General features: G+C 44.6%; 2 protein-coding genes across 2 annotated transcripts; one reads left to right on the top strand and one right to left on the bottom strand.

Moving 5' to 3' along the window:
- Positions 1-3,583: 3,583 nt before the first annotated feature.
- On the bottom strand, positions 3,584-43,451 carry LSG1 (large 60S subunit nuclear export GTPase 1). Its single transcript, XM_030329658.1, has 14 exons — positions 43,315-43,451; positions 41,403-41,529; positions 35,095-35,215; positions 34,834-34,920; positions 34,201-34,287; positions 23,618-23,678; positions 22,388-22,564; positions 17,333-17,749; positions 14,755-14,856; positions 14,474-14,617; positions 12,607-12,730; positions 10,250-10,329; positions 8,540-8,713; positions 3,584-5,697 (listed from the first exon to the last, which is right to left on the bottom strand). Exons 1-14 carry the CDS (start codon positions 43,411-43,413, stop codon positions 5,518-5,520), a joined length of 1,980 nt encoding a protein of 659 aa, XP_030185518.1. The 5' UTR covers positions 43,414-43,451; the 3' UTR covers positions 3,584-5,517.
- Positions 43,452-56,635: 13,184 nt separating this feature from the next.
- Positions 56,636-60,127, top strand: FAM43A (family with sequence similarity 43 member A). The gene has a single exon (XM_030330051.1). The coding sequence runs from the start codon at positions 57,864-57,866 to the stop codon at positions 59,154-59,156; it is 1,293 nt and encodes a 430-aa protein (XP_030185911.1). The 5' UTR covers positions 56,636-57,863; the 3' UTR covers positions 59,157-60,127.
- Positions 60,128-72,089: the final 11,962 nt, after the last annotated feature.

Here is a 72,089-nt window from a genome sequence, read left to right on the forward strand (position 1 = left end):
TTATTTGCATTGTAGTAGTAAATTCTATTTGACCACACTATTATGGTATCCATGGCAGCGCTATTTTTAAAAATCAAAACCCTTTGGAGAGTAATGTTGTCAGTGTAGGTTCATTGTTTTGTTTTTACATTTTTTTTGAAGTTTATTCATTTTGGGGAGCGGGGGGAAGGGCAGAGAGAGAGAGGGAGACACAGAATCCGAAGCAGGCTCCAGGCTCTGAGCTGTCAGCACTGAGCCCAGCGCGGGGCTTGAACTCACAAACTGTGAGATCGTGACCTGAGCCGAAGTCGGACGCTTGACCCACTGAGCCACCCAGACGCCCCGGTGTTGTAGGTTCATGTTAACAAATGCACCGCTGTGTGGGGGATGCTGAGGGTGAAGGAGGCTGTGCATACGTGGGGACTGGGGAATATGGGAACTCTCTTTGCTTTCTGCTCAATTTTGCTGCGAACTTAAAACTGTTCTACAAAATACAGTTTGTTAAAAATTTAAGAAACCACAAACCTGCAAAACGTCTACATGTCCATCAATAATAGAACAGATAAATGGTGACATATTCACACCACAGAACACCCTACAGCGGTGACAGTGATTTATTTATCAAATGCAAGACTGTGGACGGACCTCACCACGTTGGATTAAAGAAGCCAGATACATGAGTACACGCTGTAGATTTTTTTAAACAATTTTTTTTAAGATTTTTATTTTTAGTAATCGCGGCACTCAACGTGGGGCTTGAACTCAAACCCCGAGATCAAGAGTCGTACCCCCCCACCGACCAAGCCAGCCAGGTACCCCGGTAGATTCTGCTTACGTATCATACAAAACGTGGTGAAAAGGTGAGAACAGCGGTAGCCCTTGGGGTGGTCAGTCTTTGCTGAAAGGAGGTACGAAGTGCTAACCGTGTTCTCAGTCAAGGTGCCGGTTGCATCAGTATGTTGGTGAAAGTCAGCTATCTATACTCTCACAGTTGTGTTCTTTCTGTATACGTATCACACTTCAACAGAACACTTATGTATTCAGTGTTCTGTGCACTGGGCACTCTTCACTTACATAATGCCCTTCACTTTTGGCTTGCTCAGAATTGTTGTTTTCCCTTCATATTGGAGCCTTTGATAGCAAGTTCTTTCCTGTGTGGCCCTCTCTTCACCCTCAGTTGGTCTATGGTGTGTTGAACAAAACAGACAACAAACTATTAGGCGTGGACATTCTGAATGATTTTCCTCACTGCTCCACAAGGACTTTAGAGGGGTGGCATTAGGTCGATTTCTGGCTTGTGGCCACATTTCCCAGTTTGCCTGCCAAGAAAACCTATATTGCTATTGATGTCTTGACAGAAACCTCCACTTCCTCCTAACTTCCTGAAAGGGGAACGGAGGACAGATGTATAGCAGGTTCTACTTTAAAAGGGCAGTATATTTCTTGTAATAAAATGCTGGGGAAAAATTTTCAAAACAATAAAGTGATCATGCTAATGGCTGGAACTTGTAAGTCTACCGTACTCCTCGCTACAAGGGTGAGGATACTTAAAAACAGACACCTTCCGATGTGTCCTAGTTTGGGTTCTTCAGACTCTAAGCAGAGGACTTAGATTTAGTTAATCTGGGAGGCAACCCCCTGAAGCAGAAGTGAGGGAGTGGACAGTGAGGGAAGGGAGGAGGGCGGCGGGCGAATTAGTGAGATGATTTCCATGGAGGATCTAGTGTGGAAAATGTACAGTGTATGCACCAAGTGACAGGGAAGCTGGGGCACTTAGCACCCAGCCCCCATTCTTGACCAGTTGGGGGTTGCTCCGGGGGTTGTTAAATCCCCAGCCCGTCTAGATCGCCCTGTGTGCGTGGCGAGCAGGCTCCTGTGGTGCAGGAGAAAGGAACGCAGGAAATACAGGGTTTGCAGAGGAAGGGCTCGCACAGGAACCGTCCCCTGGGGCTGCAGGTGAACTCAAAGTGGCTAAGGGATGGAGGGGTGTGGAGCATCTACACAGAGAGACGTCTCTTACCAGGAATACTTGCTAGAAGATGGAGTCGGATGCTCTTCACAACTGTTGCACATTCATGAAGGTTAAATACCAAAGGCATACATCCAGAAATAAGCCCTCACATTTATGTTCAATTCTCGACAAAGGTGCTGAAACAATTCAGTGGGTAAACACTAGTCTTTTCAACAAACTGCTCTGGGGCTACTGGATGCCACATGCAAAAGAATGAAGTTGGTCCATCTTCTACCTCACACCAGATATGAAAACTTAAAATAGACCAGAGACCTAAACGTAAGAGCTAAAACTCTGAAACCCTTGGAAGGAAACATGGGGGTAAATCTTAATAACCTTGGATCTGCCAATAGTTTCTTAAATTTAACACCAAAAGCACAAGCAACCAAAGAAAAAAATGGATCCATTTGGACTTCACCAAAATCAAAACTGTGCTTCAAAGGCACTATCAGAAAATGAAAAGACAACCCACTGAATGGCAGAAAACATTTGCAAATTACACATCTGCTAAGGGACCTGTACCTAGAATGTACAAACAACTTTTATAACTCAGTAACAAGATAAATAACTCCATTAAAGAATGGACAGAGGGGACGCCTGGGTGGCTCAGTCGGTTAAGCGTCCAACTTTGGCTCAGGTCATGATCTCATGGTCCATGAGTTCGAGCCTGCGTTGGGCTCTGCACGGACAGCTCAGAGCCTGGACCCTGCTTTGGATTCTGTGTCTCCCTCTCTCTCTGCCTCTCCCCTGCTTGTGCTCTGTCTCTCTCGCTCTCAAAAATAAATAAACATTAAAAAAAAATTAAAAAATAAAAGAAATCCTCATTTAAAAAAGAATGGACAAAGGATCTGAATAGACATTTTCCATCTACAAGTGGGCAATAAGCACATGAGAAGATGCTCAACGTCATCTGGCATCAAGGGAATGCACATCAAAATCATGACATATCACTTTATACCCACTAGGATGGCCAAAACATAAAAAGACAGTAAGACAGTAATGTGTGTTGACAGAACTACGGAGAAAACTAGAACCTTTATACACCGTTGATGGAAAATGTAAAATGGTACACCCATTCTGCAAATCAGTATGGTAGCTACTCAAAGGTTAAATATATTGCACTTCCACTCCTAGATATATACTTAAGAATTAAAAACCACTCGGGGCGCCTGGGTGGCTCAGTCAGTTGAGCGTCCGACTTCGGCTCAGGTCATGATCTCACAGTCTGTGAGTTCGAACCCCATATCGAGCTCTGTGCTGATGGCTCAGAGCCTGGAGCCTGCTTCCGATTCTGTGTCTCCCTCTCTCTGCCCCTTCCCTGCTCATGCTCTGTCTCTCTCTGTCTCAAAAATAAATAAAAACATGAAAAAAAATTAAAAAAAAAAATTAAAAACCACACAAAAACCTGTACACAAACGTTCACAGCAGCACTGTATTCATGATAGACAGCAAGTGGAAACCAAATGCCTTTTAACCGATGAATGAATGAACAAAATGTGGTATGCCCACTCAGTGGAATGTATTATTTGGCAACAAAAAGCAATGAAATACTGAGAGATGTTAAAGCATGGATGAACCTTGAAGACATCAGGCTAAGTGAAAGCCAGTCACGAAAGGTCACATGGCTTATGATTCCTTTATTATGAACATATAGAATAGGCAAAACCATATATAAAGTAGATGAGGGTTTGCTTACGGCTGGGGGGGGGGATTGGGAGGATTGGGGGCCACTGGCTAAAGGGTCCTGGGTTTTTTGTGGCAGTAATGTAGAACTGGTTGTGGTGATGGTTATATAACTCTGAATATGCTAAGAACCGCTGAATTGTATCCTTTAAAACTGGTGAACTTGCATGGTATGTGAATATCTCAATAAAACTGTTACAAAAGTAATCAGGAACGTGAAGCGTATGTAATTACTTTTTCTAAGAAGTCTCATGTTTTAGCTATTACACTATCATTAAAGCAAAACTTATTCAAAATCAGTACATGCTCTGTCCATTCAGCATGGAAGTTTCTCCCAGACAACCGTGCCTGTTCTTCAGTGAATGGAACAAAGTAGGCTTTAACATGCTGATGCATGTTCCTCTTCTTCCATGGGCTTTTCAGACTGTCCCTTTCCTCAGATCAAAGGGAAGAACTAGAAGTATATTGTTGCAGATGGATGAACACAACTGCGGAACCTCTCTAGCTCTGCCTCAGGCTTGATCTGGAATAACCTTTCACCCGATATTCAAATGAAGAACTAGAACACTAATTCCTTACCTGTTTATAAACTATTCGTTGGCTTACCCACCGCTTTTGAGCAAACCTCCAGAATCCCCTCATGGGCTCTAAGGCCATGTGATGGCTCTTGCTAACTTCCTGCATCAGGGCCCTACTCCTGCTGTCCCCGGTTTCCAGTGCCTTTCCTGCCACACAGAAGGTGCTATCTGTTAAATAAACAAGTATATATTTTTTTATTCCCCAGGTGGAACACATTTTCAAATATATCTTAAATATACTCTGGCCACATCGGGCAAGGCTTAACTGCAAAGCTGTGGACGAACCGCGGGTCTGTCATCTTCTGATACATTTCACAAGACTGTTCATGGGCATGTGCATTTTTCTGGAGAAGGCATCCATAATGTCCGTTAGATTTCCAAAAACGTCTATCACACAACACAAGGAAAGGATCTGAGTTAAGGGAATAATGAGGCTCATAGAAAAAGGGAGACAAAAGTAAAGTGAGAGGCTAAAACAGGAATGGTACTATAAAAGGTAAACTGTCCTTGTCTCACTCTTGATGGTCCCTAAGTACTAAGGAGATCAGGCATCTATACCTAAAACAAAAACTAGCTGATTATCTGCCCATTTCCTCATGCCTGTGGTGAGCTTTAGAAAAACACACACTACCTTCTATAGTAGTGGCTCATGTTGACAGGGATCTTCAATAGAAGACTGGGCTCTCTGAGGCTTTTAAAGCTACAGAAGGTTGGGCTCTCTGAGGCTTTTAAAAACTACATCTGCTAGCCCCCTCATTCCAAGACCTGATGTGCCTTCTGCAATACCAGGGGACTGCTGGGTATGCATGTGAGGTTGAGAATCAGTAACCTATATAATGTTCTCAAAAGAATCCATCTAAAATCCCAGTCATGCTTTGGCAAATTACAACTGTTTAAAGAATGCAAAATGTCCAAATGGCAGTGTATCTACATAAACCAATAAAACGTCTGTTAGTGACCATTTAATTTTAGTATTTTTTTTTTTTAACCCAATTTACAAATTAGTATGCATGTGTATTTGTTTACACATTCAGTCATTCATTCCCTCATCTCAAATTCAGCCTTCTACAGGACAAAGTTTCTGGGGCTCCAAGATGACTGTGTTAGACTCGGTGCTCCACGGAGCCCCTGCGTCTTGATACTGGCTGTCTGGTGTGGCTGCGTGCCACAAGAAGCAGGGTCCATTTCACAGCATCACGGCCAAGAGCAGCTTCTGTTTCTTCTCCAGGTGCACAACGCAGACGCCATTTCCACTGCAGCCCAAGTTCACGTATCCAGGTGCTTATAGAGTCTACGAGTTTTCTCTTTTTTATTTCTGTTGCCATGTTTTTTCCAGGCCTTCCCAGCCCTGCCCTCAGAGCTCACAGCAGCTGTAGTCACCAGGCCACTCCCTGGCTTGTAGCCCATCACAGCCTGGACTCCTTTGGTCAAAGCTCTCACATTTTCCTAGGAAGTGAAGACAGCAGTATGGGAGATGTAAGCACAGTATTATTTATGGAGAACTCCAAGACAGAGGACTTCCACCCCCTTCACTGCTCCTCTCTCTCTCCCCATTCGTAAGTAAGTTTCTCCGCATTCTGTCGAGTGCATTCTCTTTGTCCTTCACTTTGCTTCAAATACCATCTGTAACTAGCCACTGAGCAAGCACTCCCTTTGCCTTCCTCATCTACCTCATACAGCCAGCCAGTAAGTTCTGTGGGCTCCAGACCCTAGCATTTGGTGTACCTATCCACTGTTCTCCACCACCCTGTTCTAGCCCCGGTATTCATTAGCTTTCACTGGAACACTGCAACACTCCCCACTTCTACTAGAGTTTAACAATCACGTATTTCTCTTTCCTCACAAACCTCTGATGGCTCCCTGTAGCCTGGGGAACCAAGTTCGTATTCCCTCAGCGGGTACACAAGACCACTTACAACATGGGCTCCTTATTGATAGAATCCACACTCCCATCTTTTTATGCCTTTGTTCACACTACTCCCTCTCTGCCTGGAGAATCGCCCTCACCACTCCTTCCAACCAGTACATTTATATTTGCCCTTAGAGTCCAGCTTAGATATCACCTCCTCTCTGTGGCGTTCACTCACCTACTCTCCTCCAGGCCCCAAGGGGGAACTGCTCCCCAATCTGGGTTCACAAATTACCTGACTTATACTTCTGCCCTAGACCTAACGTGTCACGTTACTTGTTAACTTGCCCATCTCCCCTTAGCTAGAATGTGATCTCCCTGAAAACAGTAATTATGTTTTCTTCCTTTTGATATCCTAGGTCCTAGTGTAGTATCCACATGTAATAGTGCTCAAAAAAGTTTCTGTAAACTTGTGATTTTATTTAAGTAGAGCAAAATGAAACAAAAAACTGAACAATTAAGTTTACTTAGTAAAAATAAAATTAATCCCATATGATTCTGCAAGTGCAAAGCAGTATTTCATGATTGTCTTAATAGAAGTAGGTCCAAGGAAGAACCTATGATCTTTCTGCCTATCAGTAAATTTCCTCCTAAATATTGGCAGACTTGGAAATAATTCAAACCAGGAGCCACAATAATCAAGTTCTAGCCCAGCCTTGCCATTTAAGACAAGTATCCTTGAATAAGTCACTTTGCCTCCTTAAGCCTCAATGGCCCCAGTGGTGGATAGCACTATCTGCTTGGCCTGTGTGAGGCACACAAATAAAGCATCATATAAATACAGAAAGAAATCACTCTGGATACAGATGACACCCCCTCCCCCTACCACCCTTTTATGGCTGTAGTAGTCACAAAAGGATTTAAAAAATATATTAAGTACAGTTATAGGATTTAACTGTTCTGCATATAAGTTTTCTTTATTTTCTTATGTTAAAAAATCTTTTTTAAATGTTTATTTTTGGGAGGGAGAGATAGAGAGTGCATGTGAGTGGGGGAGGGGCAGACAGTGAGGGAGACCGAGGATCTGAAGCAGGCTGCTCGCACACAGCAGAGAGCTCGATGTAGGGCTTGAACTCATGAACCGTGAGATCATGACCTGAGCCGAAGGTGGACAATTAAATGACCAAGCCACCCAGGTGCTCCTAAATTTGTTGTTTAAAGTGCAGCATATAAACTGTAGCTGTGATGTAAACAATGAAAGTTACTAAAATGTACTGGCTCAGAAAGACCACTAAACAGTAGAAAATATTTGCAAATTATAAATATGATAAAGGTTTTTATCAGAATTTATAAAGAACTCTTACAACTCAACAATAGGTAATTCTCCAAAGAAGATCTACATGTGCCAATGAGCACACAAGATTACCAACATCCTTAGGGAAATCAAAATCAAAATCATGAGATACCACTTCATATAGTAGGATGACTAAAGTAAAAAAAGACGGAAAATAAATACCAGTAAGGATATAAGGAAATTAGAGCCCTCATACCCTGACGGTGGGAATGTAAAATGGCACAGACACTTTGGAAAGTCTGGCAGTACCTCAAATGTTAAACATGTGGTTAACACATGACCCGGCAATCCCACCCCTAATTATATGCCCAAGAGAACTGAAAATCTATGTTCACACAAAAGCTTGTGCATGAATGTTCATAGCATTATTTATAATAGAAAAGGGGGGATGCTCGGGTGGCTCAGTCGGTCAAGCATCTGACTTCAGGTCACGATCTCATGGTTCATGAGTTAGAGCCCTACGTCGGGCTCTGTGCCGAGAGCTCAGAGCCTGGGACCTGCTTCAGATTCTAGGTCTCCCCCTCTCTCACGCTGTCTCTGTCTCTCTCTCAAAAATGAATACACATTAAAAAAAAAAAACTAAAAAAAAAAAAAAAATCATTTATCTTATAATAGAAAGGGGAAACAACCCAAATTCCATCTATGAGAAATAAACAAAATGTGACATATCCACTCAGTGAAATATTATTTGGCAATAAAAAGGAATAAAGTACTGATAAATGGATGAACCTTGAAGTCATTATGCCAAGTTAAAGAAGCCAGTCAAAAAAGACTACATAGTGGGTGATTTCATCTATATGAAATGTTCCGAATAGGCAAATCTATATAGGAGAAAGCTGATCAGTAGTTGGAAAAGGCTGGGGAGAGTGGGGAACGGTGAGTGACTGATAATGGGTACAACGTTTCTTTCTGGAGCGATGAAAACGTTCTGAAATTATGGTGATGGCTACACAACTCTGAATATACTATAAACTACTGAACTATACTTACAAAGGGTGGCTTTTACACTATGTGAATGGTTATTTCAATAGAACTGCTATATAATATATGCTGATCAGAAGTTAAAGAAAAACTTTAAAACTTACTTGATGGAAAAAACTTTTGTCAACTACATTTTCAATCTGTTTTGCTTTTTTATTTCCTCCTGGATGTATTTTTAGTTCACCACCATTCGTTTTGTTCTCTAGGAGTCGCTGGTGTTGATGCTGAAAGGTCACAGGGTCTCTTCCAGGAGGAGGATGACAGTACAGAAGTTTACCCTATGAAGACAAGAAGAGTTAACAGCACATCACGTGTTGTCTGTGTTCTCCCAGAAGAAAAATCCTCAAAGAAGACATCTCCGCCAAGCACCCTCTGACCAGCTTCCTTTTCTGAATTAAAAAAAAAAAAAAATTTTATTTAGAGAGAGTAAGAGTGTGAACAGAGGAGGGACACACAGAGAGACACAGAATCCAAAGCAGGCTCTGAGCTGTCAGCAGAGCCTGACGCGGGGCTCAAACCACAAACCGTGAGATCACGACCTGAGCCGAAGTTGGACGCTTAACCAACAGAGCCACCCAGGCGCCCCTTCCTGCTTTTTGATTAACCAAGCTGACTTCTGGTCACCTGCAAATGGAGAGTCCTAATGAATACACTGACTTACCTTTAAAGTGTTCTGAAGGCCTAGCCTGCCCACAGCCCGCAGACCAGGAGGAAATCTTTCTCCTCTGTGCTCCTTTTTACCTTGTTTGCATTTCCACTCGTGTTCTTCGGTGTACTTATGTGACTATACTTAGGCTAAGTGTTTTCCAAAATGAAAATCAGGATACAACTGCACAGCAGGATTATACTAATGCAGATGTTGGGCGGTCGCTCACTGGATGCAAATTTCCTGCTTCCCACCATAAACACTCTATAAACTGCGGTTTGTAACTCATCTTCTATAGTTTTATAAATGGCAAATGAATAAATAATTTATCCATACAAATACTCTACTGATTAACTACTTTCTTCCTGAACTGAAGGCAAGAGAGTATGGATGTTCAATTTTACTCCTATGCTTCCAAGAGCTCTGCTGATGTGGCATTCAGAAGAGGGAATCCTCACAACCAGTTATTACGGGAGACCCAAGATGCTTGTTTGCAGAAAGAATTAAGCTTAATACATAACAAGTACTGGGGGCTAATTATGCGCCAGGCACTGAGCTTAGTGGTGTGTGTGTCTCCACACACACGTTATTCTCATTTACTTCCCATAATAATCTCGTGAGACAGCTACTCTTCGTTCCTATTTTACTGATGAGGAAAACCCAAAACTTAGCACGTCCTCATCTGTGATGTGGACAGACTCGTTATGTATCTTTAATGAGACGACGCACCGAAAACAGCACTATTCTCGGCAGGGCTGTGAGTACCGTTACCGGGCGAGCGCAGGGAGAACGGCATACGGACGCTCCGCTCCCAGGAGGACTGTGACACAGCTGCAAGAGGAGCTGCAGGCGATGGCAAAGCCAGAGGCACGCATTTATCACTTTCGCTGACAACGTGCAGAGAGCTTTCTCTCTCGTAATTGTGCTGTTGGTTCCATCTCTGGCTCACATGACGCCAACTCCCCCGGATCAAGAAAGCCACGCCGAGGCTGCGGATCTCCTCCCGCAGAAGACCCGCGCCAACCTTGCCAACACTGGATCTTGCCAATTACAATACGCCCTCAACGAGAAAATCCCTCCTTTGTGACACAACAGGTTGCTGGCGTCTAGGCGCCGTGAGAGAGGAGGCCTGCTCACTCAAGAGCATCGAGGAGCTGGGCTCACTTACACTGACGTAGTCCTTCAGGATATAGCGAGCAGACCGAGGCTGGTCTGGCTGCCCGTGCGCAGTCATGAATCCTCGCATATCTGTGAGGAGAGATGGGTTGTGCAAAACTGAAGTTAGAAGACGGCAAATCACAACGAAGACAACTGAGGTGAAGGAAGTTTAGTCCATTACCACACCAACTACGCATCCTTACTCTCTAGCTTTAAAAAGCAACTGTCATGGTAGAAGACATTCTGGTAGCATTATAAAGACCTCCGACAATCTGGGTGAACAGACCACACTGTTCTGATAGCCTAGCACCAAGGGCTGACACACACATTCAATCTCTCTCCACTCCAGTTATTTCTTTCATCTCTTGATTTGAAACATTTACATACGGAGGCCACCTGTAGAATGCTATGCCGTCACTACAATTAGCAAAACCAAAAGCAATATAGTAAGTCTTCTTGTTTAATAATGTATCTATGCTTTTTCCCAATTTCCCAAACATACAACAAAGATCCCTCTAATGCTAACTCAACTAGAGGGGGTAGCAGAGCCTAGTGGTTAAGAATATGGCCTTTGGCAGACGGGTTGGGTTAAAAATAGCTCCTTCACTTAGTAGCTGTGTATTGGCTCTTCCAGTTCAGAAGAAAATAGTTAGAAACCTAGATCGCACAATACATAAAAAAACACGTAGGCAGATTAAAAATCTAAAGATACATAAAAAAAAGACATTACAGGAAAATAGTTTTATCCTTTTAAGATAGGGAAGGCCCTCCCAAGTAAAACACCAAACACCATCAAGCCAAAAAGGAAAAAGTCTGTTAAAACTGTTAACATATATAGGGCTAAAGACACCACAAAGAAGTCCTACAAATCCTTAAAAGAACAAAAGATGCATAGAAAAAGGTGATTCCCAGAAGAAACAGAAATGGCCAGCATATGCACAGATGTTCCATTTCATTAGTAAAGATACGCAAATTAAAGTTATTTAGCAATGTCTTATGAACCATCAGAGACTATTCTTAAAAAAAAAAATTTTTTTTTAATGTTTATTTACTTTTGAGAGAGACAGAGACAGAAAGTGAGTGGGTTAGGGGCAGAGGGAGGGGGAGACACAGAATTGGAAGCAGGCTCCAGGCTCCGATCTGTCAGCATAGAGCCTAACGTGGGGCTCAAACTCACGAGCTGTGAGATCATGACCTGAGCCGAAGTTGGACGCTCAACCGACTGAGCCACCCAGGTGCCCCTGTCAGAGACTATTCTTTACAGACCTGCAAAATGATCTTAGAAACTATACGTATGTGGTCATCCATCTTTACAAACTGGCTTTTTCCTTACTCTGATTTTATCAGCATTAGATGAAAAATCTTAAAAAACGATTACTTTTAGTTTTATCTGGAAGTCCAATCAAATGGAAAGTCTGGTGGAAGCCCACTACTGGAGAGAGGTCTGGAATATGAAACTCAGGCTATGCGCCACTGATTAGACACCACTGTAGGCAAGTCATTTCATGCTCTGATTTTAGATTACTCGTCTTAAAAAAAAAAAAGAGGTGAGAGGTGGAGTGATCTTTAAAGTCTCTTACGTGGTTTTGTGACTACACCGGTCTCATCACAAATGCTTAATATTTATCCTCTTTAAAGTCTCTCAACTAAGCTAAGTTCAAGTTAATGTCAAACAAGGTTTCCGAGGGACTGATGGAAGGCTGTTTTGTGTCCCTACCCTGACCACATTCAGCAACATCCCAATCTGAGGGCTTTCCCTTCCAATGCTGCCCTCACAACTCTCCTACCTGCTCTGACAGCATATTCATTTCCTTCCCAACATCCCTTTTCTTCCCTGTTTGGGAGAAGACTCCAGAAAGAGCCAGCACAGCCTCAATCTGAATCGTGTCTACACCTGGTTATCTTCTGAACAGTTTATGCCCTCAGGGCCTTTTCTTAGAGGCATGTGACAACTGCTGGTTCTTGCTGGTGCTCTCTGTGGGAGCTTTCAACAGTCTGTATCTAGGCATTCAACAGGGAGGGGCCTGACTGCTATAGTGAAAGCAAAGGGCAGACCTGAGGAGAGGCAAGGGATTCAAAGCATCTCCTCCTCTAACTCCAGAAAGCACTTACCACACTGAAGTAAAATGCTACTCACGGAGCAGTCAGCTCCCCTCCCTTACTGCTGCACTCTGAACCCACCACCAAAGCAGCTAGCTGGAGGCAAGGCCAACAGAGACAACGAAAGCACAAACCTTGGAAGATGACATGACAAATGCTAAGGAAAAATGTAAATTTCTATCTCTGCAGGAGTAGTTGCTCTCATTAACTATGTTGTTACTTTTTGTTCATTTAATTGTTCATGTTTTAAAATAAATCACAACTCACATCCATAAGCTGTCAACAGTTCTTCTGATGTCGGAGGTCGATGGGGATCTTCATCCTCTCTAGGCTTTATGATATTAATGCCATAGGTAGCTTCTAAAACATATCTCGGAATATTCTGGCAAACATAAGCTTGTCAAGGAATCCATTACCTTGAACTGACCCCTCCCCACCACGGCTTCTGACACATGCCTCTAATTCTGAGACCATGGTACCTTAGCACTCCTATGACCGAAGCCTTTTTATGTCTCCAAAAAAGAAGTACACTTATTCATTAATTTTCAAATGCTTTCTCTTTAAATACCATTATACCTTATACCGGCTATTCATGCACATGCCCCATATGCCCCCGAGACCGAATCCAGAAAGGGCAGGATCCATGGCTGATTCATGCTCATAGCTTCCACAGAACCCAACCTTATCTGGCTTGTAATTAATGCTCAATACACATCAGATTATTAATTCAAACAGAAAACGGAAAATATACAGAAAAGCATAAATAATGTAACAACTGTGTTCCCAACTATCAAGAAGTGGTAACAATTTCGTCTATTAAAAATTGTATTACAGGGGCCCCTGGGTGGCTCAGTCAGTTAAGCGTCCGACTTTGGCTCAGGTCATGATCTCAGTCTGTGAGTTCGAGCTCCACGTTGGGCTCTGTGCTAACAGCTCAGAACCTGGAGCCTGTTTCAGATTCTGTGTCTCCCTCTCTCTCTGACCCTCCCCCGTTCATGCTCTGTCTCTGTCTCAAAAATAAATAAATGTTAAAAAAACCATTTTTTTAAAAAATTGTATTACAAATGCAAACCTCCGCCGGTCTGCTTCTCCCACTTTCACACTCACATGTATCTATTAATGCAAAGTACTGTTCTGTGAGGTGACAATTTTTGCAGAAATGGGTGTCACACCGTACATGTGATCTTTCGAGATCTACAGAGGTTACCACAGGCAGACTTAGTGCAGTATTTTTAACAACTATATACTATTCTATTTTAGCGATATACTGTATTTTATCAATCCTGGCAGATGAATTCTTTCTCATTATTTCTTACAGGAAGAGAAATCAAATTGGGGTAAATAAAATGCGGTGGCCTTCAGGGCAGTCATGAAGAATCTTGTCAAGAACTGTACAGGGCCAGAAATTTCACGCTACTTATAAATTAACAAATTGGCATGTCAGTTTCACGGAGTCTCCTTCCTATCTTCCTCCAGCATCCACGGAACAGTAACAGACTAACCTGTTGGCTTGTAAGTAGAGTAAGATCTTAAGACACTGTGGTTCTTAACAATATTTTTTTCATGTCACACACTATCCTAGGTGCTTCACATAAGTTAACTCATTATGCTGGGAAGCAGCAGAGTTCCTTTTTTTTTTTGGTAGGCCTATTTGCATACTTTAAAAGCATGCTGGGATTTTGATTGGGATTGCATTGCATTGCACTGATGTATCAATTTGAAGAGAATTGACATTTTAAGAGTATGAAGTCTTTCAAACCATAAACACGTATATCTCTCCATTCAGGTCTTATCAACCGTGAAGGAGCTATTATTACTGGCACTTTTCAGAAAAGAGAGTTTCTGGAAGGTTAAGCAAGCTTATCACACAAATAGTCAAATGGCAGTGTCAGGATTCAGGTTTGCAACTCGGGGCTGAGATCCAAGACTGGGCTCTTCCACTGATTCCAGGCGACACTGCTGCACTCAGGACATGAGGTTCTGCAATCCTGATGCTACCTCACATATAAACTTGGGCAGGTTACTGTTAAGTGTTTCAGGTTTTTCAATACATCCAATGCAAAGCCAAGTCCAAAACAAACTTGAAGCCCTAGTGTACACATAACAACCAGTCTTTCTAAAGCAGAAAGGATATTAGTGACACAGGGGGAACGTGGTCTCTCATTTGGTCAATAGGGAGGATTCCATTGCAAGTCATTTCTGCCTTGGTAGAGACGAAGGATGGCATCACCAGGCCCGGGCAGTCACATAAGCAGAGGCCAGGTTCCACATAGAGAGTCTGAAAGACAAGTGAGAGGTTTACGCTGGGCACACAGCAGAGGAAGGGAAAAGACCACCACGCGAGTGGTGAAGAACTCAGAAAACCCAGCCGGAGGAACTGGCTAAGGAGGAAACAGGCTGATGCTGCAGAAATACCTGAAAATGCTTGGTGTGACCAGGTGTGGCAGACACAGACACTTTCTTGTTGCCCATGATGGTGTTGATTGTGGAACTCTTACCAACATTCGGGTAGCCCACCTGCAAGAGACACCTAAGTTACTAGCGTCTGACAGTACGTGTATCAAACCCAAAGATAATACATAAATAGTGCAACTCCAGCGTGTCTGGTTGCTTCAAAAGATTATTTGAGATAGGTGCTGTTTGTGGACAATTTGTTCCCCTGCAGTGTGGATGTATTTATTCAGACAGGTCTCCAGTGATGCACAGTCAAGCTAAGTACATTTTATTTGTAGAGGTCTTGCTGTAACAGCAGATATTACAGTAAACCTCAGCCCCTTGTTCTCAGCTCTACCCACGATGTCCCATCTTACAGGCATTTCAGTTTCTGTTGTATTTTCCACACTGTGGGTGAAGTCAAGCATCAGATAGGTATTTTAATCATCACAACACACAATCACTTTGGCACATGGACTTGCTGTGGGTTAACAAGCTATTAAAACTCTTCAGTGAGTCTTAGCAGGATCATATAAAGATTCTCAAATAAATGCTCAAATCATGCCAGTCTTGCTCCAGGCTTTTTCTTAGGTTTTTTCCCCTGTACCTCTAAATCCAATTCCTTCTTACCTGGTTCAAACAATCCTCCGTCAGCATGACTGGAAGATTACAAATACTGATCCCATGGAACATAAAACCCCAAACCTTCCACCCCCAGTACAGGCCTCGTACACCCCAGTACACCCTCGTACACCCCAGTACAGGCCTCACTTCCACTGCTCAGCTTCGCTCTTGCCCCTCTCCATGCTTAGCCATACTGCCACCTGCTGGTCCATGGACACACTTCCATTCCTGGGGCTTGGTTTAAACCTTTACCTTGTTTGTCTGAAGGCCCTTCCTTCCATTGTCACATTGTACTTTAAGGTGCAACCTCTTACATAAATATGTCAGACAACTGCTCATTAATTTCAATATTCTCATGTTTTGTGTTTATTTATATCTTGATTACATAACATGTTACCATTTGTTTACATGTCCTTTGTTGGGGACAGGGGACTTCTGTTGCTGTCATCTCCCCCACCTCCTGCAGACCAGGCTCCTCATTATACAACTCCTATAGGGCGCTGGATGTCCTCTCTACCACTCCCTACACTTGGAATTAGAAGTTCTGGGAGGGTGGAGATACACTGACTGTCATGGCCCAGCAGGACGCCTGGCATGTGGCCGGTGATCAATAAATGTTCACAGGATGAGTAAATTAACCTATTTTCAAGATTTCTAGAGTAAGACATTCAGAAAGTGGCAAGGCTGCTTAGCATGTCCGTAAATGTGAGAAATAAACTAGCTTTAGGGAAGCTGGGCTTTCTGGTGGCATATGGAAAATGAATTTTTAGCAATAATATATAGAAGTGGAGTTGTAAAGCTAAGAGAAATTAGCTACATTTCCCAAAGTTTATAGCAAGTAAATCCGTTCCACTGTAGAACTGGGAATATCACTAGGTCTGCCTGGCTCCAGGGACAATTCCTTTAACTAGTGTTCTAAAATAAAATGTCAATCTGCTATAATCATTTTAAGTACGCTTTGGGAGGGGGACAGTGCTTCAAAACAATTAGGATTGCTCTACTCGGCACGTAACTTAAAAGCTAGAAGATTTTAAGGCTGCCATGATCTACTTTCTTTCACTGTTTTGTTTTCTTGCCTGGATGGAAGATCTATAAAATACCTTCTCTAACATCTTACACTTCCTTAGCTAAAGATGGGGCCGTCTGGAGCTCTACTGTACACCCCTGAGGTTTGGGTACTTCTCACAGCCACCTCTAGAATTAGTGTATATGTAGCTAGGGACGTGATCTCCTTTCCCGTTTTTTGTTTATTTTTGAGAGAGTGCGCACACATGTGCACGAGCGGGAAAGGGGCAGAGAGAGGGGGACAGAGGATCCGAAGCAGGCTCCACACTGTAAGCCATGAGCCAGATATGGGGCTGGAACTCACGAACTGTGAGATCATGACCTGAGCCGAAGTCGGAGGATCAACCAACTGAGCCACCCAGTAGCCCCTCCTTTCCCCTATTCTTATGCAACCAAAGCACCAATCTTGTTGTACCTGGCCCAAAGATGTTGGGATTCTCCCTAGAATGCATCTGGAACATTTACAGTACAAATTTGCAAGGATCACATGACACCATAAGCCTCCAGAAGGTAAGAATATTGACCTGGAAGACTGAAAATGGTCTTAAAAGTGCTCTTTTCCAAGTACTTCTTGGGAAGTCACATGACTGGTAGCGCTGAACTGGAAGGAGCTGAACTGGTAGAGCTGAACTGGGAGAAGATAATTACTATGAAAAGAGGTATAGCCAATGTAAGCCTTGAAAGAGTACACTTTTGACTTTTCCTGTCACACGGCCTACTCCCACAATGCCAGTGGGCAATAAGAGGGCAATAACGTTCCCAATGATGCCAGAAGCCTGGTTAGTAGTCCCTTGGATTCCAGTGTAGCTACCAATGGATTGGATATAAAGATACCCATGTGGTAACAATCTCAGGACCTATTTCACCTTACCAGTCCAATGGTAAGCTGTCCGTCTTTCACTTTCTTCCCGGTGTGTAGCTGCTTAAAGATCTCCAATAACTCCTGCCTTGATACCAGGTGGCTGAAATTGCGTGTGTGCCTCTTCTCCAGGGTGTTCCTGCCCTGAGCCTCAGAATCCACAGTACAGCTTTCCTTCCTGTCCCAGCCACAGGGCTCTTCGTCAGGGTTGCTGTCCTCTTCCGAACACGTCTGCCAAACTTCCTCCTCCTCCTCCTGACAGTCCTCGTACTCACTGTTGTCTTCATCGCTACTGGCAACTTCACCAAGTGGCGGGGATCCTCCGTCCAGGAGCTGTTCGGTCTCACTGTGAGGATTTTCAGCCTCATCACAACTGGAGTTTTCAGACTCGGTTGTATTGGCTTCTCCAGCACCCTCGTTCACATGTTCCTGATGAAATAACAGAAACCACAAAAGTTCAGAAGGGTAGAACAATGGCATCTTTCATTCTAATGAAAGTATTCAGAGTTGGTTATTGAAGAACAGAGGACAAGAAAAGCCATGAAGGAGACCAGAAAAGGTGAAAACAGGGAGACAATGTAAGTCTTTCAGTGCAAGGACACAACCAAACTATCAACAGTGGTGCCCTCTGGGGACGGGAGGAACAGTGGACCGTCACTTTATGCGTTCCTGTATTATCTGAACTCTGTACAAACAACATGCGTTACTTCTGTAATAGATACATCTTTAAAGAAAGCAAGAGCTTAGAAAAGCCCATGTCAAGCTAAATTCTTTGTCAGTATGCCATTTTACAACGGCCTATAGAACAAAGCATTTCTCGTTAACAATAAAACATTTAACATTCTCTTCTCTGCACAAAGCAAGAAGAGCAGAATTTATAATTTGAGTTTTTTACATTTGCATTTTTAAAGACTGGTTTGCATATTTAAGGAAACTGCTATTCCTTTATAATTGCCTTTAATAAATCAAAGTGCTGTGCAGCACAGCTCCCTCAGGATGAAATAAACAAAACTCAACTCCACATGCGAAAATTATTCACATATGCAAAAAAGAAAAAAAAGATAAAAATCATTTACTCTTTAGGGATGTGTAAATTCTTCTGAATTCCTACTGATATTAAAGCAAAACTAAGACAATTTATGGTATTACTATATTGATTTGTATCAACAGGAGTGAATTGGTCTGGATTTAGAAGTGATGCAAACCTGGTATCATTTCTAAATTACCTAATGTTAGAATGAGTAATCATCACAGAAGAGGACACAGGGAGTTAAACAGGTATCCTAAATTTTAGGAAAGTAGTGACATAAACCATCACAGAAAATAGGCATGATTCCACAGTCAAGCCTGGTGAGTCAAAAAGAAACAGCATGAGGGTGCCTATGTGGCTCAGTTGGTTAAGCATTGAACTCTATGATCTCACGATTCGTGGGTTTGAGCCCCACGTTGGGCTCTGTGCTGACAGTGCAGGGCCTGCTTGGGATTCTCGCTCTCTCTCTCGCATGCGCTCTTTGGCCCTCCCCGCTCATGTTCTCTCTCTCTCAAAAAAACAAAAAAACAAAAAAACCCACAAAACTTAAAAAAAAAACAACCCACAACAAAATAGTATGGCTTCTAACAGAACTACAGAACTGGGAGCAATTTCTATGAGAAATGAACAATGAGTGTAAAGAAGACGGTGTGTCTTCACCGTGAACTCTTCTGGATCATTTCAAAATATGAAAGAAACAGGTAACAATAATGTGAACCAGGGGCATCTCGATGGCTCAGTTGGTTTGTGGGTTTGTATATGGGGCTCTGCGATGACAGTGCAGAGCGTGCTTGGGAATTTCTCTCTCTGCCCCACCCAATGCACGTGCACTCTCTCTCTCTCAAAATAAATAAATAAAGACTTTTAAAAAAGACCCCACCTAAAACTAGAAGCAGTTTAGGTTCAGGAAAAATGAGAAGGACAACAGAAGGACTTCGTGGCAGTTACAGTAAAATAAAAATAAGGGGAAAGCCAATTTCTTAGGAAAACAGTGCAATTTAACAGATGGCCAAGAAAAAACTAAGGTACTCGGCTTGAAAACTGTCATGCTCTTTCAAATAAGAAGGGGTTAAACAACTGTAAAGGAAGAACCAAGCTTCAGATAGGCGAGTACAGTGATTATCAAACTATTTCTAGTAAGTTCATGTTTGATACTCAAATGACAGATGTGATTACTGATACATCACAACAGTAGTTAGTTATTGGTCTTGAGAAATCATGAAAAACATCAGAGACTTCAGAAGACCTGGGAGGAGTAAATGATGGCTAACTTAAGAAGGAAGAAAGAATATCTTCCATAACCACACACTGTTAACTCAGAGTTGGATATGGGAGTAAGTCCTCAAGGCAGCTGGTGAGCCCTAAAAAGATAGTCATCAACAGGAGGCAACAAGGGTTTCCTGAGAACAGATTATGTAAAAAAGTGGAACGTACTACTTGGTAACAGTTCAGGGAAGACTACAGATGTAGAAACTAATCCTATTTTCATTTTTGATAATTTAAAAATACAACAACAAAAACCTTCAGTAAGATGCTGACTCCCAGGAAAGAGGTGAAACAGAAATAGTGGTTAAGAGGACAAACTAGGAAGCCAGACTACCTGAGGATAATAAGCACTTACATTTACTGTTGAGAAGATTAAATGAATAAAATATACAAAGTGCTTAGGATAGTGGTGCCTGGCACAGAATAAACTTTTTATGGGTTAGTTTTTATTAACAATAGTAACAACAGAATGATCCTTACTGTTCTATCCTTGCAAACACATCTGTATTCATCACATCAGAATGCTTATTAGTACCAAGTGCTTAGAAAGTTCACAAAAGGTTACAGAGCTCTCCCCTTGGTTCTGACCTGTTTAACATCAATGACTGGAAAGAATATACAGAAGCACAAACACACAACATCTGCAGATTCAAAGCTAGAAGGAGAGAAAAGCAAATTGCACAACCAAAATGAATTCTCTACCTTAGCCCCAAACACTAACAATATTTCAGAGGAACAGTACTGTCCTAAGTTGAGCCTGAGTGGCTCACTTGGTTGAACATCTGAATTAAGCTCAGGTCATGATCTCATGGTTTGTGAGTTCGAGCCCCGCACTGGGCTTGCTGCTGTCAGTGTAGGGCCCAACTTGGATCCTCTGTCCGCCCCTCTCTCTGCCCCTCCCTCACTTGCGCTCTCTCATGCGTGCGCTTGTGCGCGCTCTCTCTCTCAAAAACAAACAAAAACCAACCACAAACACAAAAACTTTTTCCATATGTAAATATGGGGCGAGATTTGCATTAAGTCTTTTCATTTTTAAAAGATATTTGAGGGATTTGGTTGTTCACAGGTTAAATTAGCCAAGACCATAATATAGCTCCTTTGAAACGGGGTGAATTAACAAAAACTCTGAATTACTAGGAGTATCCTGATTACAAGAAGTTAATAGTCTCTCTGTATACATCCTGGGCAAACCATATCTAGAATAACATATTCAATTAGGTGCCACCAATTTTAATGTTATCCTGACACAGGCAAACAGACACTTGAGATGAAGAGTGCCCCAGATATTGTGTCCATAATGAATAGAAAGGCAGAAAATACATACAGTTTGCAGAAGAGAGAACTAAGGGGACAAAGGAAGAGTCCTTAGATCAAGGGTTAGGGAGGCCAACTTAGCTTCACTAAACTGAAAAACTTTTTCTTTAACATTTTTTTTTTTTTATTTTTTATTGAGAGAGATTGTGTGTGTGCATGTGCGAGCAAGCGGGGTGTGGGGGTGGATGGGGGAGTGGGGGAGGGGAGAGAGGCAGGAGAGACAGAATCTTAAGCAGGCTCCACTCTCAGCACGGAGCTCAACAGGGGGCTAGACCCATGACCCTGGGATCATGACCTGAGCTGAAATCAAGAGCTGGACCAACTGAGTCACGCTGACACCCCTGAAGAACTTTCTAAATGAAGACAGGAACAGTGAGCTACCAGGTCTCTGTCATTTAATGTAGTCACAGAGAGATTATCTGACTGTTTGCCATGGAGGTGAGCTAACCTATAAACTCATCAGGAGAGGGTATTATATTCACTGATAACCAGCTCAACACACAAGTCAATACATGGTTGACAGAGATAAAAGGAGAAGGCTAGGAAAAAAAGTGTTACTTTAGGTCTCTTCCAGATCTAAGATTCTACTACTAATTTCATTTCATAGTTATTATTAGTTATTAGTTACATTTTTTATTAAAAAACAAACCCCAGGGGCACCTGGCTGGCTCAGTTGGTGGAGCATGTGACTCGATCTGTGAGTTCAAGCCCTACGATGGGTGGAGATTGGGTGTAGAGATTACTTAAAACAAGCACACAGGGCGCCTGAAGCTCAGTGAGTTAAGCATCTGCCTTCAGCTCAGGTTATAACCTCGCAGTTTGTGGGTTCGAGTCTCACATCGGGCTCTGTGCTTGGGATCCTCTCTCTCTGCCTCTACCCTGCTTGTGCACGCTCGCTCTCTCTCTCAAAATAAATAAACTTAAAACACACACACATTCACGCCACCACCCCACCCCACCCCCAAATTGTTTCTGTAAAATTTGGGTTAAAAGAGAACATGGTATAGCTTTAGGATTACTTCATTTCGTTTTGAAAACAATGTCAAAAGAGATTCTAATCAAGTCCTGAGAAGTAGAGGTACAGGCTTTGGTTGTCGCCGCCTCCTGTTAAGAACTATTATTAAAGTCATTATGAAACTTCCTATTCAACTTCCTGCCGAAAATCTAAAAGAATTAAAAATTTTAGCTAGTGTCAGTGTGTAACACAGAGCCCCTGAGATGTCAGACTATTTGACAACCAGAGAAAGCAACTTTGTGATTCATTTTTCTATAGTATAGATCATCCTACTATCAGAGCATTTAGGGAACCAACAAAAATCCCTGAATTCCCATAAAACTTCAAACCAACCAACCAACCAACCAACCAACCAACCAACCAACCAACCAACCCAAAGCTTACTAACCAGAAACTGAAATCTTCCTCCCAGAAACCCAACCTGAAAAAGCCCTCAGGTTACCTCAGAGTCACCAATCAGTTGAATGGCTTCAGCCAAAGCCGACCAGAAGATAATCTTCACATTTTCTTTTTCAAAGTATGTGGCCCAGGCACTCCGCTGCTCAGCAGTCAGCAAGTCTGCCTTATTTATCAGAATGACATTTTCCTTACTGTCATCTATTTCTTTCACGTAACATTCCTGGGCAAGACAAAGGTATTTAGAAAGGCCTCTTCAAACAAGTAAATATTGGGCAAATTATACTGAAGACCCCCAAGTAAGACTAAAAATTTTTACTGCCCCTAGTTTTAAGTCAACCCTAATTTAAAGAGTTTTCATCCTGCTACATTCTAATGATCCTTCCAGTAAGCTCTGAGAAAGGTAGGTCACATACACTTAGAAGTACCCTCAACATAAAAAATTGGAAAGGGTAAAATGAAATGCTCTCCTGTCCTGCTGAAGGGTAATAGATCTTTCCACTTTAAATACTGTTGTTCCTCTCTCTGATACTGCCGAAATATTTCTTTTACACAGTTAAAGAACTGCAGAGCTAGATTTGTCAGCCAGCAGGGACTAAAAGAAAAACAAGACTCGATTAATTGATATTAATTCCCAAACACAGCTCTTCATTAGGGAACACACCAGAGTGTGACTTCACAAGAGTTTCACAAATGAGATTTTTGTCTCTCACCAATGGATTTAAAAATATCCTGTACTATTACTATCATGGTCCTCAAACACAAATAGGAATACTTCACATGTGTACAGTGTTGTACTAATCCAAAGCCTGTATTACATTCTTTCATGTAATCTTCACTCCTTAATTATTACTACCTGTGGTGTTTTACAAACAGTTCACTGTAAAATATCACAGCAGGTAGTAAGTAAGGTGTGAGGAGAGAGAACATGACAGGATGGGTAAGACGGGACTAAAAAGTACAATGTTATTTAAACCGATGTCTCTTAAAAAATGAGAAACACTGGCAAATATCTATTAACAAATTGGCTTCTAAACTAGAAGCTAGAGAGTTCATGTGTTTGTCCCTTCCTGCAGATGAAAATGATTGTTTTAGAAGGAAAACACCTGTCTAAACAGCAGCAGTGTGTAAGCGCCCAACCCTGGGAGGAGAGGGGGCCTACTTGAAGCTAGAGGAGGGAACAGAACGCTTGCCTACAGTTACTGCTGTCAGTGAGGCCGTCCTCCCACCGCGGCTCTGAGGACTGCACATTTGAATTTTGTCACACTTTACTTACCAAGTCTTCACATCTAAACAGGAGTGGGTTTCGAGCATCTACTATTTGGACCACGATATCACTGAAAAAGAAATATGAGATACTCCAATCATTGTGAAGTGAAACATGACCACATAATAATAATAGCAAGCACTGTCCATATATTAGCACTTGGCACATCAATCGTTTTAAGGTATAATTATCCCCAGTTTATGTATGAGGAAACTGAAGCTTAGGACAGTTAAGTAACTTGTCTAAGGTCACCAGCTACTCCTGATGGAGCTCGAAGGGAGCTCTGTCTGGACCAGAGGACATGCCTGTAATCATAACATTCTCTTGCTGTTTTATGTCCGAGAGGACCCTGATGATGTTTCATTGCTAAAACTTCAACTGGATCTTCTAGTAAACTCTCCTGGTGAGGCAAAAGAGTATTCCAAATACTTTAATCCAAGATGAGGTTTACTGCATACTCAGTACCTAATCCACACTGGGGTTAAGACCTCAAAAGAAAACTAATAAATCACTTGACAGCAGCCACTATCAAAGCCTGTATGTTTTTTAAACCCAGGGCTGACAAGAGAAAGCATACATCCAGCAAATCATCATCCATCAGTTCCAACAATGTGTTTAAATGGCACAATTACAAAACAGGAAAATATCAACTTAAGATGCCACACTGAAGCAGGAATGATGAGTCCAACTTCTGTCACATAGAAGATGCAGGAGTAAAAGAACCTTCTGTAGCTGATACAAGCTCCTTAAAGCCCTCACAAATGTAGTGGGGACTACAGCACCCTAGCACTGCAAGAATAAGTATCTCACTTCCCTGGGAGGATCACCCTTCCCATCCTGCCTCTGTGCCTAGGAAAGATGCTCTAAGGGGCAGCCACAACTGCCACTGGAAGGAAGTAAGTCTGGAATTGTGATCCTTCCAGCTTTGGTTTTCTTTTTCAACATTACTTTGGGTATTCGGGATCTCTTCTGGTTCCATACAAATTTAAATTTTTTTTTTTTAAACTTTATTTATTTTTGAGAGAGAGAGAGAGAGACAGAGTGCAGGCAGGGGACGAACAGAGAGAGAGGGAGACACAGAATCTGAAGTAGGCTCCAGGCTCCAAGCTGTCAGCACAGAGCCTGACACAGGGCTTGAACCCACAAACCGTGAGATCATGACCTGATCCGAAGTTAGACGCTCAACTGACTCAGCCACCCAGGCGCCCCATTTATTTTTAATCTTCATTTATTTTTGAGAGAGAGACAGAGTGCAAGCAGGGGAGGAAGAGATAGATGGTTCCATACAAATTTTACAATTGTTTGTTCTAGCTCTGTGAAGAATGCTGGTGGTATTTTGATAGGGATTGCACTGAATGTGTCGATTGCTTTGGTTAGTATAGACATTTTAACAATATTTGTTCCTCTAATCCATGAGCATATGAAATACTTTTCCATTTCTTTGTGTCCTCTTCAATTTCTTTCATAAGCTTTCTTTGTTTTCAGTATACAGATCTTTTACTCTTTGGTTAGGTTTATTCCTACGTATTTCATTCCTAGGTCTTTTTGGTGCAACTGTAAATGGGACTGATTCCTTGATTTCACTTTCTGCTGCTTCATTATTAGAGTATAGAAGACATGCAACCAATTTGTGTACATTGAGCTTACATCCTGTGACCTTGATGAACATATCAATCAGTTCTAGCAGTTTTTTTGTGGAGTCTTTTGGGTTTTCCAAAAGTGGAGTATCATGTTGTTTGCAAAGAGTTAAAGTTTAACTTCTTTTTTGTCAATACGAATGCCTTTTCTTTTTGTTGTCTGATTGCTGAGACCAGAATTTTCAGTCCCGTGTTGAACAGCAGTGGTGAGATTGGATATCCCAGTCATGTTCCTGACCTTGGGGGGAAAGCTCTCAGTTTTTTCCCATTAAGGATGATATCAGCTGTGGTCTTTCATATACGGCCTTTATGATGTTGACGTATGTTCCTTCTATACCTACTTTCTTGAAATTTTTTATCAAGAAAGGATGCTGTATTTCGTCAAATTCTTTTTCTGCATCTCCTGAGAGGATCATGTGGTTCTTATCCTTTCTTTTATTAATGTGATGTATCACACTGATTGATTTGGGAATACTGAACCACCCCTATAATAAATCCCACTTGATCATGGTAATTTTTTTTTTTTTAATGTAGTGTTGGATTTGATTTGCTAGTATCTTGTTGAGAATTTTTGCATCCATGTTCATCAGGGAAATAGGGTCCGGAGTTCTCCTTTTTAGTGGGGTCTTTGTCTGGTTTTGGAATCAAGATAATGCTGGTCTCACAGAATGAATTTGGAAGTTTTCCTTCCACTTCTATTTTTTGGAACAGCTTCAAAAGAATAGGTAGTAACTATCCTTTAAATGTTTGGTAGAATTCCCCTGGAAAGCCATCTGGCCCTGGACTCTTGTTTGTGGGAGATTTTTTTATTACTGATTCAATTTCTTTACTGGTTATGGGTCTGTTCCAATTTTCTATTTCTTCCTGTTCCAGTTCTGGTAGTTTATATGTTTCTAGGAATTTATCCATTTCTTCCAGATTGCCCAACTTGTTGGCATATAATTGCTCATAATATTCTCTTATTATTGTTTGTATTTCTGCGGTGTTGGTTGTGATCTCTCCTCTTTCAATCGTGATTTTATTTATTTGGCTCCTTTCCTTTTTCTTTTTGATCAATCTGGCTAGAGGTTTATCAATTTTGTTAATTCTTTCAAAGACCCAGCTCCTAGTTTCGTTGATCTGTTTATTTTTTTTTAATTTCATTATCATTGATTTCTGCTTTAATCTTTATTATTTCCCTTCTTGTGCTGTTTTTGGGCATTATCTGCTGTTCTTTTTCCACCTCTTTTAGGTGTAAGGTTAGGTTGTGTACCAAAACTGCAATCATCGACAGAGACCCAGTAAAAAAAGAGAACTACAGGCCAATATCCCTGATGAATATGGATGCAAAAATTCTCAATAAGATACTAGCAAATCGAATTCAACAGCATATAAAAAGAATTATTCACCATGATCAAGTGGGATTCATTCCTGGGATGCAGGGCTGGTTCAACATTCGCAAATCAATCAACGTGATACATCACATTAACAAAAAAAAAGAGAAGAACCATATGATCCTGTCAATCGATGCAGAAAAGGCCTTTGACAAAATCCAACACCCTTTCTTAATAAAAACCCTTGAGAAAGTCGGGATAGAAGGAACATACTTGAAGATCATAAAAGCCATTTATGAAAAGCCCACAGCTAACATCATCCTCAACGGGGAAAAACTGAGAGCTTTTTCCCTGAGATCAGGAACACGACAGGGATGCCCACTCTCACCGTTGTTGTTTAACATAGTGCTGGAAGTTCTAGCATCAGCAATCAGACAACAAAAGGAAATCAAAGGCATCAAAATTGGCAAAGATGAAGTCAAGCTTTCGCTTTTTGCAGATGACATGATATTATACATGGAAAATCCGACAGACTTCACCAAAAGTCTGCTAGAACTGATACATGAATTCAGCAAAGTTGCAGGATACAAAATCAATGTCCAGAAATCAGTTGCATTCTTATACACTAACAATGAAGCAACAGAAAGACAAATAAAGAAAATGATCCCATTCACAATTGCACCAAGAAGCATAAAATACCTAGGAATAAATCTAACCAAAGATGTAAAGGATCTGTATGCTGAAAACTATAGAAAGCTTATGAAGGTAATTGAAGAAGATTTAAAGAAATGGAAAGACATTCCCTGCTCATGGATTGGAAAAATAAATATTGTCAAAATGTCAATACTACCCAAAGCTAACTACACATTCAATGCAATCCCAATCAAAATTGCACCAGCATTCTTCTCGAAACTAGAACAAGCAATCCTAAAATTCATATGGAACCACAAAAGGCCCCGAATAGCCAAAGGAATTTTGAAGAAGAAGACCAAAGCAGGAGGCATCACAATCCCAGACTTTAGCCTCTACTACAAAGCTGTCATCATCAAGACAGCATGGTATTGGCACAAAAACAGACACACAGACCAATGGAATAGAATAGAAACCCCAGAACTAGACCCACAAAAGTATGGCCAACTCATCTTTGACAAAGCAGGAAAGAACATCCAATGGAAAAAAGACAGCCTCTTTAACAAATGGTGCTGGGAGAACTGGACAGCAACATGCAGAAGGTTGAAACTAGACCACTTTCTCACACCATTTACAAAAATAAACTCAAAATGGATAAAGGACCTAAATGTGAGACATGAAACCATCAAAACCTTAGAGGAGAAAGCAGGAAAAGACCTCTCTGACCTCAGCTGTAGCAATCTCTTACTCGACACATCCCCAAAGGCAAGGGAATTAAAAGCAAAAGTGAATTACTGGGACCTTATGAAGATAAAAAGCTTCTGCACAGCAAAGGAAACAACCAACAAAACTAAAAGGCAACCAACGGAATGGGAAAAGATATTTGCAAATGACATATCGGACAAAGGGCTAGTATCTAAAATCTATAAAGAGCTCACCAAACTCCACACCCGAAAAACAAATAACCCAGTGAAGAAATGGGCAGAAAACATGAATAGACACTTCTCTAAAGAAGACATCCAGATGGCCAACAGGCACATGAAAAGATGTTCAGCATCGCTCCTTATCAGGGAAATACAAATCAAAACCACACTCAGGTATCACCTCACGCCAGTCAGAGTGGCCAAAATGAACAAATCAGGAGACTATAGATGCTGGAGAGGATGTGGAGAAACGGGAACACTCTTGCACTGTTGGTGGGAATGCAAATTGGTGCAGCCGCTCTGGAAAGCAGTGTGGAGGTTCCTCAGAAAATTAAAAATAGACCTACCCTATGACCCAGCAATAGCACTGCTAGGAATTTACCCAAGGGATACAGGAGTACTGATGCATAGGGGCACTCGTACCCCAATGTTCATAGCAGCACTCTCAACAATAGCCAAATTATGGAAAGAGCCTAAATGTCCATCAACTGATGAATGGATAAAGAAATTGTGGTTTATATACACAATGGAATACTACGTGGCAATGAGAAAAAATGAAATATGGCCTTTTGTAGCAATGTGGATGGAACTGGAGAGTGTGATGCTAAGTGAAATAAGCCATACAGAGAAAGACAGATACCATATGGTTTCACTCTTATGTGGATCCTGAGAAACTTAACAGGAACCCATGGTGGAGGGGAAGGAGAAAAAAAAAAAAAAAAAAAAAAAAAGGACGTTAGAGTGGGAGAGAGCCAAAGCATAAGAGACTGTTAAAAAACTGAGAACAAACTGAGGGTTGATGGGGGGTGGGAGGGAGGGGAGGGTGGGTGATGGGTATTGAGGAGGGCACCTTTTGGGATGAGCACTGGGTGTTGTATGGAAACCAATCTGTCAATAAATTTCATATATTAAAAAAAAAAAAAAAACTGCAATCATCAAAGACACTATGGTGCTGTCACAAAACAGACACAAATCAATGGAACAGAATAGAGAACCCAGAAATGGACCCACAAATGTATGGCCAACTAATCTTCTACCAAGCAGGAAAGAATATCCAACAGAATAAAGACAGTCTCTTTAGCAAATGGGGCTGGGAAAACTGGACAGCGACATGCAGAAAAATGAACCTGGACCAATTTCTTACACCATACACAAAAACAAACTCAAAATGGATGAAAGACCAAAACGTATGACAGGAAGCCATCAAAATCGTAGAGGAGAAAGCAGGCAAAAGCCTCTTTAATCTCGACCACAGCAACTTCTTACTAGACAGGTCTCCAGAGGCAAGGGAAACAAAAGCAAAAATGAAAATGAACTATTGGGACCTCATTAAGATAAAAAGCTTCTGCACAGCAAAGGAAACAACCAACAAAACTAAAAGGCAACTGACAGAAAGGGAGAAGATAGGTGCAAATGACATATCAGATAAAGGGTTAGTATCCAAAATCTATAAAGAACTTATCAAACTCAACACCCAAAGAGCAAATAACCTAGGGAAGAAATGGACCAAAGACACAAACAATTTTCCAAAGAAGACATCTGGATGGCTAACAGACACATGAAACAAATGCTCAACATCACTATCAGGGAAATACAAATCAAAACCACACTGAGATACCACCTCACACCTGTCAGAATGGCTAAAATGAACAACTCAGGAAACAACAGATGTTGGTGAGGCTGCAGAGAAGGGAAACACTTTTGCACTGATGGTGGGAATGCAAACTGGTGCAACCACTCTGGAGAACCGTAGGGAGAGGCTCCTCAAAAAATTAAAAACAGAGCTCCCCTATTGCACTACTAGGTACTTATCCAAAGGATACAAAAATGCATATTCGAAGGGACACATGCACCCCCCCTCCAATGTTTATAACACTGCTATCAACCATAGCCAAATTATGGAAAGAGCCCAAATGTCCATGACTGATGAATGAAAAAAGATGCAGTATACCTATGTGTGTGACACACACTGGAATATTACTCAGTGATCAAAAAGAATGAAATCTTGCTATTTGCAACAATGTGGACAGAACTAGAATGTATTATGCTAAGCGAACTAAGTCACAGAAAAGATAGCTATCATATGATTTTACTCAGATGTGGAATTTATGAAACAAAACAGATGAACATAGGGGAAGGGAAGGAAAAATAACAGGGAGGCAAACCATATGGGACTCTTAAAATACAGAAAACAAACGGAAGGTTGCTGGAGGGGTGTTGGGCAGGGGGATGGCCTAAATGGGTGATGGGCACTGAGGGGGGCACTGTTTGGGATGAACACTGGGTGTTATAAGTAAGTGATGAATCACTAAATTCTACTCCTGAAACCATTATTACACTATATGTTAACTAACTTGGATTTAAAGGAAGGAAGGAAGGAAGAAAGGAAGGAAGGAAATAAGCTGCAGACATACTTACGGCAGTCTCCTAAAAATCCATGTCTGGTTGGCCTGTTCTGAGGTAATGCTTATGCAACTAGGCTGGAGATTGAGGAAATGTATTAAGTCAAGCTTATCATATAAGGCAGGGCTTTGACAACCAAAGTGCGTTTCTTTCCTTCCTTCCTTCCTTCCTTCCTTCCTTCCTTCCTTCCTCCCTCCCTCCCTCCCTCCCTCCCTCCCTTCCTCTCTCTCTCTCTCTTTCTTTCTCTCTCTCTCTTTCTTTCTCTCTCTCTCTTTCTCTCTCTCTCTTTCTTTCTCTCTCTCTTTCTTTCTAAGTTTATTTGAGAGAGAAAGAGTGTGCACATGCGTGCATGAGGGGGATGAGCGCAGAGAGAGAGAGAGAGAGAGAGAGAGAGAGAGAGAGAGAGAGAGAATATCCCAAACAGGCTCTGCACTCATAGCCCAATGCAGGGCTCGAACTCATGAACAGTGAGAAATCATGACCTGAGTCGAAATCAGGGATCAGATGCTTAAAGGACTGAGCCACTCAGGTGCCCCTCACAGTTCATTTTCTTTCAGACTAGTTCAATTTCCAGCTTCATAATGTGATTCAAAGGAACTCACAGACTTGCTAATTTAAGACAAATTGTTAAGTTCTGTAATTAAGTGGGTCCCAGTATTTCTTCTTTAAGGTAATAGCTACCACTTTCAAACTGGGAGGATTTAATAGTAAATGCAACAATGACTGCAAAACATGGACAAAACCTAATAAACTAAAATTGCAAGGTCCACAAACATTAGGTCTACCCAGCAAACATGGAGAAACAATAATGAGCTCAGAAACGCTAGGAAGAAAAGACAAACTTGAGACCACTTGCTTTGGGGATCTTGGGTGACTCAGTTGGTTAAGTGTCCAACTTTGGCTCCAGTGGATCTCATGGTTCATGGGCTTAAGCCCCGCGTCGGGCTCTGTGCTGACACCTCAGAGCCTGGAGCCTGTTTCAGATTCTGTGTCTCCCTCTCTCTCTGTCCCTCCCCCACTCACACTTGCTCTCAAAAATAAACTAAACATCAAAAAAAAAAAAAAAAATAGGCAGTTGCTTCATGTGCTGAATTAGCACATGAAAAGTGCTGTATACCAGAAAAGGCTCATGCAGCACAATAATGCCTTATCTTACTGGAATACGGTGTTCTGCCCTCAGTGCCCCAGCAGCTTCCTGCATTTCAATTACAGGGTATACATCGAATCTTTTCCAATAACGACTCTCGAAATTAAAGAGCCAGATGGCTTAGCTACCCTATTACCAAACAGGAGACATCTGCTATGCAAAACACATCAACAAATATTTCCTGTTAAAAAATGTGGCAGTAGTCCCTTTATTAATAATATTTCTATGTGGGGAGCCTGGGTGGCTCAGTCGGTTAGGCGGCCGACTTCGGCTCAGGTCATGATCTTGCAGTCCGTTGAGTTCTAGCCCCACGTCGGGCTCTGTGCTGACAGCTCAGAGCCTGGAGCCCGCTTCATATTCTGTGTCTCCCTCTCTCTGGCCCTCCCCTGTTCATGCTCTGTCTCTCCCTGTCTCAAAAATAAATAAACGTTAAAAAAAAAAAATTAAAAAAAAATATTTCTATGTAATTCAGATCCACTTCCATGTGATCTAAACTATACTGAGCTAGAAATACGCTCTCTCTTATAACCAGAAAAATACAACATAATAAAACAGAACAAGTAATATTGTAAATCTATTGAAGCTACAGGCTCACTCTGGGGAAACCAGTAGCTTATTTAGGGACATAAAAAGTCTGTCAAATGTGGAAGAAGGAACACATATGGTTACCTCTGTTCCCTCTTAAAACCTACAAATACGAAAGCAAACTCTGATGCTCGTTAGGATAAAGAGAAAGAAAGACAGCAGCAACTGAGACATGGTAGCGCAATCAAGAAGCCTGTTCACGCCTCAGAGCCCTGAGGGAGCCCGGGACTAGAGGCATCAGATGAAGGCCTTGAGGCAAGGGTGAAGAATGGGACTGACATCAATCTGGTGAGGAGCTCTTAGGTCCTCTCTTCTGTTCTGTTCAGTCTGGCAGTTACACCGCCTGATTCTCCTATTCCAATAGCAGATGGCTAGGGTTTCTTATAGAGAAAATGAACCCAAGAGTCTCCAGAATTGGAACCTCAAGCAACAGGAGAAGATGGGAAAGAGATGCTATACTGAAAAAGGGTGGATTAAACAAGCCTACATACCCAATGGTGAACATGCCCACACACCTTGCATTATACTCCCACCTTTAGCGACGTTCTCAGTAGGAGAGAATTTTTATCTTTAAGAAACTGACTGGATCTAGGGAAAACACCCATAGAGCCTAACATCTTGGGGTATTCCAACAAAATAAAACTGATCCCTGTTCAGTCCTATACAGTGAAGTCACCAGTTGGCAAATTCCATCCCAACAGGTGGTCTTGTCAATCCCCTTTGTAATGCTTCATTCTTAGATACAAACAGACAATAAACATCGCTTGACATGTGAGAAAGGCCTCTTACATAAAAGTCAGAAACCAGAATAAGTGGGAAAAAAAAGGAACAGAGAGGAAAGACAGACAATAAATAGAAAATCTAAAATAAAAAAAAACAAACAGAAAAAACAATACTGTAAATGTGCAGATGGGAGTATTCCAAGGTGAGGTTTCATTACTTTAAAGCTTATTATTTCTCTTTGGAAATAAGAAAACAGGCATTTCAGCAGTCCACATCTTCAACTGCTAATGAGGCACTGAAGGAGAGATCCACTCTGCTCCAAAGAAGTTCCCAGAAGAATATAGTGGGTCTTCCCAAACCTCACTGAAGCCTAACTGAATCAAAGGGGCCTGCACAGACCCTGGGAACCAGCAGCAAGCTTCTACTTTTTTTCAGACTTAGAGATTTGCCTTGTTACTGTGACTTCCCCATATTCCAGCCCAATAGCCCTGTCTCTGCCCCTGAGGGAACAGGATGGGGAAGGCATGTAAATGACTTAAAAAAAAAAATTGAGGTATAATCCACCTCTTACCTATAATTGAGGTAAAATTAACCCTTTCAAAGTATGCAATTCAGTGGTTTTTAGTATGTACACAAAGTTGTGCAACCATCACCACTATCTAATTCCAATTAAAATAAACCACTCCTTGATTCCGCCCAATCCTTATCGGCTGCTCCTTCCTCTGTAAGAACACAGCCCACTGCCTTTCTATCTGTAACACAGCAAGAATCATAAGCACTTTGGATTTACTGGGTATTGAATCATCTGACAAGACTGCATTTCATTCCTTTGTGTGCCCCTGATGCCCACTGCCCAACATATTTTCTCTTTGTGGTCAGACACCTACTCCTGTTCACACCCATATTTTCCATATTTCCAATAGGATTCAACAGACATTTGCTGAAATAACTGTAGGTACTTTAGAACTCATCTTACAGAAAACATTTACCATTCCTACATGCTATCAAAGTGTTCACAAAAAAAAAAAAAAAAAAAAAAAAAAAAAATCAGTATTTTAAAAGAAATACAGCATCTTATTTTCAGTTTTTATAATAATTATCAATAGCTTTTTGCATACTTTAAGCCCTGAGCACCCCGCCCCGTGAGCCTATGAGCATTCATCAACATCCAGATATGATTAATGTAATACTACTAATGTCTTGGTTACACAAAAAGAAAATGGTAACTTACCTTCTCTCAATCACCCTCCACAGCTGGCGCCAAAAGTCCAAATTTCTTTCAAATGGAGTCAATAGTAACTTTTGTTCCTCTTCTAGCCTGGCTTTAGAATGAAAAGTTTATATCTTTGCCAGATTATAACTGATGGTTTCCAGTAGTATAAACACTCAAATTAATTGCATTAAAAAATAAGCTCACACACACACCCCCACACATGCACACAAATACTATCAAATTGTTTTTATATACTTTCTACTGAGTCAATATGAAAATCAAATTTGAAATTGTATACTTAATCTATTTAAGCCCTGGAAGTTTAGCACACAAAATGACATTTCTCCCACGCACCTCTTTCTGGAGGAATGCTCAAGAGAGCGGTGATCAACTCCAGGATGACTAATGGCTACAGAAGGGTATGAAAAAGAGAGAAGGCCAGGAATGGAGCAGAGTAATCAATTTACCATCTCTGGGCAAAGATGCATGAGTACCCAGCAATGCTGGTTGCACAAAGAAACCGCACTTATAAGAAGAAATCTACCATTTCCCTTCTAAAAGAATCAAGCCTTCAAAATGCAAATAGTGCAAACACACCAAAATGTCAGACTCAGAATTTCAAGACAAATCTTCCTATCTTCTAATACTCACCGGACAAGCTGACGTCTCCAGTCTAGAAAGTTATCTTTCTCTGCCTGTTTGAGTTCTTCAGGACTAGTGTTTTTGTCCCACTTTGGTCTGAAACAATTAGAGGGAAAAAACAATCCACGAGTTACCAAAATAAAATGGGATTTGGATTTAATAATGACAGCTGAGAAAAGGAAACAGGCAAAAAGAGAACACCAAATTAAAAATTTTATACTCAGGGGTCTTGTTATGCCTTATAATGTCCCACATTCTTGTTCAACTCACCTCCGTGGTACACTCAGGAATTGTTTGTTTTTTTCATGGAGTTTCTTAATTCTCTGGCTCTCCTCAAAAGATAGCAGTCCAGTTCTAGCCTCTGGATGCACAAACTTAATATTCAGCTTCTCTGTTTAGAGAAAAGAAAGTACTGTTACTGAAGTGACAACATAGATAGTGAATACTGATCACTACCTGCAAAACTAAAAATACAGTACCTAAAACAGAATTTAAGCTTGATTTAAAAAAAAAAACAAAAAAAAAAACGTTTATTTTTGAGAGAGAGAGAGACAGAGAGAGAGAGAGCATACGCAGGGGAGGGGTGGAGACACAGAATCTGAGGCAGGCTCCAGGCTCTGAGCTGCCAGCACAGCCGGACTCAGGGCTCGAATCTACAAACCGTGAGATCATGACCTAAGCTGAAGTCGGACACTTAACTGACTGAACCACCCAGGTGCCCCTTTAAGCTTTCTTGATTTAGATACCTCCAGCCTTGGATAAATAATTTCCAAAAAAGGAATGAAAGAAAAAATCTTGGGGCACCTGGGTGGCTCAGTCAGTTAAGCATCCGACTCAGGTCAATCTCACGGTCTTGAGATTGAGCCCCATGTTGGGCATGGTACTAGGCGTGGAGCCTGCTTAAGATACTTCCCCTCTCCCTCTGCCCGCCTCCTTTGTGTGTGTGCTTGCTTGCTTGATCTCTCTCTCTCTCAAAAAAAAAAAAAAACAAAAAACAAAAAAAACCTTTACTAAAGCTTTCAAAAGGTCAACCATCTTTTCAAGTACTAATTTTATAAAACTCCATATACTGAATGCGTTTCAAGGAAGCAAACCGTAAGAGTGGGAAGGGACTACAAAGATTCAGCACAACCAATCTCATTTTACACATAGAGAATAATTAAAGACAATAAGAGTGGGTGGGGAAGCAAAGATTCAGCAAAAAGACTCACTCCAGTTAAAACCGGTCAACTACTACACAGCTACAATTTATGTAAGATATTTATGATGAATGCCCACAATTAATGCTGTATAAAAACTGAAAGAAATAAAATAAATGTCAAGTTCATGTATAAACTACGGAGAGCCCTGCTCTAGGGCCCTATCCCCCCAAGTTGCTCTCGGCCTCTCTTTCACCACACATAGCCACCTAGTCTCCATGGGCAGAGGATTCCATTGAGAGAAGCCAGTTAAACTTCTTACCTAATTGCTAAGGGAAGGTCCTATTCAAACACAACAGAACACCTTTAGGAGTGTTCCTCTTGACCTTCAAGCAGAGTGCTACCTGCTACCCGTCAGACTAACAACACCATCTATGACCTTGGTCTGCACACTCTAGTAACATAGAGTACGGTCCACCCAACCATTACTGTCATTCATGCCATCTTCAACCAAGTCAAAACACACACCCCTTTAGCCCCATATTTGGTAATTCTTTCTCCTTCCAATGGTGATCCCCCACCTGACGTTCCCACTTTGCTGTGTCTAATCTCTGTCCATGCCTCTACCCTCTTGATTCTTTCCTCTTTTCCCAGTCCCACATCCAGCTCAAAGCTTCATTTCCTTCCTTATTTGGCTAAAACCATATGGTACAACCACCCTCCAACTCAACATTAAAATTCCTTACTCTACTGCACCCGCTACCAAACCTCCTAACCTTAAAAAAGCCAAGTATCCCTTCTGATTTCAGTAGCAATGCTCTCAGGGTTGCTGCAAGTAACACAATACAGCCACTTGTCTCTGAACTGTTTTTACTTACAACACTTCTGACACCAAATGGGTGCATTTTTCCACACCAGCAACCAGCTCTCCAACTCTCTGACAACAACTCGATGTCCTACAATTCCATCATATTCTGACACTATCAAGAGTTAGTGTCAGACTCTACAGGTTTAAAGGCTCAGCCCCACAAGACTGTTCCACTTCAGATGCCAAGTCTCTGAATGGGCTTTTATGGAGGTTTTATTGCACAGGTATAATTGATTAAATCACTGGTTACTGGTGTTTAGCCCAATCTCTAGCACCTCTTCTGAGGTCCTGAAAATTGCAACCCATAATCACAGGGTTGGTTCCTACTGCAACCAGCCCTGCGCAGAAGCTACCTAGGGACCCACAAGTTCCTCATTAGCATAAACTCAGGAAGTTAATAAATTGTAAGGGGATTATTATGAGTAACAAAAGACACTCCTCTCACCCCTGACTCAGGAAGTTACCAACAAGGGTTTTAGAAGCTCTTGTATCAGGAATCAGGGGGTGAAGACAAAATATATGTTACCACAACATCACGTTTTCTCCTTATTTGCTGAAAATAAGGAGTGAGCACTACCTGTGCCATCTTTTAAAAGTAAAGAGTTCCCAAAGAACATTTAGCATTTGTCATTATTCTGCAATCCTCTGTTAGGTCAGCAACTCACATGAAAATGTACTTAAAAACCACTGATCATCAACCAATCCAAAAACATACGCGTGCGTGCACACACACACGTAAATTTAGCATGCAATCTGCAGGGTCCACACACAGGTGAAATATGTAGTTTCCTGGTTAAGAATCCCTATCCCTGTGTGTCCAGCAGTGTCTGCAGGCTACAGAGAATTGAAACAAAATTCTATCACCTCCACATTCATTATTAAGGGAAAGGAAGAAAAGGTATAAAATAAATTATTTTTTTTATTGTAGAGAGAGAGAGAGTATAAGCAGGGGAGAGGGCCAGAGGGAGAGAGAGAAAAAATGTATGAAATAAATTTTAATGAGAAATTTTAATGGAATTTGAAAGGTTTATGGAGGCTCACTATGTAGGCACACTTGATTAAATCACTGGCCTTTAAGATTGGCTTCATCTCCAGTCCCTCTCCCCTCCCCCAAAGGTGAGCCCCATGTTGGGCTCTGTGCTGACAGCTCAGAGCCTGCAGCCTGCTTCAGATTCTGTGTCTGTCTCTCCGCCCCTCCCCTGCTTGCTCTCAAAAATAAAACAGTAAAAAAAAAAAAAATTAAAAATTTTAATTACACAATACATAAACTTTCCTTGTAAAAACATTCAACAGTAAAGTAAGGCAAACATTCTCTATAACCAACTCCCAACCTTCTGCCCACCCCTACAAACTTGGTTCCCTCCCTTGAGATTATCCATTAAATGTGTGGGCGTCCAAGTTTTTTCCTAATACACACATACATATATAAATTGGTCTATTATTTTCTTAATGTAAATGGTACCACACTATATGGGCTCATGAACTACGAGATCATGACCTGAGTCAAAATCAAGAGTCAGGACACTTAACTGACTGAGCCACCCAGGTGCCCCATCTTGGGTCTTTTAGTGTAACAGGTCATGGAGATCCTTCACTTTAGTATCCAGAAACTTACCTCATTCTTTTTAACTGCCACAGAGTATTTCAGTGTGTTTATACCACAGTTTAGCCATTTTCCCACCTATTGAACATTTAGGTTGTTTCCAAGTGTTCATTGCTAAAATACAGCATTATCTGGGAACTTTTGAGAAATGCAAAGTCTCAGGCTCAACTCACACCTACTGAATCTCCAGAGAAGGGGCCCAGGAATCTGTTTCCTAGGTAACTGTGATGCTCACTAAAATTTGAGAACCACTGCTCTAGGACAAGTATTGAAAAGTGGAAACACCAGGTCATGAAATATGTACTTTAAATTTTTATCCTGTCAAACCAAATGTATATTCAACCTCTCTCTGCTCACTCTCACCCTATAACCTATGCATAGGTTTATTAACCTTGATAACTTTTACACACACACACACACACACACACACACACACACACACACAACCTCTCTGCCATAGTCAAGTATCTCAAAAGAATACAACACGCTCATTAACTCGATTTCTTTACCTTCCTTTTTTTTTTAGTTTTTAAAATGTTTTTATTTTATTTTTGAGAGTGAGAGAGACAGAGCATGAGTGGGGGAGGGGAAGAGAGAGAGGGAGACAGACACAGAAACCAAAGCAGGCTCTACGTTGTCAGCACAGAGTCTGATGCGGGACTCGAACTCACAGGCCATGAGATCATGACCTGAGCCAAAACTGGATGCTCAACTGACTGAGCCACCCAGGTGCCCCACCCACCTCCCTCTTTTTCTACTCCTTTTTCTCTCTCCTCCAATGATGGCTCTACCTCTCCTCACTCTTCTTCACTCACTCCACTCCCTTCCACAAAGTCTGGTTTATTACATCTCCCTAGTAATCTTGTTCCAATTTTTTGTGCCATTCTTCTACTACTATTTCTGTCTGGCTTGCTTTTCTTGCTGGACAGTCATTCCTCTTCAAAATCCATCAGTGACCTTTCAAAACAATGAAATCTAAAATCATGTTTCATACCTGCTTAAGCCTCTAGAAAGACTCCTTTAAAAGCCCTACTTTTCAGTATTTTTAATATTTAAAGCCTTTGCTGGGGCACCTGGGTCAGTTAAGTGTCTGACTCCTGATTTCAGTTCAGGTCATGATCTCCCGATTCGTTGAGTTTGAACCCTGCATCGGGCTCTCTGTTGATAGTGCAGAGCCCGCTTGTGATTTTCTCTCCTTTTCCCCCACTTGCTCTCTCTCAAGATAAATACACATTAAAAAATAAAATAAGATAAAACCCTTGCCCACCTCCCTTGTGTTTGCTCATCACATCCTGTGTCTGTGTACTTCAAGCACCTGCAAGGCCAACTTCTAGCCATTTTCTGAACAAAGTAAGCTGCTGCTCACATCTTAGCTGGAGTCCTCTGCCTGCTCACGTATACTGTCCTGTGTCATCTCACCTGTGTCACCCTTTGAGACTCAGCCCAAGCATAGAGCTTTTCTTGAGTGCCCCCAGTCCTCTTTCAGACAGAATGAATACTAACTACATCTTTTGTGATCCTATTGTTTGCTACAGACTTCTTTCATAGCACCTAAAACAAAAGTTGGCATAAATAAAATCATCGTATTCAACACTGTACTCTCAGTAGCCAAGACAATCTCTGATAGTAGCTGAAGCCCAATAAAGGCATCTAAACAAATCAATGAATTTGCTAAACAACACAATAACACTTATCATAATGAAAGAGCAATAGAAATAGTTTATAATGCTACCTCTGTGCTTAGAAGACACATACAAAAAAAAAAAAAAAAAAAAAGAGGACAGCAGTGACTAAAACAGATTACGTGCATGGATAATTCACAACCCTGTGTCAACAAGTACTTTAAAACACAATTCAAACTGCCTAAGTAACAGCACCAGGCCCAGGATTTTGCTTCTAACTATGGTATCAGAAAACATTTTCTGGGGGCGCCCGGGTAGCTATCGGTTAAGCATCTGACTTGGGCTCAGGTCATTATCTCGTGGTTTGTGGGTTCGAGTCAGGCTTTGTACTGACAGCTCAGAGCCTGGAGCCTGCCTGGGATCTGCCCCTCCCACACTCACACTCGGTCTCTCAAAAACGAATAAACATTAAAAAAAACCCTCGTTCTTTGACTCTCCCCCGCTTGCACTCTGCATCTCTCTCTCTCTCTCTCTCTCTCAAAAATAACCAAACTTTAAAAAAAAAAAATTTTTCTGGAAAGTGCTGGTATTGTCCACCATAATGTTGACTGGTCTTTATCCCACAAGAGATTGAGTTTTTTGATATAATGAGGTACATAATCTGAAAGTGTTTTTAGACTTAATTTTATTTTATTTTTTATTATTTATTTATTTATTTTTTAACGTTTATTTATTTTGGAGACAGAGAGAGACAGAGCATGAACGGGGGAGGGTCAGAGAGAGGGAGACACAGAATCTGAAACAGGCTCCAGGCTCTGAGCTGTCAGCACAGAGCCCGACGTGGGGCTTGAACTCATGGACTGCGAGATCATGACCTGAGCCGAAGTCGGTCGTTCAACCGACTGAGCCACCCAGGCACCCCTAGACTTAATTTTAAAACTGTGGCACATCCTGAACCTCACAGCTTGATTCTACTTGAGTAGAAATTCCCACGTTCTTCTGGGATATGTGCCTCTGCTTAAAGACAGCTCATTTATGAGTTTATTTTATTTTTAAAGGTTTATTTATTCGAGAGGTGGGGGGCAGGGAGAGAGAACCAGTAGGGGAGGGGCAGAGAGATGGAGACAGAAGAGCTATGAGCACAGAGCCCGATGCAGGGCTTGAACTCACAAACCATGAGATCATGGTCTGAGCCAAAGTTGGACACACTGACTGAGCCACCCAGGCGTCCCTGTTTATGAGTTTACTAGGGTCCACAGAACACTTCCAAGCAGACATATTTGTACCTAGTCAGCAAAGATGGAAAGGTGACCAGTGTCCCATGTACTCAGAAATAAGCCACTTACCAGCTACGAACTCTGTCCCTGCAAGTTCTGCAGTTGCAAGGAAGTCATCGAGGGAACTCTGTTCAGTTACTGACTGAAGATTAAGACGACCCCAATCGTAGCCATCATTGAGCTCACTTGTGTGCAACTATGAATAAAACACAGGGTAAATAAGACAGCTGCTCTCTTCTGCCTCTGACGTTTGAAGAAACTTTACACTCCCAAGGAACTATTCTGTGGTCTTGAGAGTGGTGTCAGGCCCTTTAGAGTCAATATTAATACTGGTTAACACTTAAAAGAGCACTTGTTTACCTCTTAACAGGCACTTTCCATTCACTATTTCATTTAATTTTCAAAACCTTTTGAACTAAATTTTATTAACTCTATTTTACTGATGAGGAAACAGTCTTGAATAAATAAAAATAACTTGCCCAGAGTTGCTGCTATTAAGTGGTAGAGGTAGGATTTGAATCCAGACTGTCTGATCCTGGCAGATGTCGTAGAAAATTTTTGATGGAGACCCACAGTAAAAAATACATGTTTAGGGGCGCCTGGGTGGCTCAGCTGGTTAAGCGTCCGACTTTGGCTCAGGTCATGATCTAGCAGTTTGTGAGTTCGAGCTCCATGTTGGGCTCTGTCTGTGCTGACAGCTCAGAGCCTGGAGCCTGCTTCGGATTCTGTGTCTCCCTCTCTCTCTGCCCCTCCCCTGCTCATGCTCTGTCTCTCTCTTTCTCTCTCTCAAAAATACACAAACGTTAAAAAAAAATCCAAATGCTGTGATCCGCAGAGTGATACAATTCTGTGCCATTCAGTAGGGCAAAATAGAAACGACAGAATCCTGAAGCAGAGTTACCTCATCACATGTAATACACTGATATTTTGAATTCTATCCTGTTGGGTTAAAAAACCAGTAGATGGGACTTACATAACTAATTTCCAGGAGCAATAGAGGGTTTGATAAACACTATTCTAGCCACATGCTCAGCACGGGTACAAATAAATTGCAAAGTTGAAGGTTAAAAGATTAGGTGGTCTAAGGCCACAGGCCAAAAAAAAAAAAAAAAAAAAAAATCAGAGTAAGGATTAGAATCCAGTTTAGAATTCATATTCAATCTTCTTACCACTTCCTAAAGGATATACAACAAATTCCTTCAAAATCAATGAAAAGTTATCAGTAATCTACGGAGTAACTTGGACCTGCTGACTGTTGCAGAGCCCCGTATGCGTTTACTCTGCCCAGGGAATGGATGGGAATCAGACGGTGTGAGAGTGGCTCGCAGGGAGTTAGCACTAGGGATATTTTTTATTTTAGCGTAGGTTCTTACTGAAAACCAAGTGAATCTCAAATACCTGGGAGTATGAGTAGACCAAACAAGTCAAATTACCTCATCCATTTTTCAAGGATCTTAAAATTATGTTCATCCCCAGGCCCTGGGAAATGTTGGGCCAGCTCGCCACATTTTGGCGATTCATCTTCCAAAGCGAAACCCTTAGGGAATAATAAGGATGCAGCAAGCATCTGCGTTATTTTGTTATTTCTGGTGGCAAGCAGCCGCTCCTGGGGTTGTTGCATTCTTTGAACAACACCAAAATTAGTAGCTTTTCTGTCTTTCCTACTCAGAAACTCTCAACGTCCCTGGCATTCGAGATCCTTCAAGTTCTCACAATAGCTTCACCATCACACTAGCCCTCCCTTCAAGCCTCTACCTCTGCGCCTTGCTAGAAGGACTGCTTATCGGTCTGACAGTAACTTCCACCAACTCATCTTTCACACTTGATCTTAGCCAAAAGGCCGAGAAGCGATGCACCAACTCATCTTTCAAAACCCTACTTCGGCGTCACTTTCCCTAGAAAATGTTCCTGTGACCTTTGACCCCAGAAGGATCTCCTGACTAGAAAGAAAGGCTTAGAGAGAGGAAAAGCTCTGTGTTACCCAGGAATCGGCGTGACGGTGGTTACGGCTCCGCTGAGTCTTCTGGCGGATAAGGGCCCGGCCGAGAGTCCCGGCATCGGGCGCTCTTCTGCGGCCCATGGCTACACAGCACTCGCGCCAGGCCTCTCCGCCCGGCACGCGCGTTTTCCGGTATTCAAGAGCTCGACCCCCGGAAGTGACGTATAAGCGAGCCCAAGTGGTGGAGGCCCGAGTTGAAGAGAAAACGGAATAACTTGCTCCAAACTGCCATTTGTACAGTCGAGTTGCCACTATTATAAAATATAAATGTGAAAATGGCCTCATAATCGAATTTCTATGACTATATCTGCGAATATCTCAAATTTGGATAAAATGTTTGAATTAAAAGAATGGTACTTTCCAGATTCGTGCGTTGATCTTTAGCGTCCGGCGAGGAACTAGGAGACCTGAAAAAATGGCCGCTCGTATTCTGGGTCCTAACTCCGCCTCCCAGCTGTTTTTTGTCATTGAAGAGGCGGAGACTTACAGCCGCGCGAAGAGGCGCTGTTTCCTGGCGCTGGTTTTCGGCCTGCGTTTGGAGGTATGGTCTGACACCTTCAAGTCCGGAATCTAAGTAGTTTTTGTTTACTTAGTCTTTCCTAGCTGCGAACTGGGGAGAAAAGTCCTTGCCTCGATGGGAGTTCGGAATGGAAGGATGACTGTTTCCAGAATTTGGCAAGGTTGCATGGAGAGCCCACAGGATCTGACTTTAATGAGTTTAAAAAAAAAAGGTTCCACTTAGAATTGCATTAAAATTTCCTAAAATTAAAGTGAAAACAGTGCCGGCTCCACTCTTTTCGGCCTGGGCTTTTGATCCTCACTTCATCGTTAATTTCCCAAAGCTGGGAATGTAGAATGCTGGGTTAGAGTTGTGTGGGCGCTGGGCGTTTTACCTGCATTTAATTAATTGTGAGAACCACCTCAGTGTTACCATGCTCAGAGAGGAAGCAGCTTGCTCAAGTCATAGGTGGAATTTATATGGTGTCAGGAGTCAAACCCACATGTCATCAACTACCTTATATGTTCTTGGGGAGAGGGAAGAATGAGGGTTGTGAGAGGGCATTTCAGAACCAGTGCTTCTCAAACGTGAACATACCTGTGGATCCTCCCAGGAATCTTGTTAGCAAGCAGTTCTAATTAATAAGGTCTGGGACTGGGCCCAGTACTCTGTACTTCTAACAAGCTTAGGGGTGGCACTGATGCTAACGTTCTGGTCCATTGGCCACACTTTGAGTACCAAGAGAAGTCCACTCCCTTCCTGTTCACATGAAGGCGCTGAACCATCTAAAAAGTCAATCACAGCAAGTTAGGGGCATGCAAAGCTGGGACCGTACCGCCCACCCATCTTTGGATTCCCAGCCCATGTGTGCTACACCTCACTGCTGACCCATACTGAATTGAAGTAAACTTTGGGAAACAACCAAAGGATCGCTGAAAAGCCATGTAGTAGTTGACTTCAGGAAGTCAGTGCCCACAGATCAGTGAATGAATGCATCAGAACATGGTTTCTCCCATTTCCTAGCGTAGAAACGGTCTATCTTTAAAGAACTTGAACATAATCTCTAGAAGTAAGTTATGGGAAAGATCCATGGAGGAGAATTAGCAGACAGTTCCTGGAATTCTCTTGAAGCTGAGTGGTGAAAGATAAAACTAACTCATAAAGCAGGATTACATGGATTTTACATTCTTTTTTTTTTAATTTTTTAATGTTTATTTATTTTTAAGAGAGAGACAGAGGGTGAGTGGAGGAGGGGCAGAGAGAGAGGGAGACACAGAATCTGAAGCAGGCTCCAGGGTCCAAGCTGTCAGCATGGAGCCTGACGCGGGGCTCAAATCCATGGACCACGAGATCATGACCTGAGCTGAAGTCAGACACTTAACCAACTGAGCCACCCAGGCGCCCTGGATTTTACATTCTAATAACAACAGTAGATGATATGAAGAAACCTGCCATCTCATTACTAGAACTCAATCAGGAACTTGGGATTTCTCCCTCGTCTCCTTTTTCCAGATTTTGTCATCTCCAGAGATTCAGTGAAAGCAAACACTTTGGGTTCCTGTTGTCATTCTTCTCACGTTCTTTTCCAAAATACCTTAACCAAGTAAAGTGATCGTTTAATCAAGACTAGTAGAGAGTCAGACACTGGCATTGTAAGATTATCATAGCAGCAGCTATTCTTGGCTGACAAATAAGTAAGGCATAAATAATTCTAATATTTCCCTCAAGACATTTCTCAAATCTACCACTGAAAAAGAATGACCCGAGCCTCAGTTTTCTTATGTGTTTAATGGGGATAATAATAATTCCAGTCCTGCAGAGGCAGCAAATGAGATACTGCTGAAAGATCATTGCCTGGTAGTTTGTGGGGTACCACTTTTCACAGCTGAGCAGGTAATAGGTAATAAAGCTGAGCAGGTAATAACCACCCCCCCCCAACAACTGGTTGATGCAGGTAATAGTCCACATGAATAATTGACCCATGTTGTGGGATGATGAGGCCAGTCCATTGAGAAGAAGGAGGAGGAAGGGAATTGAGGGTGCTGATGAGATAAGAGTATGGGGTCCAGACTTGGAGGAACAAAGCGAGATCAAGTGGGGAGTGATGATAGTGGTGGTGGAGGGTGGGGCAAGGCGCTGGCTGCAAACCAAGGGAGGGGTGTTGCAAAGATGAATCAGCCCAGGTCTCTGCCGGCCAACTGTAGAAGCCATTCCTCCCACGCACACCAGGGAACCACACGACCCAGCCAAACTCCTCTCATCACTCTGTCACGACAGTGGAAATGCTTATCCACCAGGCCTGTGCCTGAAAACTGGTCAGATTCTCCTGATTCCCCGCATAGCTGAGCTCTTCTGTTGAAGCCAAGATTCTCTGAACAGCTGACCTCTGGAGGAGGTTGCATTGATTTTGATTCATAGCCAGCTTCCAAATAGCAACAGAGAGCGTTCCTCGTTGACGGTGTTGCATAACACTTGATTTACTGTGGCTAAACAATGTAGTCGCGAGCCCTGAAACCCACACCCAAGGAACAAATTTTGGAGTGGCTCTCCACTCTCCATCTCTGCACTGCTGTGCCTCTGGGTGTCACATCTGTCCGGGGAGGGAGAAGGGAGAGTGGGTGGGTTTCTGGTTTTAATTTTCACCCCTTGGCCAAAAACGTGTCAGTGGCAGAAACCCTGTTCCAAGGCAGGCTTGCTGCCCTGCTTCTCCCTCTCACCCATTCTCTACAGCACCTCATTCCAGAAGGGCATGAAGGCGGTTTGCATGAGGCTGAGAGTTGTGAAAATAGAAGTCTGGCGGTCTCCACAGTCACTGACTCAGTAAGGAAAACTCCCTCTGGTTGTCTGCCATTCTCGATTTATCTCCATTGAAAATGGGCGGATTCTTACATATGAGTGAGTTTCAATAATCTAGCAGCCTTTGATTTGTGGTCATTATCAGTGATTAACTTAAGTCACTTCAGTCAAACATTGATTGCCTGCTTGTGCAAGTCATTCCACGCAGAGTGAAAAGTATAAAAGACCTTTTGCTTTGGTGATAAATACTGCAAGATTCTACATATACTATATTTGAACCTGTGAATTTTCTACCAAACTGTTTTATGCAGGATATCCAGGGCCTTTTACTCACAGATGACTTTGTAATTATTTTGTTTCCTCACAACAGTCAAGTGAGAAAGGGAACTTTTATTTTTCTGAACTTTTAGTTGTAGAAATTGAGACCCAATAAATTGAAGCAAAGAGCAAAATGATTCACTCCTCAACATAGGAGAGTAGAAATAGAATTAATAATAGCCAACTCTAAAATCTGCAGATAGAAAGTGCCATGTTTTCCCCATTCATTCATTCATTCATTCATCATGAGGCTCTGGGGAGTCAGCACTGGACAAACACCCTGCCCCCATGAGCTTACATTTTGGTGGTTATCAGACTGCAGAGGGATTCATCCAAAGTTAAGTTGCTCAGGTCAATGGTAGAGCCATGAACCACACCACCAGTTAGACCCTACTCTACCAGGATGGCCTTCTGACCACTGGGATTTTACTTTTGTTTCTAAATGTGACCGTTCCCCTTAAATCACTTGATAAGTACACTAAGAAGTGCTGGCATGTCGACTCGGATGGTGAGGGAATGAGAAAAAGGTGAAGGAAGTGTTACCAGCCTCAGGAAAGAGGCCTCCAAGACTGTGTGGGGGCCATTTCTGTTTATGGGAAGCACTGTCATCGGGAAGGAAGAGAAGATGGCTCTGAGTAGACACAAGGCAAGCAGAACTAGAACAAATGGGTAGAAAATACAAAGTTGCAATTTTTTTCAACGTTTATTTATTTTTGGGACAGAGAGAGACAGAGCATGAACGGGGGAGGGGCAGAGAGAGAGGGAGACACAGAATCGGAAACAGGCTCCAGGCTCCGAGCCATCAGCCCAGAGCCTGACGCGGGGCTCGAACTCCCGGACCGCGAGATCGTGACCTGGCTGAAGTCGGACGCTTAACCGACTGCGCCACCCAGGCGCCCCCAAAGTTGCAATTTTAGTTTCAATTTGTTTGAACTTTCTGACAATCGGGGTGATTCAAAGATGGAGTGGACAGTTTTATAAGGCAGTGAGCTCTCTGCTACCAGGGGTATTCCAGCACAGGATGGATAACCAAGTGTCAGGATGTTCTAAAGCAGGTTCATGCTTCAAAACGGGGGTTGGAATAGATGACCACTAAGGTGCTTAACAGAGTTCTTACCCTGAGAGTTTCCCTTCCCCTTCACACTACTCTATGTCACCCCGGTATTTGAAATAACAGAGCAATAGCGATGGTCTCAGAAATTGACTGGGTGGCTCAGTCAATTAAGCATCTGACTCTTGATTTCGGCTCAGGTCATGGTTTGTGAGTTTGAGCCCTGTGTCAGGCTCTGTGCTAAAGGCATGGAACCTGCTTGGGATTCTCTCTCTCCCTCTCTCTCTGCTCCATCCCCATTCTCTCTCTCTCTCACACACACACACACAAATGAATAAACTTAAAAAATAAAAAAAAAAGAAAGGGTGCCTAGACTGTCAGTAGCAGGGTAGTGCCTTCACCACGTAGCTCTGACAAAAGACTCTGTCCTGCCCTCCTTGTCACGTGAGTATGAGGGTACTGTGAACCATCAACTAGCAAATTCAGCCATCGTCAGTTACAAATGCTATTATCACAATGGAAAGTGTTAGGGTCCTAGGTTTCTGTTTTTAAGCTAACCATGCAGGGGTTACTGATTTCTCCTCCCTCCACCTTCAGAGGGGACAAACCCATCTGGTTCCTGTCTCTAGTGGTACCGGTGAGAAAGGCTCAAGGTTTCCCTTCTTTTGACTTCTTTCTCTTGCCTTTGCTTTTCTGCCTGGGTTTTGTCTGGGTGGCGAACATCGTAAGCACGCAGTCCATGAAAGGAGGGGCTTCATGGCAAACGTGTGCCACAGGGACCTCCAGAGTTCAGAGAAATCTACTTGTCTGCTGTTTCTCTCTCACTCCTGAAATGCCCTGTCATGGCCTCTGTTTTCAGTTGAATGGTGTGTCTCAAAAAGATAGATTATAGTGGCGCCTGGGTGGCTCGGTTGGTTAAGCATCCGACTTCGGCTCAGGTCATGATCTCACGGTCCGTGAGTTCGAGCCCCGCGTTGGGCTCTGTGCTGACTGCTCAGAGCCTGGAGCCTGTTTCGGATTCTGTGTCTCCCTCTCTCTCTGCCCCTCCCCTGTTCACGCTCTGTCTCTCTCTGTCTCAAAAATAAACGTTAAAAAAAAAAAAAAAAAAGAAAAGATAGATTACAGTCCTAACCCTAGATACCTGTGGATGTGGCCTTATTTGGAAATAGGGTCTTTACGGATGTAATTAAGTGGAGATGAGGTCATACTGAATTAGGGTGCATCCTAATGCAGTAACATGTGTTTTTATAAGAAGATACAAATTTGGGCACATAGAGAGAAAACACAGAGGGAGGGCGCCACATGAGACGGAGGCAGAGATTCTGTAAGTGAAGGAACGCACGGATCGCGGCTGCCTGAAGCTAAGAAGAGGCAAGGAACGATGCTCCTTTCTTCTGGCCTCCAAAACTGTGAGAGGAAAAGTTTCTGTTGTTTTCACCCCCCTGTATACGGCGATTTGTTATGGCGGCTCTAGGAAACCAATATAGCCTCCTGCAATCTCAGGACTGGAAGGGAATTTGCTTAGGTTACCTACTGGGAGGCCAGGGCCCAGACAGGGGCAGCACCTGGGACCCTCCGTGACTCAGGGCTGGGATGTGGGTGTCTAAGCTCTGGTTCTCATCACAGCAAGTCCCTGCTCAGTTGCCCAGTGACTCACCACAGCTTGGGAGACAGTGCCATTCAAGGCCCTCCAGAGTCCGGCCCTGAGCCAACTTGAACACCAAGAGCACAGGCTTCGGTGATCTTGGGCCAGTTTCTTAACTCCTCCCAGCCTCAGTCCTTTTTCTCTGTATAGTGAAGAGTGTATCATGGACCTCACAACACTCTTATGAGGATGAAACATCTGGATGGATCCAAAGCATTTAGCACAGTGTCTGACATATAGTAGGTGCTCAGTATGCTTGAGTTCCCTGCTTTGGGCCCAGTCGTTCAGAGCTCAGCAGTAACCACCCTCTGCATGGGCCATTTTCTCCCTCTGGACTGTCTCCTGTCTTTGCCCAAAGCAACCTGCCTGTCTGTCTTTCAGTGTAGCATGGAGCCCATTCCGCCCTTCCCCCTTCACTAGAATTTACCTTTTCCTCTGAGCCCCCAGTACTTTGTGTTAACAAAGCTCAGATCATACTTATTTGCACCTATGTTTCACCTCCTACAGCATACCAAAAGTACCTTTCTGAATCAGTGGACTCAGAAGCTCCTTAAAGGTGAGACCGTGTGCATTTCCACAGCACCTAGTGGGGAGAGGCCGGTGCATTAACATTTGTGACTGAATAGCTGTCACTTTGCCCGCTGATTTGCATAGCCTAGCTAAAGATGTGCCAGGCCCACATGCCCAGAGAGAAGTTCAAAAACAAGAGACAAAGGAAAACACAGGTTGCATAATAACCTTTCTCAATGTGAAAACCTCCAAGCATTTACATACACATTTAATTTCATCGGTACTTCTTTATGCTGTTCTCTGTAAAATAAGAACTGCCACAATTCTCATTGTTTTCCAAGTGAAAATCCCAGAGAGATTAAGGGCCACTGGGCAGAGCGGAGGAGCCCAATGGGCCACGAGACTCTCCTAGACCTGGGCGTGATCTTGACCGCTAGAGAGACCAAAGTCTCACTGTGTAGATCCCATGACAGTCTTGCTTGACTTTAACCTCTTTGGTGGCAGTGACAGCCAGTAACAAGGGGACTTTCCATTAAGGGGTCCAGTGAGCAGCAGCTTAGTCAAGTCACAGGGAGAAGTATTTGGCTGGTGAGAGCTGCACCTGCCCAGTCTACCAAATGAAGCCATGAGCCCCCAAAACGTAGCCCTTCAGAGAAGGGGAGAGTAGCAGGACATGTGTTCTATACACTTGTGTATTTAAAGTCTCCAGCTTTATGTTTAGCCGAAGGAAAGTGCCCTGAATTGAGATTCAGGCCACGTGGGTCCTAATCTTGGCTTCACCGCTAAATAACAGCATAGCCATGTATATGCACTCTCAGGACCTCAGTTTCCTCATCTGTAAACCCAGGGAGGGGGTTGACTAGATTGTCCTGAAGGGCCCTTCCAGCTCTGACAGCCTGTGCATATGATAGTCCGATTGCTGTGAAAATAAACACGCGGTTAATGTTTGTTCATTCTACATACTGACTTGGAGGCAGGCATTGTGCTAGGAACTGAGGACAGGAGGATGAATCAAATATAGTTGCTGCCTTCCCAGAGCTCACGGTCCAGTACAGGAGGCCGAGTTAAAGACAATAAATTACGATAAGGCAAGTGCAAAGGTAGAGATACACATAAGGAGCGTGAAGAAGGAGTTAGGGAGGCCGGGCCCTTCTCCTGGGTGAGATGGTAGGTGAGCTGGCTCTTTAGAAATGAGTAGGCATCAGCCAGGGGAGGGGACAGGAAGAGGTCGTTCCTGTTAGAATCACTTAAGCAATGACACAAAGACAAGAAACAGTTTTGTCTTCATGAGCATGGTGAGAAGCACAGGCCCTCCTCCATGGCTGGAGCAGAAATAAGGAGGCCAGGAGAAGTGGCGAATGAGGTGGGCAGGTGCCAGACCTGAAAATACCCATCTTATGCTGTGAAGCTGAGGCCGCAACGTGTGGTTGGTGGGAAGCCACTGAATGGTTATAATGAGAAGGGTCACCAGGTCAGATGTGTGGTTCGGTGTCAGTGGTGAAGGGTGGGTTTGAGGGGGACAGGTCTCAAGACAGACTTTCGAGCCTGGGGGAGAGGGGCGGGAGAAGGTGTGGATGCGCTCAGTGAGCGGGGTAGTAGGGACTGGCGCGTGGTTAACATCGCCCTGACTGCTGTGGTTTTCTTGAGGAAGCTGTGCATGCTGTGCTTGGCTCTGGTGGGGAGTGGGCAGCTTTGGAAGAGTGGTGAGGCCAGAGGGTGCCCACTGAGGAGACCGGGGGAGGAAACGGTATCAGGATAAGAGAGGAGATGGCTGGCTGGGAGGTGTATCACTGCTGTAACAGATTAACCATAAACTTGGTGTTAATCAACATGGACTTCTAATTCTACAGGCTAGAACTCCAGTGCAGGTCTCACCAGGCTGGAACCGAGGTGTCATAGGCTCTCCTTTGTGGAAGCTCTAGGGCAGGATTTGTCCTGGCCTTTTCCAGTTTCTAGAGGCTGCCTGCACTCTTTGGCTTGTGGCCCCTCCCTCCATCTTCAAAGCCAGCAAGGGAGGGGTGGGTCCTTCTCACATCACAACACATCACTCTGATCCTCTCTCTGCTGTAAAAAAAAAAAAAAAGAAAAGAAAAATGGAGATGAGATGCATATACCATAAAATTAACCATTTTAAGGTCAACAATTAAGTGATACTTAGGGCGTTCACAACATTGTGCAACCACTACCTCTATGTAGTTCCAAAACATTTTCATCACCCCAGAAGGAAGCCCCATATCCATTAAACAGTCGTTCCCTATTCTTCTCTCTCCCCAGCCTCTGGCAAACACCAATCTGTGTTCTGTCGCTATGGATTCACCTAATTCCCTATAGTTCATATAAGTGAACTCCTTCAATATATCACCTCTTCTGTCTGGTTTCTTTCACTTAGCATAAAGGTTTTGAGGCCCCTGCTTTCACTTTGAAGGACTCTTAGAAGGGGACGAAGGGAGGATAAGAAGCCACGAAGGAGCTGATAGTGGGAGAAATGAAGTGGGCCAGGGCAGGGTTCTCCAAACTTTAGTATGTATTCAATCACAGAGGAGTTTAATCAGAGATTCTGATTTAAGGGAGCCAGAAATTGGCCCAGGGGATTCTGGTGCAGCTAATGGGTGAGTCCACTATGTGAGGAATGTTCTTGTAGATCCTGGAGGTCTCGAGGAGGTTAAAGAATTGATATCGTAAGAGTCAGAAATGAGGAGGGCTTAAGAGTCAGAGGCTGTAATCACACAGTAGGATTTTTGAATCTGGAGAATCCTTCAACCTGCTGAGTTCATCCCCGCCTTCAGGCCTGCACATCAGCTCAGCACAATGCCATCCAGATATATAGTTGTAAGTGTTCTAGTACCCACATTAAAGAGGTAAAAGGAAACAGGCAAAATTAATTTAATTTTATTAAAAATTTTTTTGATGTTTTATTTATTTTTGAGAGAGAGAGAGAGAGAGAGAGAGAGAGACGAAGTACGAGCGGGAGAGGGGCAGAGAGAGAGAGAGGGAGACACAAATCTGAAGTAGGCTCCAGGCTCTGAGCTGTCAGCACAGAGCCCAGCGCAGGGCCCAAACTCACAAACCACGAGATCGTGACCTGAGCTGAAGTCAGACGCTTAACCGACTGAGCCACGCAGGTGCCCCCAAAATTAATTTTAATTATATATTGTATTTAACTCAACCAAGCCAAAATATTAACATTCAACATATAATTACTATACAATTATTGAGATATTTTATATTATTTTTTTCCTAAGTCTTCAAAACCCAGTGTGTATTTCATACCTGCATCACATTTCAATTTGGACCAACTACATTTCAAGTGCTCAGTAGCCACATGTGGCTTGGGACTGCCTTATTGGTCAACACAGGCTAGAATGTTCCTGCATGGCTGACTCCATCTCGTTGAGATCTCTGCCCAGAGACACCTTCCCTGGCCATGCTGTCTGAAACCAATCACTGTCTGCTCCTAACACTGCTGGTTTTTTGGTTTTTTTTTTGTTTTGTTTTTTTTTGCACTGAGACTTATCACTGTTTGATATTTTATTATTTGTTTGCTTATTATCTGCCTCCCTGTGGGATATAAATCCCATAAGGGCAAAGACTTGTTTGTCTTCTTTAATGCAATATCCCTAGCAAATACATCACATCTACCATAGACTGTCAACAAATGTTTGTTGAATGACTTGGAGGCTCCCAAATGAGTCATTTGCTGTCTCTGAAGCCAGCATTCATTTAGGGGGATGTTAGGGGAGGAGAACCGAGAGGGCGGATCATTACGTAAGAATTAAGGTGGGAGAAAACCAGCCTGAAAGCTTTCTATGAGCTCAAAGTCTGACTGTCAGATGTCAAATTAGAGGCCAGGTTTCTTTCCAGCTCTGACTTGGCCGTGTGTTGATTCAACCACTGCCTTATCCAGTTCTATGAGAAACCATCCCACCGAATGGCACTTCTGCCTGGCACCAGTAGATGGGGCAGCATCACACAAAAACAATACAGTCTGTGGTCTGATGTAGTTTCTGACCTGTTTCCCAACCGACTCTGCTAATGTTTGCTTCTGGAACTGCCCTGTGTCTCAGAACTGTGGTGTGGGCTCATAAATGGTGCCACCAGCTTTCCCCGGCTGAAGAAACCCAGCCCACAGCCTCCGTTGTGACCTGTGCTTTCTGAGGGGGAAGCCACCTTCTTCACAAGGTGAGGCGGGCCCCAGAGGCTGGCCCACGCCCAGACCGGCAAGAGACAGCCTGGTCCTTCTCCTCCTGGGTCTGTGAGCACCAGCACCGAGTGTGACTCACACCTCAGAGTGTTCACGTTTGCCTAGAACCTTTCTGTCCTCTCGAGGCTGAAAACAAACTTATTAAGAAGGAGGCCCAGGTATGGCAGAGACCAGTCTGCAGGAGCAGCTCTGCCCAGAACCGATGCTCTAGCTGCCTCTGAAAAGCCTGGCCTGCCAGTGGGATCCTTCCCCTCATTGGGCCCCACTGGTCTCCCTGCTAACATGTGACTCCCAGTGGGCCCCTTGCAGGAGCTGAGACAAGCCTTAGACCCCACCGCTGGTCCTTCCTTGTCCTCCCTAAACCCATCTGACCCTTGGACCTCCGAGCAACCTGGAAGCATTATCTGCTTGAACATGACATCTACTATTTCAGAGTTTAGGCTTCGAGATTATGGACCAGCTAAAGGTCACTTAACCCAGGTTAATTTGGTGTGTTTTTACCGGAATTTTTGGTTCGGAGCACATACAGTGTACTTCATTGCCACTGCAAGATATTCGAGAACTTTGAGCAGAAGAGGAATTAACCTTGGCTTAAATGGCTTATTATAGTCCTAACTAGTTCATTCTAGCACCAGGCCTGATATCCCTCCCTTAGCCCATTAGTGTAGCTGAGGAGTAAGGCATCATAGCTCTGGTCTAATGACACCCTGGGGCGAGTCAGCCATGAAAAAGCCATTCTGTCCCTCAGATACTAGGAGGGCCCCAAAAGCAGGATCAGGAAACTTTCTTTACTCACTGTTAATAATCATTAAAATCCATCCCAATCTGCACATGTGCATGCATTTTCATGTTCTGTAATTTCACTGTCCTCTATATGCAGAAAGCCCTTCAACTTTTCCCTGCTTGGAGCAATCCTGTTCATTCTTCAAACACCACCTTCTGTGGAGCCTTTTCTGATTTTTCTACTCATAACAAACCTTCTCTTCTTCCGGCTTCTGTTAGTACTTTGAGTCTTTCTCAGGGCATTTAGCCCGCTCTGCCTTCTGGCTCACATGTATGTCTCATTCATTAGGTCAACGATCAAGTAGTGCCTATTTGTACTAGGCACTGGGGGATACAGGGTGCTCTCACAGTTTCAGTGGAAGCCCAGAGCTGGGTGGAATTTTTACATCCTTTATTGGACTGGGAGCTTCTTGGAGACAGGACCTGGGTCTGCTCCCAGCTAAGGGCTTGGCAGCAAAAAGTACTCGGAAAAGTTACGTTGAAACTCAGCACCAATGACTCTGAGAAAATTGGGTTAGAATTCAGAGAAAAGTTAAAAGTTAACAAAGGTAGCTCCAGACTATTTCCAGGAGGGGCTACAGTGGCTCTGAAATCAGCAGTGTTGACATGGAAGCCAGAGACAGCCGAGATCCCCAGTGGATTGGCCCTGTGGGGTAAGAGGGTCCACTGTCCTCTTCCAGGACCAACTTGGGAGTTAGATGCAGGACCAGTCTGGACATTTATCACACATTCCAGCCTAAAGGTTTTTTTTGACTTTGACTGAGCAGACCATGGAGGCAAGCAGGTTTTCTTGAGGGCCCAGAAATGAGTTACAAGCCAAGGGTCAAGCTGGTCAGATGATTAACACTACACTGTTTGGGTGGCACAAGAGAAAAGCATAATAATGTGAATGTCATTCTTTGTGGAGGGTGCCTGGTTATCAGATGCTGAAATAGAAAATGTCATTTGAATTTTTACTAGGAATTCTCATCCAAATTGTGTCAATGATGTAATAAAACTGAATGACCGGCCTACCAAAGTAAAGTGAGTTCTAACCACACACATAAGCATACTTAGAAATTGTATAGAGCTCAGAAAGCTGCTCTCCTCTGAGGCCTGAGAGCAAGAGCGGCCACTGCAAGGGATTGGGGTCAGGAAGCACTTTATTTATGCACTATATACCATATTGTTCACTCCAGCCACCCCATTATGTTTAATCTTATTTTTCACTATCTGCTTGCCTGTGCAGAAAGAGCTCCAAATAGTAAAAGTCTCAGTGTTTTCTTTGCCTCTATTTCCTTTAACGAAATAAAATTGTGAAAAAAATGTAATATTAAACAGCACCCAGTCATTCTCAGAGAGCTACCACACAAGGAAAGAACCACTATTTCCCCAACTTTTTTGCATAGTAAATTACTCTAAATTCCACCTTCCACCACTTCCCCCAGAAGTTTCTATGTAGACATAGGTTTATTTAGTGAGTTGCAATTCAGCCTGGGGGTGGAGTGCCAGAATACAAGTTGCTTTTCCCGAGGGGTAACCCCAGGTCTTGGCGATATCTGCAGATAAATGAGATGTTGGAAAATTTGAGATGTAGTTGCGGGATTGGACCGGTTTCCCCTTTCCCTCGGCAAACGGCTGCAGCCAGGTCCCTTTAAGAGACCAGGAACCCGCCGGGCGTCCGAGCCCGAAACGCATCCTCTTCTCTGCTCCTCCCCTGTCCCCGCGCGCCGAATGGTTCGCGCCGGCCTATATTTACCCGAGATCTTCCTCCCGGACCGCAAGGATGTGAGGCTGGCCAGCCGGACACCGCTCGCAGCACGGGACGGGCACGCCGCACGGGCGGACAGCAGTCCGAGGGGACCTCGGGAGCGGAGTCGGACACCCCCGGAGGGAAGAAATGAGGTAGCGACCATCCCCAGAGCCGACCATGCGCGCGCGCCGCCCTCGGCGCCCCGTGCTGCCCCGGTCGAGCCAGCCGGGACAGTGAGCCGGCCGAGCCCGAGTACCCCGCGTCCGGCCGGAGCGAAGATGCAGTGAGCCACAGCCGGAGTGCTGCGCCGGGCCCACCGCGGCCAGCGGGAGCAGCGTCTGACTGCACTTGGGGCAAGCAGCTGATTCTGGGACCAGCCCAGTCGAGGGACTCTCGGTCTTCTGCACCCCTTGGGGTGGGGGAGCACTGGCCCCTGGGCACACTCGCCATCCAGTTTCCGCAGCTTCTAGTCTCAGCCCAGGGGATTGTGTGTGTGTGTGTGTGTGTGTGTGTGTGTGTGTGTGTGTGAGAGAGAGAGAGAGAGAGAGAGAGAGAGCGGGGGAGTTCCACGTTCGCCCAGGAGTTCCTGCATATTCTCGCCCCGTCCCGGCTGCTTTGGCCGGGGTCCCCTCTCTTTGCACGCGCGCATCTTTTTCCCGTTCTACTCTCATTCCGTCTTTCCTTTTGCTTGCCTAAGACTCTTAGTCCTGGTCCTTGCCCGGGCTGGGGTAAATCTGTGCGCGCTCCCCCCCCCCCCCCCCGCCGCCCCTCGCAGCTGAATATTTTCTTTCCATTAAAAATTTTTACCCATACCTTCTTCGGTGGGGTCCCCCAGCATTCTACTCTCTACCCACTTCTCTACCACTGGGCCACTCTCAGCAGAGTTTTATTTTTCTGTCTTGCCCGGGCCGAGCCCGGCCGGGGCGGGTGGCTCAGCTGGGCTCGCACCCGGCGCTCCGCCGCCGCCGCCCAGCTGCGCGGGGGCGCCCTCCGGAGATGCTGCCGTGGAAGAAGCACAAGTTCGAGCTGCTGGCCGAGGCGCCGCCACGGCAGGCGTCCAAGCCCAAGGGCTACGCGGTGAGCCTGCACTACTCCGCGCTCAGCTCGCTGGCGCGGGCGTGCCCCGAAGGCGCGCTCAGCCGGGTGGGCAGCATGTTCCGCTCCAAGCGCAAGAAGCTGCACATCACCAGCGAGGACCCCACTTACACCGTGCTCTACCTGGGCAATGCCACCACCATCCAGGCGCGCGGCGACGGCTGCACTGACCTAGCGGTGGGCAAGATCTGGAGCAAGAGCGAGGCGGGCCGTCAGGGCACCAAGATGAAGCTGACTGTGAGTGCGCAGGGCATCCGCATGGTGCACGCCGAGGAGCGCGCACTGCGCCGCCCAGGCCACCTCTACCTGCTGCACCGCGTTACCTATTGCGTGGCGGACGCTCGGCTGCCCAAGGTCTTCGCCTGGGTATACCGGCACGAGCTCAAGCACAAGGCGGTAATGCTGCGCTGCCACGCGGTGCTGGTGTCCAAGCCCGAGAAAGCGCAGGCCATGGCCCTGCTGCTCTACCAGACGTCGGCCAACGCACTCGCGGAATTTAAAAGGCTCAAGCGGCGGGACGATGCGCGTCACCAGCAGCAGGAGCTGGTGGGCGCGCACACCATCCCGCTAGTGCCGCTGCGCAAGCTGCTCCTGCACGGACCCTGCTGCTACAAGCCGCCGGTGGAACGCAGCCGCAGCGCGCCCAAGCTGGGCTCCATCACCGAGGACTTGCTCGGCGAACAGCAGGAGCAGGAGCTGCAGGAAGAAGAGGAAGAGGAGCACACCGAGGGCTGCCTGGAGGAGGAGGAGGAGGAGGAGGAGGAGGAGGAGGAGGAGGACCGTGTTGGGGAGGAGGACCCGGCAGCGGAAGAGGCTGAGGCGCAGCGGGCGCTGGTGGTGGCCATGCACTTGGAATGCGGGGACTTGCTGGACACGCTGGAGAGTGGCCGCGAGGAGGCGCTAGGGGGTGGCGGGGACTCGGTGGGCCCCGGGGCTGGGCCGCCGCCTCTGCTGCTGGGCAGCGCCTCTGACGTGAAGGCCGAGCTGTCGCAGCTTATTAACGACCTTGGCGAGCTCAGCTTCGGCAACGACGTGAGCAGCCTGCAGGCCGACTTGCGGGTGACGCGCCTGCTGTCCGGCGAGAGCACCGGCAGCGAGAGCTCCATCGAAGGTGGGGGCCTGGACGCCTCCTCGGCCACCGCCGGGGACCGGTCGGGCCCTGACGACAGCGCGGGCCCAGAGGAGCCCCACTAGGGCTGAGATCCCAGCAGCCTCCTGCGCGTGTCCCTAGCGCCCCACCGTGACTCCCCACGGGTCTTTTCGACAACCTCCTTACCCGCAGTTCTCCTCCCCCCTCCCCCATCCCACCGCCCCCCTCCCCAGAAGCGGGGAAATGGGACACTTGAGGCCCAGAGTTACCCTGCCCCTCTCCTTAGGCACATTTGGCTCTGTTTGAAGAGGTGAAGAGGGCTGAGGTTGCGGGTGGAGACATGCGAGGGGGCAAACCCTGCACGGAAGGAGAGAGAGGCAGGGGTGAGGGAAGGGCCCGCGGGTTAGCGGTCCCACAGGCAAGAGGTGCCTGCCGGCCAGTTTCCTGTTTGTGGGGCAGCTGGGGCCTGAGGAGGAGGGGTTAATTTCCTCTCCACCCCCACCGACCCGCCGGAATAACAGTAACTGGGAGCCGCCTAGCGCTGTCCTTGACATGTCATTAAAAAAAAAAAAAAAATCTGCTCTCAACAATGTTTGAGGCTCTAATGCCACCTCCTTGCCCCAGTCTTTTTGGTGCGAGAGCTTGGGTTGTTTACCTCAGACTCAGACCCTTGAAATTCTGCCAAATTCCTCAAATAACTGTTTAGGGGTGGGGGGGGGTGGGGATGAAAGAAAGTTGCATTTTGTTTACAGTTAAAGACATCTAATATCTGAAAAAGGAGTTTTCCTTTCAAAACACACACTTTACTCCTGCTCAAAAGATCTCCCTCCATGATAACTGTGTAAAATATTTTGCACTGTTGTGAAGTATTTTTGACATTTTTTTTTGTACATAACTGTGTTCTCAGAGCTAAATGTTTATATCTTTTGCTGTGCAAAAGGGACATGTAAAATGTTGTTCAGTTGTACATACAGAAATGTGTATAAAACATTTTGTTATTTTTTAAGAGTAGCCCTGCTCTGGTTCTGTTTGCACGTCCAGCGGGGAGAGAATAAAGAGGACAATGTTAACAGAACAGGTGAGCGTCTGCTGAAAATGCCTGGGCCTTTGGGCTGATAGAGGGTCTGTCCATCGCTGGGATGGTGTGGTAGGACAGGGTTTGGCCTTTGCAGTGCTTGGAGGTGACTGGAGAAGGGGAACCCACTGTTTGATAGTCTGGGGTCTTTGTGGCCCTCCACTATGGGGGGTGCCATGGCTGGTGACAGCCCTGGCCTTCTCCTTGAGTGTATCCTCCCGTATTCTTCACTCAGTGAGTTGTGGGGGCGTGGGCCTTTTCTGGTCTCTCTGAGTTAATTCTTGGAGATGCAGGGTGAGTTCTGGGCCTCGCTCCCAGACTTGTGAAGTTATTTAGGGGAGGAGTGACTTTCAGGGTCTTCTGAGGTTTTACCACCTTCTTCTGTGGGTCACCTATTCCTTTACAAACAGCTCAAGGGACTTTAAAGGTCGACTGGAGACCTGAAGAAAGTGTCCATGGGGCTCTATGAGGAGTGGGACCGTCACTGTTTTTCCTGGGAGGAAAATCAAGGACGGAGGGAGGTTGGTAAGTTCCGATCATGGCGTGAATGAGTCATGGCACAGGTGGGGCTGGTGGGGAGGCCGGCGGAAGAACCTATTTCCTTCCCTTCTACAACCCAGCGTGACCCAGAGGGGGAATGGTGTGGAGGTCAAGGCAGACAAGAACTGTCAGAGCTGTGTGTGTGTTTGTCTCCGGCTTTTCAGGCTTTCTGTGTGCTTGTTTCTGTTGTAAACTCCAAACAGATGTCTCTGGCTTGGCTACACCCGATCAGCTGGAAGTTGTAATAAGAAGCTGCCTAAATTGTGCCTTCCTCAAATTATGTTTTCCCTTCGCCCCTTTGGGCTCTGTTTCCTGTGTTGCAGAAATGGATCCCACTCTTGGCCTTCCCTGCTGTCCTGAGGCCGCTGCTTTGTTTTCATCATAATTATGTCTCTTTTTTTTAATGTTTTATTCATTTTTGAGACAGAGTACGAGCGGGGGAGGGGCAGAGAGAGAGGGAGACACAGAATCTGAAGCAGGCTCCAGGCTCCATGCTGTCAGCGCAGAGCCCGACATGGGGCTTGAACTCATGAACCACGAGATCATGACCTGAACCGAAGTCGGACGCTTAACCGACTGAGCCACCCAGGTGCCCCAAAATCATAATTCTGTCTTGAGCAGCTAGACCCAGAGATCCTGAGGAGGGTGGAATTTGTTGAAACCATAGAGGAAGGGAGGGTGAAAGAGTTTCTTATTAATTAACAGGAGTGGTTCAGGCATAAGATTAGCTTTAGAAATGAAAAGAAAGGGGTGGGTGGGTGGGAAATAACTAAAAGACACTCAGAATCACTTCATAAGGGCATCAGGATAAGGCCCAGGCCTTTGAATCTGTTACATTTTGGTTCGCTTGAGTCCCTACCCCTCTCCCCACAAACCTCAGATGCACATCACTGCATGACATTTAAAACCCCCAGGTGGAGAGAGGTCAGGAAAGTCAGATCCCACCCTCCCCAGATGCTCAGTGTGCCTTCCATACAGCTCTCACCTGACTGGCAGGCAGCTTGTGTGGCCCATCACTATCCTGCATGACTAGATTTCACATTTCAAATTATTTTCACACATTGCCAAGTCCCTCTGCTCTTTGAACCAGATGCAACATTAAACAGGGTGAAGACCATATGGCTGATACTTGGTGGTGGGGCAGGGTCTGTGTGTCTTCATTCTTAACCAATTTATGTGTCTAGTGACAATGCCAGGGCTGGCTTTTGCCTGCGATTGATGGGGCTATGGCGACTGGTAGGAAAGTTCAGAGAAATGACCTTTAAACCAACACTATCAATACATATAAGGCAACTGTCTCCTTAAAGTCTAATTTTTCCACTTGTCTGATTTATAAATAGGGAAGGGGGGATTAGGGGCTGAGGAAGGAGGATGGAGAAAATAAGAAAACTGCAAAAGAACTGGCTCCCTCCCTCCCTCCCTCTGGGTGCCCTCCCCTTCCCTCCTTCCTCCCCTCTACTTTTTGGCTTTTATCCCCACTGCACCCCACAACACTCTGGCTGATGTAATTCTAGAAGAGATGCGAAGGTGATACATGATTCACCTCTTCTTACATCTCGGTCTTCCAGGGATGATATCACTAGTGTAAGAAGAGAAGTTTGAATGCGGAAAACAAAAACTGAACACTAATTTGCTCCTGACACTCGGAGAGAAAAGAGGGTTGTGACCAGAGCAAAACCAAGTACTTAGATGAAACGCATGTCCCAGAGAGCACCTGAGGTGTGGTTGACTCGCCACATTTAGCCTCTTTCCTCCTGGCAAGGCGAGGCTCGCCTTTCTCCTTTGCGTCACCTGACGGCACTTTAAATGCAGTGAGACACTTGGCACATTCTTCCCCAGCCTAAGTAATCCTCGGTGTCCAACAATGCACCATTGACCTGGAGAAAAACGAAGTGACTTCCAGGTGGCAAGAGCCTCCGTTGCAGGATGGCATCGTCCGCAGAGGAGACATTCAACTGCAAAAACATCATCCCCTGTTCATCTGTACGGTTTCTTTTGTGTGTTGATGGGGAGCGAGGGAGAGGTAGGACCCAGCAAAATAAACAATAGTATTACCTACCCTCTCAACGATTAGAGTTTCAGAGAACACCCACTCTGCACACATGCGTCCTTCCCCCCCCCGGAAAGCAGACCTCCCCCCCACTGCCCCCACAGTCAGCAGGACAGATTTTAAACAAATTAGAAGGGCCTGTTATACTAAGAAAGCACGGTTCCCTCCCAGGGACAGAGTTGCTTTCAAGGGCCCTGCTCCTGAAAGGAGAGAGGACTGGCTGGTAGAATCCACCCCTGGCACCACTCCGGAGATGGAAAAACCTCACGGGAGTCACCAAGGATCGCGAGAAACGTAAAAAATTCTATTAGGAGCAAGTTGCCCTCGTTTCTAGGAGGATTTAGTAATCTAATAAGCAGAACTCTTTCCTCCATGTGGTATGCATCAGTGGTCCTCGCATCTGCTGGCGAGCGATGTATGACAGAGCTGGGAGTGTGCGTGGACCGGGCACCTGGGAGCCACATCTGACACGCGGGAGACTACTCAGGGCTCCAGGAGGGCCAGGAGGCCACGTGGGCCAGGGCACTCTGTACTCTGGACACCAGGTTTTTCCACGTGTGGCCACATCTGGATCTGGCTTTATTGTCTGCTGGGGCCTTTGCTGCTCCTGCTGGCTCATCAGTGTTCACAGGCCACAGTGTGCCTGAGGCCAGCCAGGCCACCCTCCCCACCCCCTCCCCACCCCCCCATCTGCTCTGAGGTGACCCAATTTGAGCAGCCCTGACTAACCACTGTTTTGGTGGCTTGAATGACTGGGTGGCCCCGGAGCTTGGCACCCATTCCTTCCCTTCTCTAGGTCTGTGCAGTGGCACCAGCAATGGTCCGTGTTTTTGACCTGCATGGAAGGTGGCCCTTCTGACGCGTCCTCTGATGCTTCCCCTCTTCATCTCTCCTGTAATGCGTCATTTCCTCCTGTAATGCATCACTTCTCTCTGGCTTCTTCTGCCCAGCTCCCCACCTGATCCTGTCTTCATTTCTCCCCCTGCCCGCAAGCCAAGCTCAGACCTTAAATCAAAGCTAAAAGGGAAGAAAGCCCAAACTTTAAGGGACAGACAAATCAAACACACAGTCATCGGTCAGCACCAATCCTGCAGTCCCTGGGCGTGCTCCGGCCCTGTCCCCCACTTACAGATGAACAGACTGAGCCATAGAGGGGTGAGGTCATGCCCAAGGTTACACAGGAGGGATGAAGAACCAGGGGTCCAGACTCTGAAACCCGTGCTCTTTTCATGCTCCTCCAGTGTTTATGGCTTATAACCAGATTTTTGGCTTTGGGATGGCAGAAACTGGCTGTTGAATTTTTCTTTGATTCCCCCTTTCTTTTGTACCTCTACATTCCATCCATGGTAGAGGCTTGAGGATAAGTATTTGCCATGCCACCCATCAACATGCCTCCTTCTGCCACCAAGTGTGAATGAATATCTACTAGCTGCATGATGCTGGAGGTAGAGAGGGCGGGTGATGTCTTCCTGGCAACAATGCTCCTGGTGGGTAGGGTGGTGGCCCCCAGAGGAACCTGGTCTCCTCTTGCTTCTACTCTGAGATCGGGTCTGGCAAGATCTCACCCTAGAAGAGCAGGTCTAGTTTGGTGGGGGCGGGGGGGGGGAGCTCTTCCCATTGCATCACGATTTATGAATCATCTGTATCCTTCCTGGTTGGCTGAATACTCCAAGGACAGGCATGTGTTTTTAGGCATCTCTGATTCACCAAACTCAGCACAGAGCCTTGTGCCTAGTTAGTACTCAGGAAATGCTAAGGAGGAAAGGAGTGATTCTACTTCAGGCTAGGAGAATAGGTCTGATAAAGCTCAAGGCTATTACCTGGATAGAGGAGTCAAGCTTTTAAGGACATATGTTTATAAAAAGGGAAGTTTGGGGTTCAATTGACCCAAGATTTTCCTTAGAACTTCCCTGATCTTCCTAGGGAGGGGTGGTTCTGGTTTGGAGAAGGATGGTTTATTTGGAATTGGCTCTGGATGGAATTGGAGTCCCATTCCTGCTCATCTCAGCCCCAAGGTTATGGCCCCAATCCCTCTAATCTGAGTCAAATGAAGCCCCAAATAATGTGGTACAGCAGAAAGCCTGCAGGAAGAGCCTCAGATCCAGGCCTCGAAGTGACTTGGAATCCCTTCTCATTGACCTACTCAAGTCACTTCCCCCCACTAGCCTCAGGATCCTCATGAGTAAAGTGGATAGGTTCGATTATATGATAGCAAGACTTTCAGCATTAATGTCCTGAATTGAAGAAGGAGCAAAGGTTAAGGTCAAGTGTGTTTCTGCCTTCCTCCATTCCCTAGTGAGACAGAATAGAAGAAACCCCTGATCTGGAGCTCTGGGAAACAGGGCTCATCTTTAGGACACACTGTGGCTTGGACCCTCCACCGGAGTTTAACTTGGAGGTCTTCTTGGCTAAAGCAGAGCAGGGATTGCTTGTGAGGCAGCCCTTTCACTACCCCAAAACTTAGAGGCAACAGTGGGTCCTAAAATGGGGACTGACATTGAATCTAAAGGCCAGTAGGGCCAGGTGACGGATCATAAAAGGACTTGCCTGAAATCGATCACTCGGCAAGATGGGGCCAGAATTCAGGTCTCCTGAATCCAAGTCCTCTACTCTTTTCCTTGTGTCTTTCGGGTTGAGGTAAGTTCATTTGGAAGCAACCTGGCCACTGTCAAGAGAAACCTGGCAGAGCCCAGGCATCTGATCAAAGGCTATAAGGGCACCTGGCATCAGTGTTTGCTCTCCTAACAATGGAGAACAGGACCCACTTGCAGCAAGTCTGGGAATAAGAGGGAGTTGATAACCTGGGCGTGCTTCCCCACCTCCCCCTTGTGGTAGGCTACTTCCTGCTCCAGGACCCACCCCAATTCCAGATCCTTCTCCTAGGACAATTTCTTCTTAGCTGCCTTTCGGGGATTCTCCCTCCCCTCTGTTCCAGGACTGGCCAACAATCAACTCAAGGGGTCACCGGCCCACTCCAAGATCTCCTCCCCTCCTTAGCCCTGAGAGTCTGAGAGCCAGACAGAACACTACTCCTCCTCCAGCTCAGTCCCTTCCTTTTGCAGATGAGGAGACTGGGGCCCAGGAAAGGGAAGGGACTTGTCCACGTGTCACAGGGAGCTGATAGTAGAGCCGGGATTAGAACTCAGGCTCCTACTTTCCCCCAGTCTCCTTCCAAGACACCACACTGCCCTCTTTCAGAAACTCTCAACAGTCATATGGGGAGTCCCCTTCCTTGGTACCATGGGCCAGTTGTGTGTCTGTGAAGTGCAGCGTTCCCTTCTCTTCTGCAAGTGGTAAGGTTTGCAATTTCGTCCTCAAGCTATTGTTCCTCAGCCTACAGTGGATGTCTCTTACCTAAATGGTCTTCTGAGGGAATTGACCTTTTGATATGGGACTCTTGAACACTTAAAGACTTTGAGCAGTAAAACGTCAAATAATAAGGGTATTTGGGGCACCATGATGGGAGGAGGCAGGAAGAAATATTGTGGTGCTGGGAGTACCTCTCCTCACATTACAGATGTCCTCCCGACATAAGCCATATTCCTGAAGTTTCCACTCTTGCAGCTGAACTCTTACACAGAGAAAGAGAAAGTGGTATTTCCAAGGTCATGTGAGTTCAAGGAGGGAGGGTGCATAGGGCCACAGGGTCCCGCATCAGCACACTCTCAGTTCTGTGTTCCAGTTCAAGGCTTGCAAATGATTCCCAGGTACCATTTACAGATCTACAAGACCATCATTGGTTCCTTATTTATGACTGTTGTCTGTCCTCCCCTCAGCCTCCTCTGTAGAGAAACTTGTCTTTTTAAAAAAATGTTTATTTATTTTTGAGAGAGAGAGAGAGAGAGTACAAGCAGGGGGGTGGGGGGAGGAGCGGAGAGAGAGGGACAGAGAGAGAATCCTAAGCAGACTCTGCATTGTCAGCGCGGAACTTGATGCAGGGCTCCAACTCATGAACTGTAAGATTGTGACCTGAGCCGAGATCAAGAGTCGGCCACTTAACATCCTGAGCCACCCAGGCGCCCCTGCAGAGAAACTTATCTTAGCCTTTGCCTGCCCATCTGCCCCCAGTGCCCCCGAATCCCAGGGAAAACTGTTCACCACCTGGTTTCCAGTAGAGGAGCACATCTCTTTAAAAGAGCACCACAACAATAGGTGCTCCTGTTTGTGCTTAGACCAAACAACATTGCTTGTCCAAAAGAGATGCGTAGACACGCCAAGGTGTAGAGGCCCTTCCCCTCATATCTACAGCAGTCGTTGCCAATGAGGAAAGCTCCCAGAGTCCGTGGCTGGTCAGACGTGTTTGGACATGTTCACACTGCCGAAGTCAAAAGAGGTTTTAGTCTTACACTGTTATTTTCACCATTCCATTCCTTCGACCCAGGTCTTAGCAAATGTCCAGTATTAACTGATGGATGTGGGATTGGGTGCCTAGGGTGGATGGCAGGCAGTATTCCTGTGGGTGAGGCTGTAAGGTATGGCTCAGAGAGAACTGGGCTTGAGATCCAGTTCCAGCGCTGGTTTTCCTGCACGGTAGCTCTATGACCTTGTGCAAATCTCCTTTGGGGCCAGTTCTTTCTGTGAAATGGAGATAGTAATATTTAAACTTTCTCTCCGATTCTTTTGAGGCTGAAAATCTAAAAATTGGATGAACGAGTGCTTTGTCAAGGGTAGTGCAGGAAAGGAGTGGTTGCTGTTGGAATATTCAGATTGAAATAACACAGTTGGGATGAATGAGGCTCAGTGGGGCTCCCCCATAGTGTGAATGTGTCATGGGCAGGAACATTTTCCATGAGGCATGTTCCAGGACCCAAGGAGGGAAAACAGGCAAAAACGAGAAGTAATCTATTAAGAATAGGAAACAGTAGGTGGGTATCTAAATGGCATGCTTTATGTGGAAAGATTATGGGCTAACTTTCCGTCTGAAGCTCTAGATATCCCCATGTACTATGTGGCTCTGTCTCCAACCCAATCTCTTCCATCAGGTGTGGCAGGAGAGCATGGCAGCCTCTTGTGTTCTCTGGCTGGATTTGTATTTGTTCTTTGTAATGGGGTTCATTTTGTCAGCACGTGATTATCAGCCCAGATCACTATTTCTACTGTGATTAGTGTTTTATATTCAGGCGCATGCATGTACTCACACACACACACCCTTTCCCAAAACCTTCCCACAAATATTTGCAATCGTAATTTAATTCACCTCTCAGACAGATGTTTCTGAAATGGACACAGTTCTCTTAAAGTAATTCTTTAGACTGTTTTGTAGAAATGTAGAGATTCTAGGCTTTTACTGAACGCACTCTATATAGCTAGAGTACACACGGGAATACTTAGGATCCTCTTGTCCTAATAGAACTGTGGTGTGTGTGTGTGCGTGTGTGTGTCTGTGTGTGTGCGTGTGTGTGTGTGTTTGTTCCTGTGGGTATGCCTGGGACTGTGCTCAAGGGTGAATATGAGCTGTACTGTAAACTCGAGTTGTTGTGGTTGGCATTAGTGTGAAATGATCAGTGAAAACTCATAGCGCAATGAGAGAGCTATGCTGATCCTCCCAGATTTCTGCCAAGAAAAACTTCAAATCACATCACCCTTTCCTTTCCATTGTACTCTGAGTTTTGCTTTTTGTTTGTTTTTAATCTTAAAAGGTCCTTAACCCGACAGAAATCACCAATTTCCTTTGAGAATACTCTATATTACTGGAGACCGTGATCCAAAGAAGCCTACTGCCGGGATGGCCGTCGATTCTGGTTTGCTCGGGATGGTCCCAGTTATGGCTGAGGTCATCACATAATTATAGCAGAGCCACCTTTCACTTTCAAGGTGTCCTAGTTTGGATGATAAATGATATAGTTTCCCAACCTAATACCTAGGTAATTTTGACCTTAACCTTCACATGTCTTCATTAATTCATTCCTGTTCTCACCCTCACTGAAGAAACATTTATAATGTATCTACCGTGTGCATTTATAATGCACCTACTGTGTGCCAAGCACTGTGCTGGTTGTGGGGGTGTGGTGGGGGAGTATGAGGTGGGGGGTGGGGGAGGGAAACAAGAAGGAAGTAAGGACTGAAACTAGAGCAGTCCTTGCCCTCATGGAGCTTGGAATCCAGTGGAAAAGACCAAAACATGTGGTATCTATCCATCATAAAAATGTACACAGTTTATGTGTATAATAAACACAGAGAAGGGGTAGCCAACCCATCTCAATCCATTCAAGGGAGGGAGGTAGTCATAGAGGGCCTCACAAAAGAGATGATCGTCCTCTTCAACCATCAAAGTGGTCTCCTCAAAAGCTCTGACTGAATCATAAAACCTTGCCTGATCTAGGTTCTAGAAGAAGCATTGTTTATTAGAATATTTTTTTGGAGGGGGGAGGTGGTTGGAGGATATGTTTGAAAATCTCCTACTTGCAAACTCTCTCCAACCCTGTACTTATGTTTTTTTTTTTTTTTTAATTTTTATTTTAGAGAGAGAAAGGGAGAGCGAGACAGAGAGACAGAGAGACAGAGAGAGAGCATGCACGGGAAGAGGGGAAAGAGTCAGAGGGAGAGAGAGAATTTTAAGCAGGCACCGTGCTCAGCATAGAGCCTGACATGGGGCTCGATCCCATGACCCTGGGATCATAACTTGATTGAGCTGAAATCAAGAGACGGACACTCAACTGACTGAGCCACCCAGGCACCCCTAGCCCTGTACTTCAAAGGCCAATTCAGAAGAATATTTGGGTTTTCTTTCTCATTTGTCCATTTCCTGATCCATGAACTTGGCAACCAGAAGTAATAGAATATGGTGGGTATAATTGAATAAGGTAAAGAATGCTAGCTGCTTTGACAAATCCCATACTCTCGCTGGCTTCACATCGTAAGAGTTTATCACATGCAATGTTCTGAATGAATAGCCTTGGTTGTTAAACAGTCTTTCAGGGGCCTAGACTCTGTCTGCATTGTGGCTCCACCATTTTCTAGAGCAGGAATTGTGGCCCAAATTGGGCCTGCTGACTGTTTTTGTGTATGAAGTTTCACTGGAACACAATCTCGCTCATTCATTTACCTATTGTTTATGGTGTGTTTGTATTACAACACAGTTGAATAGTTGCAGCAAAGACCACATAGCCCACAAGCCTAAAATATTTGCTCTCTGGCCCATTACAGAAAACGTTTGCTGACCCTACCCCAGTACCTCAGAATTCTCTCTGGGTCTTCTGCTTCTACTGGACAATATCCTCCAATGGATAGAGAAAGAGCGTGCGTGATCTTTTGGAGATTTTAACGGGCGGGCCCAGAAGTGACACACACAACTTCTGACCACGTTCCATTGGCCACAGCTCAGCTCACGGCTCCATGTAACTGCAAAAGCAGCTGGACAATGCAGTCTAGCGGTGTGCTCAGAGGGAAATGGGCTTGGGCAAGACGTGTATACGGTCTCCGCGACAGATTCTTCGTCTTATGACCACAGGCCCAGGTTTATTTGAGCTAAGACCTTGGGGGGGATTAAGGGGGTATCGTTATTTATAAGGGTTAGTGAAGGCATGCATCATTCAGTTGGCACCTGGTCCTAAGGGCCACTTTGCGTAGCTCAGGACTCAGAATTCAAGTAACTTTTTATAAACAGATGCTGCAAACATTCGCGCAAGACTAAATGAAACGTCTGAGGTGGGCTGCCTCCTCCCTCGGGAGTCTGCAAATTCCTGCTGTCTTTGGGAGCAGACCTTTCTTTCTCCAGAGACAGCCCAGGTGGAGGGGCAGCTCTGGTTCTTGAAAGGTTCTATGATTTCTCTCCCGGCAACACCGCCCTGTGAGGCTGCACAGAGCTCAGTCTTCCCCAGTGTGAGGGGGGCAGATCAGAAGCCCTGCCAGAAGGGTCCTGCTCCGCTTGCTTTTGGCCACTTGCGGGGAGATGTCTGTGTTCTTCTCTCCCATCGAGGGCTCAGCTCCTCCCACAAGCGAGCCCAGACACCAGGGAGAGGGACAGCTCTGCTTGTGATCGCCGTGTGTCCTGGGAAGGGCCGAAGTGAATTCTGAGCCCCAGCCAGAGGTCTGATAGAGGTCCCACCGTCTCCTGTCAGAAACGTCTTTACCAGCCAGCCACGTCTGCATACTGGCCCGGAGGGTGGGCAGGATAGGGGAACTTTTACTTTATAGTTTATACTACACTGTACTGGTGGGATTGTTGATTTGGTTTATTAGCATGTTACATTTACAATACCCTAATTTAATTTTAAAATAAAGAACTGTAGGGGCGCCTGGGTGGCTCAGTCGGTTGGGCGTCTGACTTCGGCTCAGGTCATGATCTCACGGTCCGTGAGTTTGAGCCCCGCGTCAGGCTCTGTGCTGATGACTCAGAGCCTGGAGCCTGTTTCAGATTCTGTGTCTCCCTCTCTCTCTGACCTTCCCCCATTCATGCTCTGTCTCTCTCTGTCTCAAAAAAAATGAATAAACGTTAAAAAAAAATTTTTTTAAAGAAAATAAAGAACTGTATAATGCAGTTTAGAAATATTTTAATTCAAAATGGTATTTAAAACTGTTTTTTTTAATGCTTATTTATTTTTGAGAGAGAGAGGGAGAGAGAGTGGGAGCAGGGGATGGGCAGAGAGAGAGGGAGACACAGAATCTGAAGCAGGCTCCAGGTTCTGTGCTGACAGCTCATGGGGCTCGAACTCACGAACCATGAGATCATGACTTGAGCCGAAGTCGGAGGCTTAACTGACCGAGCCACCCAGCTGTCCCTCAAAACGGTACTTTAAAAAAGGCTCCTGGTACCTAACAGGATTTTTACTGTTTTTTTTTTTTTTTTACTGGAAATTTACTGTTACAGGTGTTAACGGAATATGGCATAACTTTCTTTGTTTTTATTCTTTGACAAGTTTAGGGATAAACCTGCAAACAGTTAAAATAAATGTGCTATTAGCAAGGGAAAAAAGGGAAGAAAGAAAAGAAGGAAGGAAGAAAAGAAAAGAGGAAAACAAAGGCAGTAAGTTGTGTCTTTTCCTCAGGTAACCACCACGAGGGAGAAGTGCAGGATTCCAACTCGGGGGCCTGGGTTCGCACCCCATTTTGGGGTTTGCACCCTGTTCCTGGGTTTGTGCCCCATTCTGTAAGGCTCCCTGTGTGACACACCACAAAGAAGTTCAATTCTCTGAGGTCCAGTGCCCTCGTTTGTAAACAGGGATCATTCTGCTACCTTATGGTATTGTGCAGTTCAAAGAACACCGTGACTATAAGCCACTTTTTATGGCAAAGTGTGATACAAGCGTGAGGAATTTTCATTGCCGTCCTCTTGGAGGGACCTGAAGGGCAGGCTTGGGTTGGGTCTCAGGCGAGTTGGGAGTGTGGCTGAGGCAGCTTCGGGCCACATGGCGGCTGAGTCTTCTCAGCCCT

The sequence above is a fragment of the Lynx canadensis genome, chromosome C2, assembly GCF_007474595.2.
Source record: "Lynx canadensis isolate LIC74 chromosome C2, mLynCan4.pri.v2, whole genome shotgun sequence".
Lineage (NCBI taxonomy): Eukaryota > Metazoa > Chordata > Mammalia > Carnivora > Felidae > Lynx > Lynx canadensis.

What these genes read in the sequence shown, in the direction of transcription:
- LSG1 (XM_030329658.1), bottom strand. Translation starts at nt 43,413, where the DNA reads ATGGGCCGCAGAAGAGCGCCCGATGCCGGGACTCTCGGCCGGGCCCTT. An exon ending in ACCGTCACGCCGATTCCTGG is followed by an intron (nt 41,530 to 43,314) that starts GTAACACAGAGC and finishes TTTTATTCATAG; the next exon opens with TTGCACACAAGTGAGCTCAA. An exon ending in ACGTTCCCCCTGTGTCACTA is followed by an intron (nt 12,731 to 14,473) that starts ATATCCTTTCTG and finishes TGACAAGCTTAT; the next exon opens with GTTTGCCAGAATATTCCGAG.
- FAM43A (XM_030330051.1), top strand. Translation starts at nt 57,864, where the DNA reads ATGCTGCCGTGGAAGAAGCACAAGTTCGAGCTGCTGGCCGAGGCGCCG.